This window comes from Magnolia sinica, chromosome 1, assembly GCF_029962835.1.
Source record: "Magnolia sinica isolate HGM2019 chromosome 1, MsV1, whole genome shotgun sequence".
In the NCBI taxonomy this organism is placed as follows: Eukaryota; Viridiplantae; Streptophyta; class Magnoliopsida; order Magnoliales; family Magnoliaceae; genus Magnolia; species Magnolia sinica.
Window position 1 is genome coordinate 69386324 of NC_080573.1, and position 72089 is coordinate 69458412.

The 72089-nt window shown below is 41.6% G+C and overlaps 1 pseudogene; it reads right to left on the bottom strand.

The window, feature by feature from the left end:
* Nucleotides 1-30070: 30070 nt before the first annotated feature.
* LOC131246948 (E3 ubiquitin-protein ligase RING1-like) lies at nucleotides 30071-35075 on the bottom strand (annotated as a pseudogene).
* Between the last annotated feature and the right edge of the window lie 37014 nt (nucleotides 35076-72089).

Here is a 72089-nt window from a genome sequence, read left to right on the forward strand (position 1 = left end):
TTTTCTTGCTCATTTTTAATACTTCATTGCTTTGAAGCATTGTTGAAATTTTTTGGTTATTGTCAATGTGGTGGCATGTTGCCTAGTTTAAGGATTTAATTTATGGATCTTAGGCCCTTCATTTGCATTTAAGAATAATCAATTGTCCTATTTGTCATGTGGGTTTGGATCTGATGGATCTGATGGTTTGAGAATCTTTTACATTACTCGAATATATTCAATGCAGGTGCAGATGTAAGTAAATCTACTACCATTGATGCCTTAATTGGCTATCAAATCCTTTTAGCCTAGACTTCCCCTTTGTTTAATTGATCACTGGTAATATTACTGAAAAGTCAATATAAAAAATGGCTAAAATCAGATTCTTAATAAATTCCTGCATTGATTGTGTTTGTTGAAATTACTGTGAGCTGGCCCATCATCTTCCCACCAGTTATTTTGTTGTTGATGATTCTCCATGTATAAGATCTATATCTGATTTGTCAATTTCAGTTTCGAAACTTCTGTAATTTTCATTTAGATAGTTTGGATAAAAATTCCATATTGTAAAACAACATTCCTATTTTGATGGGGGTTGTTTACTTGTTGCTTGTTAGTTAGGTACATAAAATGCATCATGTTGTAGAGCTCTTCATCTGCTTGACAGACTTCATTGAATTGAGTATGTCTAACATAGGCAGAAAGTAATTTCGCACGAGATATTATACAATGCACAAGCTAAAATTTGTACAGTGATGGGTTTTCTATACAAATGGGGTCGAGGGTTCAACGGTCAAAACTATTTGTACAATGCATGAGCTGAAATTTGTACAATGATGGATTTCTATATAAATGGGGTCCATGGTTCAGCAAATGTATACATTTCTACTAAAACTATAAAATAGAGATAACAATGTTTATCTAATGTTGAAAGTGCGTGTGTTATAACTTTGTTTTCTTCTCCTTAATGAGCATGTGATTCCAGTGGCTGATTCTTCTGAGGCGGATTATAGTTCCCAAGGAAAGGTATTACTCAACCTTCTACACATTTATAGGCTTCTGAAACATGTTAATATTTTATTCCACTTTGTTTTCTTCTCCTTATGTTTTAATGTTTTAACTTCTAGGACCATGTTCATTTAAAAGAAGGGAACTAGCAACTTCTCTTGCAACAAGGTCAAGATTTCAAGAGCAAGTAATACAGGAAGAAAAACGTGTCTGTTTTGTGGTAGGCACTGGTTTGATAATTGTTGAAAAACCAAATAATATGACTATTGAGGATGCCGAATGGTAAGTTGGCAATGATGCCCTTCTCTATACCTATCTTAAAGCCTTATATTGTGCTAAGGAAATGAGTTCATGGCTTGAAAATGGATTCCTTTCTCAAAAATAAAGTTTTATGAAGGCTATCTTTGTTGTCTGACTCCAGCATTGTCTGGAATTATGGAGAGAATGGAAAAACAGAATTTTAACCAGTCTAGAATTTCCTCTTCATTTTTTTGCTAATAAAATTTGCTTTGCCATGTTTACCCAAAAGAAAAGGAAAAAAGAAAGAAAGAAGAAAATGAAAAAATAAAAAAGAAAAAAGAAAGAAAAGAAAAGGAAAAAGAAGAAAATTTTCTTTGTCATGCATACAAAAAAGCATTGTCTAATTACCATTGTCTGCTTATTGTGTATGTCACATCCAATATGTATCAACTAATGTCACGACCCAGACCCAATAATCTTATAATACTACTATATCTACCAGATCTGTCACATGACAAACTGAACTTCGGGATTGGTACCCAATGCTCACACACTAAGTCCCAATCTCGGTGTTCGGCAAGGTAATGTAAAGGATAAATCTCACCATTCATTCTTCACAAAAGAAACATCAGAGATAAGATAATTAACATTAACATCTGCAAACAAGTAAACTGGGTACTACAAAATTCTAAAAGTACATCATCTGTCTACGCGTTACATATATTCATCATGTACAATTCAAAATTTTCAAAAGTCAAATCAGTTCCCTTAACGTGGCACCTAACTCGTAGTCGCTACTTGTTTTTCTTCTTTAGATCCTTTACCTGAGTGGTTAAAAGAAAAGTAAGTCTTATAACTTGACAAGTGCAAAGTCTTCATGGTAAGTACGCAAGATGGGTTAACATAAAAGATATAATTGACAAATGCGAAGTCCACATGATAAGTATGCAAGATAAGTTACCTTAAAAGATATAATGAAAGAATTGCTAAAAGTAATAAATTGTGAAAAGCGATGTCTTAATGAATGATGGAGCATGATCATCTGTGAAATGCATAACATAACTATATGTTAACTGTAGAAACACCTGTTAATAGTCCTCTCACCACGGACTTGACCGCACTACTCCTGAACATCATCATATCGACTATGATCAATATATTGTTGGAACTTAGGATCCACCAGGGTCGATGCCCATGCGCCAGACACTAGCAATCGACCTCACTACCTACCAATGGGGTTACAACTAACATTATGTACACTAGTAGTGGACCTCGTTCGTGCTTCCCCTCGCCAGCGGGTCAAACCGGTCCCCGTTTGCCACCTCAGCCCTAAGGTGGGTCGGACTGTCCCCTTCTCAACCTGGCCTCATCAATGGGAATCAAATCCATAGCTCATGTATCCACCCGACCCAATGGTGAGGCATCCCAAGGTACCATTAGGGTTTAGGGTCTCTCAACCCAAGGGGCACATCATCCCCTACTATTTTCATATTTTCGGTGTCCATGATTCAATATCATCATCCTTATCGTAATACAGTCAATCCGTGATGTTGTGAAGAATTTAGTTACTATTTCTCATCATATATCATGCCATGGAATGCATAATGATGATAATGACAAGCGACTTAAGGATAACTAGAACTCAATGTATACCGATATGCAGGGTGCAAATTATTAAAGAGCCGTGTACCTGGATAACCAATTCCTACATGATGCTGCCAACTTGTGGCCTCGTAGCTTGGTACTTTCAACTACAAAATACTTTTCTCTACTTGTTTTAATCATGACTAATCGAATTGTAGTCCTTGTAATTTTTAAACTATGGTACTTGATCGTAATTTTAGTTATGACTCATTTTTATAAATTAACATCCCTTCTTATGTATGAATATCCTACTAACAATCGAATTGCATACTCCACAATTTGATCATTGCATTGTATTGGGTGATTTACATGCCTAACATGACTATTTAAGATAATTATGAAATTGGGCAACAAATTCCTGTCATATAGGGTGACCTTAAGTCCAACACACAACGAAGTATTCATGGTGGGCTTATATGGGCTTTGGATTGGGTTTTGATGAGGAGAACATATAGTTATTGAGAGGCCCAAAATTTAGTTTCACCATATATGTATTATGTATATACACCCTGATCCATTGCTCAGGTGGTAAACTGAGTGAAAGATACCTCATTTCAACACTTAGGTCTTGGTATGGATCCCTACTGGGGGTGGTTAACAGTGAAGTGTGGACTAATAGTGGGGTGTACTAACCAGCTAAAATATTTTATATATATATAGGAAAAGGTTCTAAGTGGTCCAGCACATGGGGACTTCCCATGAGGTCATGATGTGTGGGCCCAACATAATCAAACTGTGTGGGCCCATCCTAATGCATGTTGAACGCCTACCCACAACAGTTAAACAACTGTGTGGACCCAGCGTGATGCGTGTAGATCATTTGCCCCATCAATTAGATGCACCGTTACATGGTGGGCGGGTTTAAAAATCAAGTCCACCAGTGACTTGGGGTCAGGCACACCATACGCAAAAGACGAGGGGGTCACCCTTCATTCCAACATTCTTAATCATTTATTGGGCCCACCAAGGTGAGGTTCACAAATCCAGTCCATCCATTATGTGTGTCCCACTTGATTAAGAGGTCAGTCCAAGTTTTAGATGCATCCAAATTTCAGGTGGGGCCCAGCGAGTGCTTTTATACGTTTTAACATGTCTTCACCTGATTTTAGATGGTGTGGGCCACTTGAGTTCCATTTATGGCTGATTTTTGGGATGACCCAATTTTTAAAGGGGACTCATCAAATGGACGATGTAGATAGTCTACATACATTAAGATGGGACCAGTGGTGGGACCCACCCTTCCTCCAGCATCCAGCGGTAGGACACTGCTAGCTGCAGCGTCCAGAGGGCGCTGACAACAGCAGCGTCTAGTGTATTTTTTATTTTTGTGGTTTTTCAGTGGTGGGGCCTACATCAGGACGATCTAATTCGTCTAATGGGTCCTCTGGTTCGGAACGGGTCAAATGAGACCAATATTCAGTATGTTTGAAGTGTAGAAACATTACAGTGGGCCCTAACAGACTTTAACCGTAATTATCACTGTCTTCTATAATGTGGCTCGCCAGTAATTCAGATTGGCTTCATTTTCCAAGTCAACGCCTAAAATGATCTAGAAAATAGGATGGACGGTGTGGATCAGGTACATAAGTCATGTTGGGAGTGTTTTGGGCCCACAGCCCCCTTCCCTATCAAAGCAGCTTAGACGCTGCAACGTCTATGCTTCCTGCAACAACTCCTAGACAGCATCCACTCCCATATCTCTCTTTCTCTCTCTCTCTCACTCTATATATATATATATATATATATATATATATATATATATATATATATATTTGTATATTGATTTATCTATTTATTTATTTTTATTTCTAAATTTTTGTGTGGTGTGTGAGAGATGTGTGTGTGAGTTTAGCCCCATATATGGACAGTTTAGATGACATAGAAACATTCTGGTGGGGCCCACTGTCAGTGGGTCCCACATGAAGTCCTTAACAATTTGATTTTTCATTTTTCTTTTTTCTATGCATCCACACCATTAATCACATCATCAACATCATTATAATTATCTAGATCATCATCATCCTCTCCACTATACATAAACACAAAAAAATAAAATAGGAATAAGTGAGGAGGGTGTACTTACCTCGTTGGATTAAATGGATGGTTGAGATGGATGGAAGGGATGAAATTGATGGAATGGATGGTTGAGATGGATGGAAGGGATGGGATTGATGGAATGGATGGTTGAGATGGATGGAAGGGATGGGATTGATGGCCCACTAAGCTCACTCCTCTCTCTCTCTCTCTCTCTTGTTGTAGAAAAATGGTGAAAATGCTATGGGGTGGAGGGGTTTATGTAGAGAAATGGAGAAGACTATGGTTAGGTTAAGCTAATGTGATTAATCTTAGCTTAGGCTAAGATTATGGGAATTTGTACATGATTAAGAATTAATGTGGATTAAAGGGGCATGGGATGGCATGGTGTGATGATGTCATGCATGAGAGATGGTATGGAGAAGAGTTGACTTTGGGGTGTACATGAGAGAGGGAGGGGTATGGGTGTGTGACATCACACACATGAGTAGAGATTCTCTCACCCATGTGTGGTATGGTACATGTGTGGGAGCATGTGTTGTGCACATGTTATATGGCGCCATGCGCATATGAGACACCGACTATTCTTCACGGCGTATCTCACTAACAGAGCATCGCACAGATGCACGGGTGGTACCTCTGCGATCGCGGTGATGTGGCGGTCGACATAGAATAGGTTTCGAAGTCTTGGGGTTCTGATCAGTCGAGTGTGTACTATGCACGGCCGCACTAGGTCTGGCCAAAAGCGTCAATCATCGTGCACATAGGCATAGAAAATGGTATGGAATGGTCAGGGTGGTCATCATGGTATCGTTTTCAATTATTTATGGTCGCATTATGAGGGGTGTACTATAAGGGGTTCTTTTGAGTATTTAAATTATACATGTAGGTATTATCGAGTTTTATTTCGAAAGGTGAGTCTCACCTACTAACCGGTCGGTCATACTTATAGGATGGTTCAGGTGTTATAACTAACATCTCTCTTTCCTCTCTCATGCAGTTACTTGAACCATGGTTTATTAGCAGCTCGAGCTGAGATATTCAAGGCTGTGGGGGCCTCTGATAATCCATGCATTTTGGATGGTTATCATGGTATGTTGGCTGTCCCCATTTTTAAATTTCTTAGAAATGTTGTCTGCACCCTTTTTCAACTTTTCTAGGAAAACATGAAATGATTTTTGTGTGTACTAGTAAGATCTCTTTATTTCCAATATGACAAAAAAGAGCTCCATCCACTCAATGTGTTCATGCCCCTGTTTGAGTGCCCATCCACTCAATACAAGATAAGCAAGGCAAAGGGAAACCTCATCCTTCAGCTCAGAGCTTCAAAGTTTTTAAAGTTTTAAGAGCTAAACTCTTCTTTAATATTATTTTAGACCTTTGATGTTTATCATAACTTACATAAATACAAAATGTTCATAATATGAAGACAGTCTGAGAACAATTCAGAATGGCTTTAATTCCCTTCAAGTCATAGGTTGTCTGCTTACTTGTTCATTTTTCCTCAAGCACAAGATAGTTATTGATTTATGAAAAAAATATTTTGTACTATGTACTTTTATGTGTTTATGAGATTCAGATTCTCCTTCAAAGGTCCAATGTTAAGGTTTTTTGGTTTCCCATTGTTGTCTTGCTATCAATAGCCTTTCAACTTACAACTTTAAACTTAGGAACTGAGGAGAATTGCTAAAAAGTAAATATCTTCTATGTAAAAGATTATGTCGTCTGATTTTGCAAGTTTTTCTTCTACGTAAATATCTTTTTTCGAGTACATGAATGAGTCTTGAATACTTGATTGAGTTCATAATTATGTACTAAAATGTTAATCTGTACCGATGTGTCGATTAAGATTTTCTTTTCTTTGGCAGACTGCTTTGAAGTTATTAGCAGGGGATGAGCAAGAGTTGCTATGTGTAATTCCTGTCCTTCTTGGCCACTGAAGTGAAATGATTTGACTTTTTTTCTTGATTTTTGCAGGTTATCTTGGAAACAGCACCTGAGACTTTGTATGATAAGCTTTTCATGAAAGTTTTTAGTGTGGCAGTTTTGTTATCCAAGCATTAGTTTCTTCTATAAGATCCAAAGGTCAAGTATGTGCTATAACATTTCCATTCATTTTGGAGCTTTTTTTTTTCTATTTTCTTATGTTGTTTTGAAGTCCTAATTGAGCCATGATGGACAATTCCATTCTTTAAGGTAAGATTACTGGTACTGATTGTATATACATCTCTGATAAAATCTGTTGGCTTGGGTAAAGGCTGCTGAAGAAGTGAGCATTGTAAGTGGTTTGTTGTTTTAGGTGAGATGGATGGTGAGGAACACATTGAAATTGAATCTGCAGTAGAGTTGTTATATGGTCTTATACATGCCCGGTATATCATAACCAGCAAATGATTAAATGCCCGGTCTTATACATGCCTGTTTTATCAATAGTTTTCCTGATCGTTGGTACAGATGATGGGTGGGTCATGCCCCAAACTCAAAATCTATTTTAAAATTTACCTTCCACATAATCTGTTTTGGCTCTACTAATTGCAAAACTTGTAAATTTGACAGTTCTTTAATAGTGCTTGTCTGGTATTCAGAAGATAATGAATACTTACCCGGCGTGGATCCTTCGCTTGAATTTGTCATCACATCAAAAGACATCACTGCAACTGGCACTTCCTCCACTCTCCTTATATTCAATAATGAAGAGGCTTCTCCAAGGAGAATATCAACTCTATATGTAACATTGGACAATCCACAAAGAAAGGGAAAAGATAATGTGGATATATTGGAGAGGAAGGTATTCCAATTCGGCAACAGTTATTCCTCCCACCACTTCTATTACTATTTTTTTTTGTGTTTTTCTTGAAGTGGATACATTACAACATCTTTGGTGTTTTTTACTACAAAATTTTCAGTTGGGTTAAGTATTTCCTTGGTTAACAATAAAAATTAAAGTAGTCATCTATAAATTTTGCTATCGTCTAGATTTCACACTAGAAATTAGAAATTTCACTAGATGGTCAATGTAATTAAATGTCCACTTGGATGGGTGGATCCTTCCATGGATCTGCAACTTTGACAAAATCTCACTGTTCAGACAATCTTAACAGTTCGATGTTGAGACATACAAAAGGATGATGGAAAAGGATATTGACAACTGTTAGCAATGAATGTGACAAGTTCCCCCAATTGTGCAGGTGAGGTTGCACATTGTGTGATTGGCAAACAATATCCTATCCATGGTGGGAATGACCTCATGAATGGTCTTGACAATGGATGGTCATGACACGTGTCCAACGTGAGAGCATGTCATCAGATAAGAACTTGTTGAGCTCCCTAATTTCATCCATGGTGGCACTTGCCTGATGAATGGTCTTGACAATGGACACTTCCAACTTGAGAGCAGTATAGCTGATGAGAACTTGCTTAGCTCTCCAGTTTCATCATCATCATAGCTATTTGAGGTTATTGAAGTTTCGAAATTTAAATTTTCCAGATGTCTTTGTTGTTTTCATCATGCATTCTCTTTTAGGTGTTCCTAAATTCTAACGCATTGTGGAAGTTGGTTTTGTTTTATGTTTTGATATTTAGAGCTTGAACAATGTATCTTCACTTGTTAAGCCTTCTATTCTTGTTTCATGCTTGAAGTTATTTATAACTATCTGAAACATGCTCTTGCATTCATCTAACTGTAAGCTTCTTGTTTGCTCAATGAATCTTGATTTTGGTTGTGGTCTGAATGGGGAGTTTTTAAATACTCGGCAACATATGACTCTTGATATGCTGACTAAATTGTTTTCACTAAGTCCAAAAGTGAGATTGTTGAACAATCCTAACCCTTGATATGTGGTCACTTGTTTGTTAAAATATGACCTGGGTGTTTTTAACTTCTAATCCAATAGTCAGATATCAAATAAACGTTTTCATGATGCAGCTATACCGGAACCCATAATTGGACTTTTTGATTTGAATTACTTGTATTCCACGTATGCAATTTCTAAATAATTTCCAAGTGCTTGCATATCACCCATCACTCTACCAGAGTCTTAAAAGTGTTTTATATATATATATATATATATATATATATATATATATATATATATATATCTTCTTCTTCTTTTTCATTTTGAATTACCATTCTCTTATGAACAAGGGGTTCAATTTAAGACCTTTCACCATCATCATAGTTACATTTTCCTGACTTTATGGCTCACTTTCGGACCTTCGTTTCACCATCATTGTAGCCTTGTCCCGGCTATGGGGTTCATCAACATCATATCTTGTTCAAGCTATTTTGGGGTTAATCTTCATAGTGGCCTTGTCCCGGCTATGGGGTTCATCAACATCATATCTTGTTCAAGCTATTTTGGGGTTAATCTTCATAGTGGCCTTGTACTAGCTATTTGGGGTCAATCATCATAATTCCCTGGGTTGATGTACAAATCTTGCTTTACCAATTGCCTTCTAAATATGAATCTTCAAGATTGCTTGGCAAAAGAAGTATGACTAGCTGCTCACCTTCTCTTGTATATTGGCCTTCCAACTGGCTGACTTCCAGGTGGATTTTCCCGTTACATCTCAGATATTCCGTAAAAACTGCATGGAATTTGAAGACTGTTTTGGAAAAAAGGATCTCTTGTCAGGGGCCATCAGATATTTTGATTTATTAATGTAACTGTGTCTTCAATTCACAGAAGCTCTAGCATATCCTAGGAGACCTAGCTGATCAGGAACTCGTAAACTTTAGTATCAAATGGCACATGAATACAGAGAAAGCAAGGTGGGTGCAGATAGATTGGCTCAGTTAGGCAGGAGCTAGCAAGCAGACCTTCCTTTAGAGATGAAATGCATCATGACGATGATTAATGCCAGAATTGGCCATGTCCAATGTAGATAGCCCCAACAAAGCACTTACGGAATTATTCCCTTGACTTGGTTATCGTATCTCTTATATCTGGTAATTCAGTGCTAGTGCAATCTGCATACTCTCATAATGCAGGGAGCTCTTGTTTCAGGGCTACATGACGCTGACTAGCCAAGGTTTTGGATGCACTCTTTGGTTGCAGATTATCTACACTTTTGTATCTTCCTTGCTTCAACTGATGTTGCTTACAAGTATCTTAATAACTACTAGTTGTGTTTTGTTTTGAAGGATTTTAGCTCCAGGTTTCACATACTAATCCAAGTACTAACAAAATTATTACTAATTTGAGGAATCCAGTTGGATGGTTAGGATTGTCCATCAATATATAGGATTTGTGAGCTAAGGATTCTTCATGATATGTCCACCTGATGAACGGTCCAGATCTCACAATGTGTGACAGATTGCAATTTTGAATCAATGACATTATTTTTTGTGTTCATGTTAGGTAAGATTCTTGCTTTTTTATGTATCATTTATTTTGGACTAAAATCATTAATTAAAACCCTTTTCATATCCTTTTATGTTGCATGATTTAGTGGTGTTCAATGACTAATTGCAGTTAATTTTTCCTGTCAGAAATTATTCATGGTGGAGATATAGGAATATCCTGTTTTGGTCCTTTTTTCTACTGAATGAAAATAGTATTCAAAACATCATTTTCTGAGTGCCCCTTTCAATGCCTTACGGTGTTTTTGGTTGCACCAGATTTTATTAAATATCATAAAATTCTACACCAAACTTATTAATCATGAGATATTTGGTGCAACCAAAAGCACCCTTAGACACAATTTTGACAACTTACATGTTTCTCCTAAGTTCATCAGTTCTTTAGTTTTTCTCTGAAAATAATAAAATGACAAAAAGGATTTTAAAGCATTATTTAATATGTATACTAAAATTTTCCTCAAATGAATTCAAAGACTCTAAAATGATCAAACCTAATGACCCAATATTTTCATGATGTTAATGGAAATTGTTGGTATAAATATTCATAATACACGAATCGTTTAATCTTACCAATAAATTCCTGATATGATATGGAAAATGGAATTTGTCCCTTTATGAATATTGGAGGAGAATGTGAAGTTGTTTTTGTATGGCAGGTCCTAATTGTTCTTCAGTGGGCTATGGAGTAACACAAGAGATTGGTCCTTTCATCATTGATTCAGATAGAGGGCTTAAATTCAATCCTTACTCATGAAACAAGGTCTTGAAATATATTCACATCATACATGCCCTATAGATATACATACATACATCTAAACATGCATGCATTCTTACAGATGCATATAGTAGGGAAAATGGTACATAAATTTTCATAATATGCTGCAGAGGCGAAATTTTGGAACATTCAATCTAAAAAGGAAAATGTGGGGGGTTTTGTGTTTTTGGTAACATTGGTTTAGCAGGGTTCTTTAACGTTTTTGGGATTACTTGGGCACTACGAGGGATGCTCGAGTGTTTTGTTTAGGCTTGTCAGGGGTTATTCCAGGTGAAAGAGAAGTCTCTTTAGGGCTTGTCTCTGTGGGATGGTCTATGGTGTATCTGGATGGAATGGAACAACAACACCTTTTGTAATAGAGGAGAGTCGATGGATGTTACTTTCTTAGGGTGAGGAGCAAAGTTGTTCATCAGGTGGCAGGTCTTGAAACATTTGCATAGTGTAGTAAGGCTCATATAGAGGCATCTTAGAAAGTAGCCTTTGTTTGTTAATGTTCTTGTTGGACTTTTCCTTGTATACTTGTGTTGTCCAGGAAACAAGTAGATTTTGTATCATTTATGGTTTGCTCTTACCTGAAATGAATTTTGTACATAGTCCAATAGGAAAGTTAAACTTATTGGTAGCACAATCTCTTGGTCTTTTGAAGTTTACATAGGTTTCAAATTCTCTGGTTTATTTATTTGTGTAATTATTTATTTTATTTTTTTGTAAAATTGTTGTCTTATTTGTATTTCTTTGACCTGGAACTGATTACATACTGCTGCTTCTAGTGTTGTGCAATTCGTGGGTTAGCATTTTTCCTCCTGCGTTTGATAGAAGTGAGGTAACTCCTCTCTTGAAGGTTTCTTCTCCTGAAATTTGTGAAATTCTCAGGTACCCATTTATGTTCTTCATGTATAGTGTCCTTCTGGGAGTAGACGATATCATTTATAGAACTGTTTAGAATTCATGAACATACATGGATGGGTAACTCCTATTTAATTTCCATTAAAATGTACATGACTTTTCCATTAAAACAAATCTATAAACATACATGAGTTTTCCATTAAAACCCATTAATGCAACTCCTATGTAATTTTCGAAATGTTATTTCTCTGACTGTTGGATTTGTTCTAAAATTTTGGATTGTGCTTGCACTCGTGTTGATTCTAACCCGACTTTCCTCATTTCTGGCCTTCAAAGAAATGCCAATAGTCCAGTATTGCCTTTTATATCTGCTCTCTACATTAAATTCATTCATATTTACTAGATTGTGTTAGATGTTACATTTGAATTTGGAAGTTCATACATGCACCTAAACCCACTTGAGTACACATATATTGGGATCTCTTCCCTTAGAAAAGGCACATTGTTCCATTGTCATTGAATGCAAGTCCCCATTGTGTATAAATATTCTCCTAAAATACATGGATCTTCATGTGCTTCTACATGATCAACATATTCATGTAGGTTTTCTTTTTCCCCATGAAATGCTAAGGTAAAGGGCATCATGTAAGAATAAACATATTGGGAGCATTGCCCAATGGTGCCATCTTGTCTTTAGAATTTCATCAGTATGCTTTTACTTATGCAGGGCAGTTTTACAGGACCTAAGATCTTTTGGTCTGGTTCTAGTCTCCCGATTGAAGCTACTGGCTATGGACTGGTACTCTTGAATTCTAATGCCTACTAATGTTTTTCATATGTAAAAGATTCACTGCCATTGTTCACTTGTTGTGTTTCTGTTTAAGCCTCAACGTCAATAGTTTCTAGACCAATGCTTTCTTCTAGTTTAAAAACACATGGTGATTGTTATATATAGTTTTATATATATATATATATATATATATATATATATTGTTAATGGTCTGTTCTATAATTGGAGTGAAAAGAATTAATAATTTGTTTTGAATAAGCCTATGCATGTGGTTTACTCTTTGCTTAAAAAAAAAGAAGTTATTTCTAAATTCAAGCATTTTTGTCCAGATCCATAGCTTAATTGGCAGACTGAGTGGAGATACCTCGTTTCAACACTTGAGGTCTTGGTCTCGATCCCTAGTGGGGGTGGCTAACATGGAGTGTGTGTACTAACATGGGTGTGTACTAACAAGCTAACCCAAAAAAAGAAGAAGCATTTTTGTCTTGATCATCATGCAAGATTCGTAGATGTACGGCCCATGCTCCAGGATCTAAACCATTGATATATGCATTTTCTTTAATGGGTTCATTCGTCTCATTAATTTCTCTAACAGTTGTGCATGTTAGTTTGGACTAATTAGCATTTTCATATTATAGAATTGCTTCGGGCCCTCAGTTTTTTATGGACACCAATACCTTGTATTCTTTGGTGAGACCTTTTCTTTCATTAAACTGCTAGTTTTTCTGTCATATTGTTATAGAGAAATGCTTCTACAATGGGTGTTTTCGTACAATTCCATGAAGTGTGCACCATAAGTGCACAATATTCCCTAGAATCTTAACACTCTTCCTTGATGATTTAAAACAGGGTTGCCTTCAGATGGCCAAGCAACTTGAATGCTGACATGGGACTAAAAATTTAATAATTGTAATTTAATGTGATAGTGCATCCAAATGCAATGAAATATCTTCAAGCACATTATTTTCTTATGTTTTTCTTTGGATTAATCTCTATTTCGATGGATGCAATAAACTTCTATTAATTTATTTCCCTTGACCTTAAATTTCGCGTGTTTATCAGGGTTTAAAATTGTTCCTAAAATTTCATCCTAAAATCTGACCGTTGGCAACATTAAGAACGGTTTAAAACCGTTCCTAAAATTTCTGTGACTATCGGTACTAAAACGGTTTCAAACCGTTTCTAAAACTTGAAACGGTACCCAAAACGGTTCTAAACCGTTCCTATTTTTTGTGACACCTAATTTAGGAATGGTTTTAAACTGTTCCTAAAGCATTTAGGAACAGTTTAAAACCATTCCTAAATGATGATTTTGGTGTAGTGCAATAGGGTTCAAGGACGTGAGATGCATATGCAACATGAAGAACACATTATAAGTACATGTTGTAATAATGGTGAGAGAACCTAGATTCCTAGTTTAACTGGTTTTAGAGTCATTGCCATTTGCCAACTCTCCTAGAAGGAAAGGCAGCTACTATTTAGTAAGAATAGATTCAAAACCATGTCCAAGAGTAGAACTATTAAACCTTTTACTAGTCATGCATGTTTGTTTGAGTGCATTAGGTGATGGGACTAGTCAACTTTTAACAGTCATGCGTGTTGATATGAGTAATCGATTGCATTATGCATCATTTAATCCAAGCCATTGGATTTTGTGATTGGAGTGGATGTATATGGATAAGACCATTTGTTAGAAAAAGAAAAATAGATGATTGGTTCTCTATGGCATATACAATTCCCACTCTTTCATGCTAGAAGGCTGAAAACCATGAGCTTCACCATATTTGGTGTCATAGTAGTTTTCATGGAATCAATGCTGTTTTTTTGCAACAAATTCAGTCATACACATGATCTTCAAGGTTTTCATTTAGTGTTGCAATTTAGGTCAATTGCAGCTTGACAACGATTCATGTGGTTGAAAACTAGCCATCCACAGAAGGATATGAATGTTATGGAGCGAGATTCCATCAGCATGCCTTGATTCAGAAAAGCAAAGGATTATTTATGGGGCCCATGGGCCTCTTTAGCGTACACTATACAGTTAAATTGAAGAAAGAATAAGTGAAACCTTCTATCATGGGTAATAGAACATTAGCTTCTTGTTAGTTTCAAAACTTTATTGCTCCCCTCCATAAATGTGAGCTAATAAATGTTAACAAAGTTATGGGTGTATTTGGATGCTCTATTGAACTGAACTTAATTAAGTAGAAGATATGAACACAACGGAGGTGATGCCATTTTATAATTCATAAAGATGACAAAATCCATAATTGCAATTCCATGCATTTCAATTTGGAGTTCAAAATATGTATATTTTCAGTTTGGAGATTGACCAACTGTCATGAACGGATTGGGGATGGCATCACTTTGGTTCTTTCTCCTGCATCATTGATTTAAGCCATAAGAATATAAAAGAAAAAAATAACCATGTCAGCTACTGAAAAACAAAGGAGAGAGAATCAACTAATGAATAAAATCTTCTAAGTCATGGCTGAATCACCATGTTCTCGAAGTTTTTATTGATAGGATTATGTTAAGAAGTAGTTGCCATGAATACATATGACTTCCAATATAAGATGAAATTTGGAGAAGAATTGCAGGGTTCTGATAGTTGGCAAACACAAAATTTTCTAATAGTTGGCACACCCATGGATGTTGATGCCCCAAAAGTCTCACCAATTGCAAGATCCTAACAATTTAATTATTTCCCGACAAATGGCCACATTCGAGTGGAACAAAGCCCAAAGATTAAATAGCTAGGATCTTCCAATCTGCAAGATCTCTGGGACATCCATGGTAGGGAGAGATCGATGGTCTGGATCAAAAATTATGGATTGCACATGTTTGCAATTCTCTTTTTTTCTCCCTTTCTTTTTTCTTTCTTTCTTTAACGCATGAGACCATATAAACAACTCTCACATGTAAAACAACAACCTACCTTAACTCTTGGGCTAAACCACCATGTTCATTGCCTAGATTAAGAGAAGCAGAATGTCTTGATAAGTCCTCCTCAAGTTTATTGGCACAGATGATTTCTTGGGCCAAACTCTCATTCCTTGGGATAGCCAATTTAGAAGAAGCAGAGGCTTTGCTTCTAATAGTCAGAATTTACATAAATACTACATGCCCTATGGCCTTCACTTAAGTTTTAATGCTTCTTTTGGAAACCTCTAGTATTGTGGTTTTGCAAGAAATCTCTGTTAAATGACACACTACAACTGACAATAGCATGAAACCTATCAAAATCAGGATTAAGAGTTAATCATGAATTTGACATTCTATTTCCTGTCCAAACATAATATTAAAGTGATGATGCAATTGCATTCAAGGCCACCAAAACTCTCCAGTCCATGTCAGTGAACGTTGACTAGTAGTTTCCGGACTTGGTATAAAGCAAACGGTGATGGTAGTCATGAAAATCAGCACTGTAACCAACTTCACGAGCGAGGCCAAAATCAGCGACTTGGATTATGTCTTTTGTAACCAACTGGTTCTCTATCCAATATCAGGAATTGTTTGTTACAGCGATTCACAATATTGTGTCTTTCCATTAACATGAAAGAATATTTACTTTCTAAGCAAACACCAATTAAAATAAAAGCAACCTCAAACTCTCACCAAATTCCCAAAGGTTTCCACATTAGATTCCCTATACAAGCATTTGATTGGCCAAAGACACTCAAAATGAAGAAGATAACAAAAATATGCAGAGGGACAATAAGAGGTTTTTTTTTTTTTTAAAAAAAAGAATAAAGAAAAAGGAAAAAAGGAAACCCGCTGGGCAAAAGATGTGTACCTCTGATCCTCAATCCAATCTTCTTACCTTGTCTCTGACCCCAAATCTCAATTCCTTCTATCACCTGAATTCAGATTCGTCTCCCCTTCATTATTATTACCATTCCCATTGTTTCTTATCTCCGCTGGTGATCCAAAAGCCCTAAAGGGCCATGGCAACAAGATCCTAAATATTTGCTCTGAGGTTTAAGCAGCTGGAGAATTCCCCTGTGACTCACCAACCTGTAACGACCAGAAAAATTTTGTGCAAAGACCCGAGTACTACCTCAAATTCTTTAGAAGTTAAATGTGGGTTAATTCGCGCTAAACTCAATTGCTTGTGATATTAGCACCAATCACTTTAAATTTGATCTGCAAGATTCAAAACCTGTAGAATCGTTAGCGCTATGTTACCCTGAAATCTTAGATTCAACGCTAAATCCAGTTGCTCTCGGGAGTACTTAAAAACTTTGTATCGGACCTGGACCGCGCGTCAAAGTCCGATGGCGATGATCTAAGATATTTATGATCACCTTGTTGGGCTTGACCATCACCTCAAAAATCAAGTCCAGATGATGTCCTGGGTCGATTTGTTTGAGTCCGGAGTAAAGAGTGTGAGAAAGCTGAGAAATTAAATATGAATTTATGAAACCTGAGTCGTGTCGCTTGCGCACTGATTCTAAGCTTTCTGACCATTGGATTCTGACTCAATTTCACCCTCGGATCAGGGAAGATGGCCCTGGCATGTCGTAGTGCTTGTGGACCTGATCGAGTTTCGGTGACCGTTGAATTGAGATTGGTCTGCCACGGCTGATCTGTAAATCTGATCAATACAAAAACCCAGCCTGACCTAGATCCATGGTCATTGAGCTTAAGTCCGACTGCACGTGGAAAAGGGACCACCACAAGTGCTCCGTTGGACCAATATAGACCTGATTTGGTTATAACCTAAGTATACCTTGGTCCTGGGGCTATTTTCATCAATGTTAGGCCTATATATAGACCTTAAAACCCTCACTCTCAATTCCATACAAATTTTCTAACCCAAGCTAAGAGAGAGAGAGAGAGAGAGGAAAAGAGAGAGAAAGTGAGAGAGAAGTTGGTGCATCATCTTGAGATTCTTCCTTGTTACTCTGCATCCTTAAACCATCACTTCTGAATCGTTATTCTGGTGATTCTAAGTTCATTCTTGGGTAAGTCATTCAAACCTTAGTCTGTTTTGGAGCTTAGAATGATCTATGTGTTGATGTAGTTCATTTTATTCATGCCTTAGGTTATCTAGTCGCCGTTGATGAAGACTTATCGTCTGAATCAGATCTGTGCGCATTTTCTAGTTTAAGGTGCGGACTATATTCGTATAGGTTATGGTTTTCAAGGCTTTCAATGTCAGATAATGGTTTATTATTGTTGTGGGTGCAATTTCACATGCCAAATGCGATGTTTATATTGCATTCCTAATATATATGAGCTATATTGAGACTTGTGTATTCCTTGTATATGTAGAAAGTATCCTATACGTATGAAATACGAACATGTGTTTGCCATGATTAATTGTCGTGTATTCGTGCTAGTTGTATGTGTATCAACTCCTTGGCAAAAGGAATTATCCAAATGTGTGTTACCACCAACATACGTCATGTTTGTTGGAATATGTAGTCTAGGTGTTTGTAGAAATGTCTGAATGAATAAGTGTGTCATATATTATACTTTTTATGGACATTGAGAAGATATTCTCAACTATCTTATTGATGTGTATGATTTCCTACATGCAATTTACATTCTTTGTTATTTAAGTTCATGCACTACCTATGTGTAAATCCATGTTAAGTTGATATTCATCAAATGCTCACATACTGTATGATAGGAATTGTTGATCCATTATTGTTCTGAATTGCTAGTATAAATATCTGTTATACTTGAATGTGTTTGGGACTATGAAATAGTCCAGGAATCGGTAACGGACCTTGAGTTCGTGGCCGAGGTTATTTTCGCCACGTAAGACGTGTTTGACAAATCCGAGTCATATTAGGGTTGTCGGCAGTGGTTTGGCCACACGGAGTGGTTGCGCACTCTATGTCGTTCAACTCAACGTGCGCTCGTGCTAGTCGAGCTCGTCAAGTAACCCGATTGTCCCGGTGGATGTACACCATGTATGGACGCTATTGTTTGAATCTAGGAGACCAAAGTTACCGATGCAATCCCGTTAACCGTTGTACCTTAATCTAATAAGACTCAGGAGCCGGACATGGTGGTATGGGACACCGTGGTCGAGCTGTCGGCCTACGTTGAGGTGGTGAGCCTCCCCGTAGTGACCAGTGAGCACACCAGACTCGTGAGCCGATTATGGTGGTATGGGATACTATATTCGCGCTGTCGGCCTACATTGATTGGTGACGAGACCTTTTTAGTGACCTCGAGCATACCTTGATACTGCATTGAGGCGACGAACCTTAGCGTAGTAACTAAGGTATGATAGGCATGCATTGATTGGTGACGAGCCCTTTGCAGCGACCTAGAACCATATGATTGTATGAGACTCTAGGACTGACGACCCTAGAATGGATCACCGTTTGAGAATTAATATGAGGAAGGTACTTTAGCTTCCCAATCCTGCTGTATGAAAAGGACTAATAATAACTTGGTAATCATGTTCATGCACCGCATTGCATGTGCATTGGCGTCGTTGCCACTGCAGGAGGTTGTCATGCGTACCGTAAGATGAAGACGCTGAGGGAGTGTAGGTGAGGGCATGCATCATTTCTTCATACATCCTTGCATTAACAAGAGTACTTGGGATGTGTTTGATTGTATTGCCTTATCATTACTGCTTGATTGATTTGATATCATGTTAACTTTCACTGTATAGTTTCATTGAGTTGATCACTCACTCCCACCTTCTGGGACGGTGTTTCAACACCAACCAGACTCTGTCTTAGATGGAGATGATGACGCGACCCCTGAGGCAGAGCAGGAGTATGAGGATGATGAGGACGCGTTTTCTTTTATATAGTTCTCAGGCGGGTTCATGTGAGCCGTGTCCTGATCTACGGGGAAACAGGGTTTATTTTATAATGGTTTATTTCATTTGATACTTGCATTTTGAGACACACATGAATGTAATTATAACCTGGTAGAGTATGTATATCTCAGGGACATATACTAATATCTATACTTCTTTAAGTCTTCCACTTGCGACTTTCACTTATCCCTGAATTATGTTGCAGTTTGACTTAATCTATTCCATGTTTTATGCACTCATACAGACAACATACATCCATCATTACATATGTTGCATAAGTGATGTTTTGAAACTCGGGAGCTGAGTTATGCTCGACCCCCGAATTTCAGGGCGTTACAAGTTGATATCAGATCATGATTTGGATTAAACCGGACCTAGGTTATGGTCACACACCGCATGCTGACGCCACCTTAGTGTAGGAGGGTGCAAGATTAATCTAGAAATTGTGTAAGTTTTCCCGTTGCTCCTATCGGCGAAAGTCTACTGAAAATGATCACCAAGATCGAGTCTGTACACACTCCTGATCACACACAGTAACCCCAAATCTCTTCTAGACCATCCATTGACGGGTTTAGATGGTGTATCATCCCATCCCAGACATTAAAATGTCTGTAAACCTGCATCTATATCAGATTCTCCTCCTAGTGGCCCAATAAGCGTCGAATCGGACTAAGGGCCTAATTGGGGCAATTCCAGGGGGACCCAGGGGGGAACCGACATCATTTTTCAGCTTAGGGGCTAGGAGGACCTTGCCCAAATAGCGAGTCATCGCCAGACTGTCCAGAGACCGGCAATGACCTCGCCAGTTCGGTAAGCCCTCGCCGCCCAGCGGGCCGGCTCGAGCCGATGCTTGTGGGGTCTAGTGTGGCCCACTCATCTAGGGTTGTACAATTTTAACCCTTTCTAAACCCTCATTCCTTCACAAACCCACCCTCCAAGCTTTCCTTTTCTTGAAATTTCTCTCAAAACCCCACAAAAATTCCTCCCCAAATCCTTTCTTCTTTCATTTTCGTGCATCCCCATTATACCCATCTCAAAACCCACCTCCATTACTGTTTTCCCTCTCCTTTCTTTCCATTTGAGCACTCAAGTCCTTCCTTTGAGCCTCAAATTCATGGAAGCCTCACCATTCTTCCCATTTCCCTCTTTTCTCTCATTTTTCATGGCCCTATTGAGCATGTTACAGCCATATTTTCTATCTCCACCATTCTCTCTTTGATGGGGAAGAAGAGAGCTCCCGTTGATGAAGCCGAGCCTAGCTACCCAACCCGTGCACGGAGGCCGAGAGGTGCCGTCGCAAGCACGACCGCCACTCGAGAGTTTCAGACAAAGCAGGACCTCGATCCTCAAGCTCCTGTCGGAAGAACCTTATTGGTGGAGCTATCTCGTGGAGTTTATGAAGGCTGTAGGGTCCTTTCTGAAGCTCATGTAAATTCATGGCTATTTGGTGAATTTCTCTTATTGAAGTGCTTGGAAGGGGTCGGTTGGTGTCCCCTGTTCGAGGGCGAATACTGCGCCAATGTGGGTACTGTCCGAGCTTTTTATGCCCATATCGGGAACCTTCGCTGGAGCCATTACAGTTCAAGATCCCTTGCGGAAGAGATCGGGAGGCCACAATCAACGTCGCTTTGATATCCCGACTTCTAAGCATGTCACTTGGCGAGGTTCATGCTAGTGAGAAGAATCTGAGTAGTGCGCGTGAGAGGGATCGCCGCACGCGGTTCCTGTGTGGTCGTCTGGTCGAATGACAACCTAACAGAAGCCTTTTAGCAACCAACATGATGAACAACTTTCGCTTGCTTCACCACATGTGCACATTCAATGTTTATCCAAGGTGGAGCAACTGCAGTGAGTGTACGCGCCTGATGATGGATTTCCTGTATCAGGTGGGGTAAGGAGAGAAGTTATGTGTGCCAACGTACATCTTACATCAGATTGTCCTTATTGCTCGTTCGAATAGGAGGATCGAATCGCTCCCATTTGGCCGACTCATTTGTAAGCTTGCACATGAGTTTGGCTACAGGCTTGGGGCGAAAAAGCCGGTACCTGTTCGTTACATTAATGAGACGACCCTTAATCAGATGGACATTGGGCCTCGTTGACGACAAGCCTCACTTGAAGAAAGTGAGAATGAGACTGAGAGCGATGAGGAAGAGAGTTATAAAGATGGTGGAGCTGAGATAGAGGAAGAAGAAGAAGACTAGGACGAGGAAGAAGTGGGGCCCAAGACACGAGTGAGAGTTCTCCTCCTATGGCACCAGAGCAGGGCACAAAATAGGCCACCAGGGATGCTCGTATAGCTAGCTTGAGGAGGGTCAGGTTGTCCTACGCCAGGATATTATGGATCTTCGAGGCCTCATGAAGCATAAGTTCAAGAAGATGTCTCGAACTCTGAAGTCCATCCTGTGTTGCCTGCAGGATAAGTGTGCCCCTCCTTCATCTCCTGATTCTGATGAGTAGTTGCAGATGCAGTCGTTCTTTGCTCAGTTTGTTGTTTGTTATTGTGTGTAGCCGTTATAGGCATAGTAGTTTGGAGGTTGTTTGTTGTTTGAAGCTTTAGATGTGATAGCTCGCATGCTTTCTCTGTCGTGATTCATATAATGTTGCACTTCTTGTATTGCGACAATTTTGTTAAATGAAATGCATGTTGTTTATCTTTGAGTTGTGATGTAAATGCTGTGTGGGTGGATTATATGGATGTTGAATCTCATAGGTTGCATCCTCTGTTGAATGTAGGGTATGCCTCCTAAGGGTTCGAAGACTTCGGCCCGTCTCTCCTTGGGCGAATCGCTTGCCGAGGTTTCTCCCCCAGGCGATAGCCAGACGGATCCACAGTTGGGCCCGTCTCATTTTGGTGCTGGGTCGGACTCTCAACCAGCTACTGGCCCCGCTGCTGGGTCGACTCCTGTGTACCACCTATGGCTCCTCCAGTCACTCCTTCGGTTCCTGATCCGAACTGTGCAACTGCGTCGACACCTTATGTATCTTCGTCCGCTCCGCCTCTTGATAGGTTTGAGCAGATGATGCTGTTGATGCAGCGGCAGCAGCACCAGCAGTTTTTGTCTTCCATGGCTGGCATCTTTGCTCAGTCGATGAGAGCGACTCCACCTGCTTCACCCATGCACCCATCTGGGAACGCTAGTGCTAGCGGCACATTTGAGCGATTCTAACGCTTACGACCTCCCACATTTGCGGGTTCTCATAGACCCGAGGAGGCCGAGTATTGGATTGATCGCATCTCTAAGATGCTGAGGTCGCTTCACTGTTCTGAGGCTGAGCAGGTCGAGCTGGCCTCCTTCATGTTTGAGAAGGAGGCCAGTTTATGGTGGGACAGTGTTCTCCGTATAGTTGCGGAGGGTTTTGAGTGGACATGGCAGGCGTTTGAGACACGCTTCCACGAAAAGTATTTTTCGGTCACTTACCAACACGAGAAGGAGAGTGAGTTCTTTCGCCTCCGTCAGGGAGGGATGTCGGTGACTGAGTATGAGAACTGATTTACTGAACTAGGTCGTTATGCTCCATTGCTTCTGGGTGATCAGCTGATGCAGATGCGGCATTTTTCTGAGGGGTTGAGGCCTGAGATTCGATCGAAGATGTGCTGTGCTAGCATATCTTCTTATGCTGAGTTAGTGAGCATATCCCTGCGAGCTGATCAAGACGGGGACAAGTCGTCCCGTATGCGAGCACCTATGGTTCCCAGACCATGACCTGACTTTCCGAGTACACCATTTCTCAGCAAGAGGCCGCGGGTGAATTCTCCTTTGAGGCGTCCAGCGCCGCTTGCTCAGCCGATGCGTTCTGACTTATGTTGTTCGTACTATAGAAAGATTGGGCATTCGAATCGTAATTACTTTATGCAAATGCGGGACAATGGATTTACTCCACCGCAGAGGATCAGCCATCCGATGCCTCAGGTCATATCACCTCCACCCCTTCGGTCAGCGCCAAGTCACCCATCCTTCAGACCTTCTGTGCTTCGCTTCAGGCCACCTCAGCGGCCCATGGTTCCTCCACCGAATCGCCCGCAGCAACCTCGAGTTCATGCGCTTACAGCTGAAGCGCCTAGGGCTGACTTGACACCGAGATCTTTTGAGGTTACAGCTCACATCCAAGGTATTCTCGTTTCTTTGTTGGTGGATACAGGGTCCACTACCTCTATTATATCGTATGCGGCAGTTAAGCGCCTGAGTTTGGACACTGTTACTATGAAGGGAGTGACGCTCACTACCGCTACAGGGACCTCCTCTGATATTACCAAGATTTGTATGGGTTGTTTGATTGATCTAGGGAGCAGATCAATTTTTGTTGACCTGTTCGTCACATCTCTATATCATTACGATGTCATTTTGGGTATGGATTGGCTCACGAAGATGCGAGCAGAGATTGATCGTGAAGCTAGGCTGCTAACAGTCCATGGACCTGAGAGCGAGACATTTACTTTCCCTGTTCAGGTCAGTTACCCTTTTTGTTTTGGTTGATATACTTCTCTATTGGAGAGTATTGCTAGTTCGGTGCTTGAAAGTATGCCTGTAGTTCAGGATTTTAAAGATGTGTTCAAGTCGATTCCTAGATTACCCCCTCGGCGCGAGATTGATTTTACTATCGATCTCATGCCTGGTGCGACACCTATTTCTTTGCCCACCTATCGCATGCCTCCAAGTGAAATGGAGGAATTGAGGAAGCAGATAGATGGCTTGTTGAATTTGGGCTTTATTCGACCTAGTGTGTCCCCTTGGGGAGCACCTGTTCTATTTCTCAAGAAGAAGGATAGTTCCTTACGATTATGTATAGATTATCCCAGGTTAAATCAGGTGACTGTGAAAAACAAGTATCCTTTGCCTAGGATCGATGATCTATTTGATCAGTTGAAGGGGGCACGATACTTTTCGAAGGTTGATCTACAGTCAAGGTATAATCAGTTGCGTGTCAAGAATGAGGACGTGTAGAAGACCGCATTGAGGACTAGTTTTGGCCATTATGAGTTCCTTGTGATGTTGTTCGGTCTTACGAACGCACCACCCGTGTTCATGGATCTGATGAATAGGATGTTTTGGCCATTTTTGTTTTGTTTCGTCATTGTCTTTATCGATGACATTTTGATATACTCTGCGAGTTGGGAAGAGCACGAGGAGCACTTAAGAGCAGTCTTGGATGCTCTCAGGAAGAATCAGCTTTTTGCGCAGTTCAAGAAATGTGATTTCTTGAAGGAGGAAGTCAAGTTCCTAGGACATGTGGTGTCCAAGGAAGGGATAGCTGTCGATCTCGCTAAGGTAGCTGCAGTTCAGGACTGGACTGAGGTGAGAAGCTTTCTGGGTCTAGCAAGCTATTATCGACGTTTCATACGAGACTTCTCGAAGATAGCCAGACCGTTGTCTCAGTTGACACGGAAAGACTTGAAGTTTGCTTGGAATGAAAAGGCGGAGATAGCTTTTCAAGAGCTGAAGGATAAGTTGACATCCGCCCCTGTGCTAGTATTGCCAGAGCAAGGGGTTAAGTATATAATATATACTAATGCCTCTCGCATTGGTCTGGGTTGTGTCCTTATGCAGAAGGACAGGGTAATTGCATATGCCTTGAGACAGTTGAGGAAACACGAAGAGAATTACCCTACACACGACCTAGAATTGGTAGCTGTCATTTTCGCATTAAAGCTCTGGAGACATTACCCCTACGGAGAGGAGTTCGAGCTCTTTTGCGACCATAAGAGCCTTAAGTATATTTTCACACAGCGTGACTTGAATATGAGGCAGCACCAATGGATGGAAACATTGAAGGACTTTAAGTTCGATGTCTCTTACCATCCGGGCAAGGCAAACCTTGTGGCAGACGCGTTGAGTCGCAAGAAGGCTATAGAGTTTGCGGCTCCGCTAATGATAGCAGAATGGGACATGATGGAGTTTGTGCGAGACTTTGAGCAGAAACTTACGGTGGAAGAGCCGTATGGGTTATCGTACACATTCGAGTACAGCCCCTCATTGACGAGAGGATCATTGTAGCTCAGGCAGATGATGAGTTATTGGCGAAGATGAGAGAGCGGGTCGGTACAGATGAGGACTCCAAGTGGAATGTTAGTTCAGATAGGGGCCTACGATATCGTGGCCGGCTATGTGTCCCAGACATTCCTAACTTGAGACGGGAGGTTCTCGAGTCAGCTCATAATTCTAAGCTTGCGATGCATCCTGGTAGCATGAAGATGTATCAAGATATGAGAAGATCCTATTGGTGGGACAACATGAAGGTTCACATTGCTGAGTTTGTATCTCATTGTCTCACATGCCAGCAGGTCAAGGCAGAGCATTGCCGACCTCCTGGACTGCTTCAGCCCATGCCCATAGCGGAATGGAAATGGGACTTCATCTCTATGGATTTTATTTCAGGGTTACCGAGAACGAAGAAGGGACATGACTCTATTTGGGTGATCGTCGACCAATTGACGAAGTCGGCTCATTTCTTACTGATCAGAGTCATAAACTCTACAGACGAGTTGGCTAGGTTGTACATCAAGGAGATTGTAAGTCTGCACAGAGTTCCCTTGGAGATTGTGTCTGATAGAGACGTGATTCACATCTATCTTCTGGACTCGTATCCAAGAAGCGATGGGTGTGAAATTGAAGTTCAGCACCGCGTTTCATCCTCAGACAGACGTGCAAACGGAACGTGTGAATTAGATTCTGGAAGACATGTTGCGAGCTTGTGTTTTAGATTTCAAGGACAGTTGGGATGATTGTCTCCCTTATGCAGAGTTCGCTTATAACAACAGCATCCAGGTGAGTATCGGCATGGCTCCATACGAGGTATTGTATGGTCGCCCGTGTAGAGCACCGCATTGCTGGGCAGAAGTTGGCGAGCGTAGCTTGATTGGCCCAAAGTTGGTTCAGGTGATTTCAGAGAAAGTTGACATTATTCGACGTCGACTTCTGACAGCCCAGAGCAGGCAGAAGAGTTACGCTGATGCTAGGTGGCGACCGCTTAAGTTTGTGGTTGGAGACCATGTATTTCTTAAGGTTTCCCTATGAAGAGAGTTCTGTGGTTCGGTAAGAAGGGAAAGCTCACGCTGAGATTTATTGGTCCATTTCAAATTCTGGATCGAGTGGGAGCGGTAGCATACCGCCCTGCTTTGCCCACACCACTTGCGGGCGTGCATAACGTATTTCATGTTTCTATGCTGAAGAAGTACGTTCCTGATCCTTCACATATTATCAGTTGGGAGCAGGTGCAGTTGAGCGAGGATGCTACATATGTCCTGCGACCGACACGTATCCTAGACAGGAAGGAGCAGGTATTGCGTAGCAAGGTCATCCCTCTTGTGAAAGTACTGTGGATGCATCATAGTGAAGAAGAGGCTACTTGGGAGACTGAAGCTGAGGTCAGAAAGAGCGACCCTCAGATCCTTGAGGAGTATGAGAAGGTACGAATTTCGAGGACGAAATTTTTCTTTAAGGGGGGTAGATTGTAATGACCCAAAAAATTTCGTGCAAAGATCCGAGTACTACCTCAAATTCTTTAGAAGTTAAATGTGGGTTAATTCGTGCTAAACTCAATTGCTTGTGATATTAGGACCAATCACTTTAAATTTGATCTGCAAGACTCAAAACATGTAGAATTGTTAGCGCTATGTTACCCTGAAATCTTGGATTCAACGCTAAATCTAGTTGCTCTCGGGAGTACTTAGAAATTTTGTATCGGACCTGGACCGCGTGTGGAAAGTCCGATAGTGATGATCTTAGACATTTATGATCACCTTGTTGAGTTTGACCATCACCTCAAAAATCAAGTCTAGATGATGTCCTGGGTTGATTTGTTTGAGTCCGGAGTAAAGAGTGTGAGAAAGCTGAGAAATTAAATATGAATTTATGAAATCTGAGTCGTGTCGCTTGCACGCCGATTCTAAGCTTTCTGACCATTGGATTCTTACCCAATTTCACCCTCGGATCAGGCAAGATGACCCTGGCATGTCGTAGTGCTTGTGGACCTGATCGAGTTTTGGTGACCGTTGAATTGAGATTGATCTGCCACGGCTGATCTGTAAATCCGATCGGTACAAAAATTCAGCCTGACCTAGATCCATAGTCAATGAGCTTAAGTCCAACCGCACGTGAAAAAGGGACCACCACAAGTGCTCCGTTGGACCAATATAGACCTGATTTGGTTATAACCTAAGTATACCTTGGCCCTGGGGCTATTTTCATCAATGTTAGGCCTATATATAGACCTTAAAACCCTCACTCTCAATTCCATACGAATTTTCTAACCCTAGCTAAGAGAGAGAAAGTGAGAGAGAAGTTGATGCATCATCTTGAGATTCTTCCTTGTTACTTTGCATCCCTAAACAATCACTTCTGAATCGTTATTCCGGCGATTCTAAGTTTATTCTTGGGTAAGTCAATCAAACCATAGTCTGTTTTGGAGCTTAGAATGGTCTATGTGTTGATGTAGTTCATTTTATTCATGCCTTAGCTTATCTAGTCGCCGTTGACGAAGACTTATCGTCTGAATCAGATCTGTGCGCATTTTCTAGTTTAAGGTGCGGACTATATTCGTATAGGTTATGGTTTTCAAGGCTTTCAATGTCAGATAATGGTTTACTATTGTTATAGGTGCAATTTCACATGCCAAATGCGATGTTTATATTGCGTTCCCGATATATATGAGCTATATTGAGATTTGTGTATTCCTTGTATATGTAGAAAGTATCGTATACGTATGAAATATGAACATGTGTTTTCCATGATTAATTGTCGTGTATTCGTGCTAGTTGTATGTGTATCAACTCCTTGGCAAAAGGAATTGTCCAAATGTGTGTTACCACCAACATACGTCATGTTTGTTGGAATATGTAGTCTAGGTGTTTGTAGAAATGTCTGAATGAATAAGTGTGTCATATATTGTACTTTTTATGGGCGTTGAGAAGAGATTCTCAACTATCTTATTGATGTGTATGATTTCCTACATGCAATTTACATTCTTTGTTATTTAAGTTCATGCACTACCTATGTGTAAATCCATGTTAAGTTGATATTCATCAAATGCTCACATACTGTATGATAGGAATTGTTGATCCATTACTGTTCTGAATTGCTAGTATGAATATCTATTATACTTGAATGTGTTTGGGACTATGAAATAGTCCAGGGAATCGTTAACAGACCTTGAGTTCGTGGTCGAGGTTGTTTTCGCCACGTAGGACGTGTTTGACGAACCCGAGTCGTATTAGGGTTGTCGGCAGTGGTTTGGCCACACGGAGTGGTTGCACACTCTATGTCATTCAACTCAACGTGCGCTCATGCTAGTCGAGCTCGTCAAGTAACCCGATTGTCCCGGTGGATGTACACCCTGTATGGATGCTATTGTTTGAATCTAGGGTACCAAAGTTACCGATGCAATCTCGTTAACCGTTGTACCTTGATCCGCTAAGACTCATGAGCCGGGCATGGTTGTATGGGACACTGTGGTCGAGCTGTCGGCCTACGCTGAGGTGACGAGCCTCCCCGTAGTGACCAGTGAGCACACCAGAGTCATGAGCCGATTATGGTGGTATGGGACACTATATTCGCGCTGTCAGCTTACATTGATTGGTGACGAGCCCTTTTTAGTGACCTCGAGCATACCTTGATACTGCATTGAGGCGACGAGCCTTAGCGTAGTAACTAAGGTATGATAAGCATGCATTGATTGGTGACGAACCCTTTGCAGCGACCTAGAACCATATGATCGTATGAGACTGTCTAGGACTGACGACCCTAGAATGGATCACCGTTTGGGAATTGATATGAGGAAGGTACTGTAGCTTCCCAATCCTACTATATGAAAAGAACTAATAACAACTTGGTAATCATGTTCATGCACCGCATTGCATGTGCGTTGGTATCGTTGGCACTGCGGGAGGTTGTTATGCGTACCGTAAGATGAAGACGCTGATGGAGTGCAGGCGAGGGCATGCATCATTTCTTTATACATCCTTACATTAATAAGAGTACTTAGGACATGTTTGATTATATTGCCTTATCATTACTGCTTGATTGATTTGATATCATGTTAACTTTCACTGTATAGTTCAACTGAGTTGATCACTCACTCCCACCTTCTGGGACGGTGTTTCAACACCAAGCAGACTCTGTCTTAGATAGAGATGATGACGCGACCCCTGAGGCAGAGCAAGAGTATGAGGATGACGAGGACACGTTTTCTTTTATGCAGTTCTCAGGGGGGTTCATGTGAGCCGTGTCCTGATCTACGAGGAAACAGGGTTTATTTTGTAATAGTTTATTTCATTTGATACTTGCATTTTAAGACACACATGAATGTAATTATAACCTGGCAGAGTATGCATATCTCAGGGACATATACTATTATCTATACTTCTTTAAGTCTTCCGCTTGCGACTTTCACTTATCCATGAATTATGTTGCAATTTGGCTTAATCTATTCCATGTTTTATGCACTCATACAAACAACATATATCCATCATTGCATATGTTGCATAAGTGATGTTTTGGAACTTGGGAGCTGAGTTATACTCGACCCCCGAATTTCAGGGCGTTACACAACCCCACCAGAATCTGCCACTACCGGATTCGTTGGGGCCTACATCCCTTGAATCTACTGCTCATAGTTTGGATCATCCGTGGGGAGCTCATACCGGCAAACAGGGTGAGAATTGTGCAGAGCAAGCCAGGGGAGGATGTAGTTTGAATGGTAGATGTGCTTTGTCATGCCCCAAACTCAGAAACCAAGCTCACAGAATTCCTAATCAGCGAATCTGATGCCGACAACCTCCGTAGTACCCCATTCTTGGCTCCCAACACCCATACGCCAGATTTTGATCCTGGAATCCTACAAGGAGGACTTTCCAATGTACATTTATCTCGTAAGAAACATAACCACAAGTTTACCCAAATCACAAAGGCAACATCATCATCACATATCCACTAATATAAATAGTTAAATACAGTGCTGAAAGGGAAATACATATATCAAAAATCAATGCTCCAAAAGATAGCTACACACTTCAAGCTCAATGCTGCTACGACCTAACGCCACCTATATGCATCTATCGTGCATAAGCTTATAGAAAGCTTAGAGAGTGGTGTAAGTGTGTGCGCAAGGTAAGTGCCAAGTATGCAATATCATAGCAGTGCGGGAACATGTTGGTAAGTCCATAAATACCATCAGCCTTATTCAGGCTATGCAATGTAGAAGCATAGTAAACCAAATGTTATGTACTGAGGATGTAATGAAATATGCGGTGAGAATGAAATGACCAATGCTAGAATGTGAAGTCAGGATGATAGTACGTGGTATCGCAAGTTGTAAGGTCCATCACAGGGGACTTCTATCCAAACCAATCCCATACCTAAATTTGGATAGCTAGACTCAATATGGTAAACTCCTGATCTCAGGTTGGTCGCGCGCCCAACCGAAATCCTGGCCACTACGAAATTACACAATGATTTGGTTGCGTACCGCCAGCCCGAGTGGATAGTGAATGAATGAATGAATCAAATTCTAAGTATGCAACTCCTACTCAGTAAGTCCACATATCAGTACCGTACATCTCTGGGATCATCACTGAGGTCTAGTATACTCTACACTAGATCGCCGCCCACTGGACGCGCAACTATGCAAGTAGAAGAGGCCTCACTATCCGCCTGGCAAGTAGTCAGTCAATATCTACCTGACACGTCGATAGCAGAACCATTTATGAGCTGGTCAAACTCAACCTAGCTATGCCCCTTACCCTCAGTCGGGTAAGGCCACACCCCCCTTTCAACTGACCACAATTAGTGGGAATGCTGCTTACTGGTATTCGCATCCGGGTGCTCTTATTTTCCACCCGGTCTCGATGTTGGAGCATCCTCTGGTACCAAGAGGGTTTAGGGACTTTCACTTAGGGACATCTATAGCACCTCATGTCTAAAAAGATTTTTGATGTCCCATCTGGCCATCCACGATATGCCTGTAGAGGCTACGACCTTGATATCGCTAGGGCGTACAACACACAATGCAAGATGCATGAGTTACACAATCCAGTCATACATCAATCCTGCATATACCGTGTGCTCATGTGAGACAACTCCGCTTATCAGGGAGTCCCATAACAACCTGTCCAATGGTATATGCAATGGTCAACTACATCTCATATCAAGCATGCAGAAGATGCGTATAGGCATGAATCATGGAGCTATACTAAGCATGTTATAGGTGATGAACTCTCTTCAAAACAAGGATGGGCCTAGACGGCCTACACATAACAAGTATGGGCCTAACTATGGGCCCTAGGGAGAGTTACAATGCAGACATTTAACCATCATTGCTCTTACAATGTGGATGTCAAACCATCATTGCTCCCAAGGCATAGCCCATCATAAACATCATTACATACATCCTGATGGAATCACACATCATAATGGACCTCATATACATCACATTAGGCCTCATACAAAGGCCTCATATACATCACATTGAACCTCACTCATGGTCCTTATATACATCACATTGGGCCTCACTCATGGGCCTTATATACATCACATTGGGCCTCACTCATGGGACTCAAATACATCACAATGGGCGTTATATACATCAAGTGGGCCGCAACAATGGGCCTCATATACATCAACTGGGCTGCATCACATGGGCCACATATACATCAACTGGGCCACAACAATGGGCCTCATATACATCAAGTGGGCCGCATCACATGGGCCATATATACATCAAGTGAGACCCACCATCCTAGCTAGACTATCTATACCATTCATTTATTTATAGAGATTATTTTAGAGCATTACCCAAAAAATGAATCATATCGGAAGATCATCTGGACCATACCACAAATAGCAGTGGAGATAATGATTTTCACTGTTAACAATTCACGGGGCCACCATAACGTTTATTTTCCATCCAATCTGTTCACAAGGTCACAAAGGCCTAAATTAAGAGGAAAAACAAATTTCATATCGATCCAGAACTTCTGTGACCCCAAAACAATTTCAATGGTGGATGTTCAATCCTCCACTGATTTTTGTAGTGTGGTTCACCTGATAGGCAGATCTATCTATCTCGTCTCAAGCATTAAGACGAGCTCGCAGGGTGGATGGACGGTTTAGATAAAACACATATATCATGGTGGGTCTCACCGTCCCAGCTGACGGTGTGGACACCACACGTGCATCATAGGTGGGTCCACCATCAGATGGATGGACGGATGAAACATGTACATTAAGGGTGGGGTCCACAACCATGTCCAGATGGCTGGATGGTCTAGATTAAACGGGTGGACGGTTTGGGATATATCACATACCTCATGTTCCTACCCACAGAACTTGCTGTCAATATTACAGCAATTATTGCTGCTGGCCGTCCAGATGGACGGCCCAGATATGAAATATAAATGGATGGCATGGAATGAAGTACATACATCATGCGGGAGCCACAGAACTTGCTGACGTTATATACAACAGCTACGAGGGCTGTTGGCCCACCGTCTAGATGATGGATGGATGATGGATGGCTGGGATATAACGCATATCTCATGCGCAGACCCACAACTATATAGCTGATGGAAGGCACTCCAGTCAATTCGATTTTACAGAGGTGGGTCGCATGTGGGGCCCACCATATAATACTATATATATATATATATATATATTATTATATTATATTATATTATATTATCTCTTTTTTTAATCAGTTCCAGCGTCCAAGCCCTGGACGGCCTGGATAAGGGACACGATATCAAGGTAGGGTCCCACCGTCCCTACTGGATGGTGTTGGACTCCACATGAGTACGTGGGTCCCACCGTCCAGTCAGGTGGACGACGAGGATAAAACACATAATCATGGTGATCCTACGTTCAGTGTGCGCATAATGCATCGAGTTGATATTTGTGATTTCCTTCATCCAAGGCCTACCAAAAGGCAATAGCAAGGTCGACCTCATAATCAATCGGTGTGGATACAACACATCATAGTGGGTCATACAATCAAGAGAGAGAGAGAGAGACGTGTGATGGGAGGGCTTCGCCACTATGAGCCCTCTAGGGATGACACACAATGCATACATCAAGATGGGTCCCATCCTCATGTGGGCCCTCAAATCAAAATCAAGGTAGAAATGCCATTCCCACCAAAGAATCAAGGTCTAGGTGACCTTTTACAAATTGGATATCAAATAAACATCATGATGGGGTCCATGGAGAATGGCCCCATCGTGGATTTATATATATGAATCATGGTGGGCCATTGCCACACCTTGGGTCCCAAATGGGATCCATACCATCAATCAGTAGGCCTCACTTGTCCCAACACTAAAATCACAATCTAATCCTACAAACACCCACCAATTTCACTCCTTCTTGGCTCCTTGGAATGCTAAGCTCCTAAGCTCTATCTTTGATGAAGGTTGATGAAGTATGGATGGCTAGGATGGGAGATTGGGTGGTAGGGAGTGGGCCACACTCGACTCTCTCTCTCTCTCTCTCTGGGAATGCTTGGACGATCTCTCCTCTTTATTTGCTTGAAAAATGGGTAGGGAAGAGAGAGAGAGAGAGAGAGAGAGAGTGGTTGTAAGGGAGAGGGATGGGTTGTGTTGACTTTAGGGAAGAGAGAGGTATGGGTGAGTGATGGGTTGTACTTTGATTGATTGATGTGAAAGGTGGTAGAGACTCTCTCAGAATTCACAATGTGCGGCGTTTCTTTAGAATATATGCGGGCCCACAACTCCTAGCCTGGGTATCACATCGGCGAGTGAGACACGACATTGGAACTGCAGCGACGCCGCGGTCGCAAGGGTATAAGTCTCAGGTCGAGTTGACTTAGATCGACAAGATGCAACTCAGGTTCACGTGCAAATACGATATACGCGTCGCGGGTTGCCAGAATTCAATAAGGAGGATCATAGAAGTCTAAGGAGCAGTACGGTCTAGGATACGGGCCTTACCATCTTGCATGACATCTTCTTTGCCATCGAACCAAATGCAAACATGTCCTTATAGATGGCACACTACGATGAGTTAGACGCCAGCAGGTTGTCCAAGACTTTGATATCAGGGAGTGACTGAATGGAAGACTTTAATGCAGGTGGGGTACTATAATGATTGGGATCATTCTCAGCAAGATGCTTGATGAGCTGCTTGAAGCCAGGCCTAATGAAGTAGTCACCCAGGTTGGCGGCGAGTCAGAACGGGGAATCGCCACTTGAATTCTTGAGAACGAATTAGATATTGGCACTGCCAAACATGAGGTTTTAGAGGTAGTTTTGGAGGAAAAGGAAAGGGTTGAAGACTTCAAGATCGATGGCAGTGGCTGAAGAGGATGAGGATTGGTGGTGGGGGCCATCGAAGAGGACAGATAGATCGAAAGGGGATTGGAGATCAAGGGCGGGATTGGAGGAGGAAAACAAGAAAGGAAATGGAGAATGGAAGCGAGGGAGATTGTCTGAGGAGGAGGAGAAGAAGACATTAGGGTTAAGGTTTGAGGGGGGTTCATATTCTTCGAGGAAACCACCATTGCAAATAGGGCAGACAAGATCAGAGGAAGGTAATGGGGTTATGGATGTAGTGTGATTGCATTGGCAGAAGTAGGGCTAGGGCCCTTTATTGTACATTTAAAATAGTTTTAAACGGTTCCAAATTTGGAACGGCCTAAATCTGCTCTTAAACCAAAGATGTTACCATTTCAAATTTACAATATTGGTGTAGTGATAAGCAATTGAGAGGCAACATTAATTAGGTAATCATGCCTTTTATGACAGAATGGCTCTTTTGAGACACATGTCAATTCAGGAATCATTAGTCATCTTGAATCGATGCGATCGACGTCAGTAATAGCAATTGAAGACGGTTCATATTTGGGTAACACGTGCAAATGTTTATGGCAGTGTTGGTAAAATCTCAAATGTCACAGTCACTTTCTCCGAAAGGACAACAACGAGGGGGTCAATGTTTGTACCATATCTGGCCGATTCCTATTCATGGTTATTCAGGATCAAACACGTGTGAGTTGTATGTGTGCATGTTCCAACGGTCACAGGAATACTATGGATATGTACGACTATATTTTAAAGGGGGGCAGCAATGTATCGATCACATTAGAAGCAATTGACATAGGTGCGACCGAGTTCGAGCAGCTTACCAAAGAATAGCCAGTGGTTAAGTTCATGTGAGCACTGGACAGATGTCAGAAGACCACAATAAGCAAAAATGTGGGAAGTATTTAGAAGTAGAAAGAGGGAAGAAATGGTTACAATAACCATCAGATCGTGGGAAGCATATAGAGTAATGAAGCAACATTAATAATAAAAGATCAAGCAAGTTTAAAAAATCATCTCGCACTAACCCAAATAAATCAGCAAATCAATTATCTTTCAATTATCTTATCCACTTTACATTTCATAGTGTAATCGCTACCTTTATCATGTAAATTCTTCTCCTTAGCATAATTATTTTACTTTCCTCATTTGCTATTTACATTCCTTGGCTCAGTTCATAGTGTAAACACAATAGCTGATAATTATAGTCATAATTAGGGCTCTCTATAGCAGTAGATCTTAACTTTTCTCTCTTATTCCATTTAATCTGCATTGAGAAAGTCCTTTTATATGAAAGGTAAGAAGAAACCCATCATCAAAGGACAAACCCCACCCTTTGACCATCGCCTAATCCATTTACACTTTGAGTGAGTGGCTTAATAGGTGACCGATCTTCTCAGCCTCGGTCATACTCAGTGTCTGCCTACTTCGGTACTTGGGGTCATTGTTGTTCGGTTTGAATTGGAACCACAATCCCAATTTTGGCACGCCTGCGTACTACTAGTGCTGGAGAAAAGGATCACAAAAACCATGGCAAACAATACGAAAGAGGGGTTTCTTTGTAAAATGGTGAGAAATAAAGAGAGTCTTGTGTGTGTAACCCTAGTTAATACCCTTCTTTCTAAGCTCTCTTTCGTCATGGATTTCATCATTCAATCCATGTCTTAAATACATTTATTAAGCATTTAAAGCTTGGATTGAAGAATGAACTCCAGCATTCATTAATGCTCTAGCTGTCACACCCCAAACTCGGAAACCGGGTTCATAAAATTCCCAATTGCTGAATCCGGTGCCAATAACCTCCGTAGTACCCCATTCTTGGCTCCCAGCGCCCATACACCATATTCTGATCCTGGGATCCTAGAAGGAGGATTTTTAAACATACATTTATTTCGTAAGAAGCATAACCATAAGTTTACCCAAATCACAAAGGTAACATCATTATCAAATATCTACTAATAAAAAGAGTTGAATATAGTGTTGAAAGGGAAATTCATGTGTCAAAAATCAAGCTCTAGAAGACAGCTACACGCTCCAAGCTCAACGCTGCTATGACCTAACGTCACCTGCACACATCTATCGTGCATAAGCTTATAAAAAGCTTAGAGGGTGGTATAAGTGTGTGCGATGCACGTGCCAAGCATATAGATATCAGAGTAAGCGAAAATACTGGTAATACATAAATCGTTAAATATCAAAGTAATGCGGAAACATGCTGGTAAGTCTATAAATACCATCAACCTTATTCAGGCTATGTGATGCAAAAACATAATAAGTCAATATCATATACTGAGGAAGCAATGTAGATCAGCTATGCAATACAGAGACATAGTAAGCCAAATATCATATACTGAAGATGCAATGCAATATACAAATCCTGACGAGTACACGAATGCCATCAACCTCATCTAGGCCATATAAATGCAAAAATATAGTAACCTAGAATACTATATGCCGCGGATGTAATGCAATATACGGTGTGAATGAAATGACCAAGCTGGAGTGTGAAGTCAGGAAGATAGTATGTAGGATTGTAGGCTAAGGGGTCTATCATAAGGGACTTCTATACATACCTAAATTTGGATAGATAGATTCAATGTGGTAAACTCCTGACCTTAGGTTGTCGTGCGCCCCAACTGAAATTCTAGCCATTGCGAAGGTACACATATCAATTAGTTGTGAACCATCAGCTTGAGTGGATAGTGAATGAATAAGTAAAATGCTGAGTATGTAACTCTTGCTCAATAAGTCCACATATCAGTACTATACATCTTTGGGATCATCACCAGGGTCTAATACACTCTATACGCGATTGTCGCCCACTTGACGCGCAACCATGTAAGTGGAAGAGACATCACTATCTGCCTATCCAATAATCAGCCAATATCTCCCCGACACATCGATAGCGGACACATTTATGAGCTAGTCAAACTCAGCCTAGCTATGCCCCTTACCCTCTGGTGGGTAAGGCCACACTGCCTTCCAACTAACCACGACACAGTGGGAGACATGGCCTACTAGTATTCGACACTCGAGCGCTCATGTATCCACTTAGTCTAGACGTTGGAGTGTCTCCTGGCCACGGAGGTTTAGGAACTTTCACCCAGAGACATATATGGCACCTCATGTAGAAAAAGATTTTTGGTGTCTCATCTGGTCATCCACAATATGCTTGTGGAGGCCACAGCCCTGATGTCGCTAGGGCATATAGTAGTCATATCCTAAAATGTGAGATGCATGAGTCATACAATCCAATCATGCATCAATCCTACACATACCGTGTGCTCATATGGGATGACTCCACCTATCAAGGAGTCCCATAAACAACCTGCCTTGCGGCATATTCAATAGTCATCCACATCTCATAATAAACATGTAGATGATGCGTATGGACATGTATCATAATGTTATGCTGTCACATACTCATAATCGGTATCGATAACCGGCATCGATAATCGACATCAACAATCAGCCTTGATAATCGGCCTCAATAATGGGCCTAACAAATGGCCTAAAGGAAGGTCACAATGTGGACATTTAACCAACATTGCTCCCAAGGAGTGACCTTCATAGGGCCAAACATATAGTGGGCACATGGCCTTACACAAGGGCCTCATACATAACATAATGGGCCACATACAATCTCAACGGGCCTCATACAATCATAGTGGGCCTTAACATATGGGCCTCACATACCACAATGGGCCGCATCACATGGGCTTCATATACAACACATCGGGCCTCATCATATGGGCCTTATATACATCAAGTGGGCCGCATCAACGGGCCACACCAATGGGCCTCATAAATGTCAAGTGGGCTGCATCAATGGGCCGCATTAATGGGCCTCATAAACATTAAGTTGGTCGCATCAACGGGCCACACCAATGGGCCTCATAAATGTTAAGTGGGCTGCATCAATGGGCAGCACCAATGGCCTCATAAACATTAAGTGGGCCACATCAACGGGCTGCACCAATGGGCCTCATATACATCAAGTGGGCCGTATCAACAGGCCATGCCAATGGGCCTTATATACATCCAGTGGGCCACATCAACGAGCCACACCAATGGGCCTCATATGAATCACAGCAGGCCTCATCCCATGGGCCTCATGTACATCACATTAGGCCTCACACATGGCCTCATGTATAGCAGGTGGGCCCTGTACATAAAGCAGGTGGTCTTGTACGAGTCAGATGGACCCCACCAGATGGACATCATGGATATACAATGCATAATCACAATGGGCTACCTGCCCTGGACGGCGCGGATAAAATACATCATGGTGGACCACAACCCATGAACGGCGTACATACAAAACATACCTCAGGTGGGTCCTGTCCCAGCTGGACAGTGTCGATAAAATAAATACACCATGGTAGGGCCCACCATCCTATGGACAGTGTAGATAAAACACATACATCATTGTGGGACTCACGGAACTTGCTGACGAATACAGCAACTGGGAGGGTTGCTGGCCCACCGTCTAGATGATGGACGATTGGGATACAACATATACTTCATGAGGGCCCCACATAGCACTGTCCAGATCTGGACGGTGCAGATACAAGACACGTACATCAAGGTGGGTCCCACCCCACACGTGTGACACATGTGGTGGGTCCCACGTCCAAGACAATGGACAGCTAGAGAAAACACATTCATCATGGTGGGCTATAAAAGCACCGTCCAGATGGACGGTGTGTATAAAACACATATATAGGTGGCCCACATGGCTCGTTGATGTTGGTCAGTGGTGGGACCCATCGTCCTGGACGGATGGTTTGCATAAAATGCATACATCATATAAGTGGGGTCCACGTCCCCAAACGGACGGACAGACAGTCTGGATCATCAGACCCCACCTATTGATGTTAATACACCAGTTATGTAGCTAGTGTGTAGTAGACTAGCCAATCCACTTCCATCATCCAATTAGGCGATGTGGATGAATAGGCATCAAGGTGGGTCCACACGTGTGACCCACCTGCTTGCAACAAGCAAAGACATGTGGTTTTCCCACCGTCCAGACCCACTGGATGGTGAGGATGAACCGAGCATCAGGAGGGGCAGGGTCCACGTAGACGTGGCCTAAAGATGAGTTGATATTTGTGCTTTCTTTCATCCGGGCTTGTCCAGATGGACGGGCAGCAATCCCGTCTGCTGGATAGTTCAGCAAGGTGGGCCTAATGCATGGACAGCATGGACATGATACATACTTCATAGGTGGGCCACACACACACATTAGGTGGGCCACATGTCATCATCATTAACACTATACAAAAAGGAAAAGAGAGAGAGAGAGAGAAACGGCGGAGATGGGAGGAGCTCCACCACTATGAGCCCCTCTATGCACATACATCAAGATGGGTCCCATCACAAGTGGGCCCTCAATTAAAATCAACGGTGGATCACCCACCTATATCACTCCTTTAGCTCCTTGCACTCATAAACTTCATGGCTTTCCCTTTGATGGAAGTTGATGAGATTTGAAGGATGAAGATGAGAGATCTAAGGGTATGGAGTGGGCCACAGTTGGCTCCTCTCATGGACGTTTCCTCTCCTTGAAAATTGCTTGAATGGAGTGAGAAAATGAGAGAGAGAGAGGTGATGTAAGAAAGGGATGGGTGAAGAGAGAAAGAGAGTTGACTTTAGGAATGGGATAGAGATGGGTAGGGTATGGGTTACTTGTACTTGTGATAGGATGTGTACTTGATTGATTGATATGATTGGTTTCTAGAGATTCTCTCGAAATTCGTAACGTATTGTGTTTCTTCACAAAATAAGCGGGGCCACAACTCCTGGCCTGGGTATCGCATCGTTGCGCAAGATGCGGCGTTGGAACCGCGGTGACGGTGCAATCGCGATGGTATAAGTTTCGAGGTAAGTTGACTCAGAATCACAGGATGCGACTTAGGGTCACATGCAAATGCCGATTATAAGTCGAGGGTTGCTGAAATTTGACAGGGCGGATCGCAGGAGTTTATGGAACAGTACAGATTAGGATACGGGCCTTACACCAGTAACCACATCTATTGGCAAATCTTTTATACTAGATAGCATTGAAAGCTTAGCCTTGGGAATCCTAGACTTAACCATAAAGACTCATCATTCTTATGTTAGGATTCACCAAACCCTTAACCTAAACCTCAACATCTCCAAAGGCAAATCATCATTATGGTTGCGGTTCAAGGGAGCTAAAGATGCTTCACAATTCAAGAAGATCTTCAACAAGGTGCTTTAATGAGGCTCATCTACTTTAGGTAAGAAAGTATAATTCAGTCCATTGTGTCTGGAAGCCATTCATTATGTAGCATTGGTTTTCAAAGTTTAAAATACCAAACTCAACAAGTCGTTGTGTAGGCCTCTGATGAGAGAGTACATTCGTCGTCCTTGTGTAGGACTTCGTGTTGGAATTTAATATCCAAACTCCTTAAGATCTTATGTAAGCTATCGATGAATGAAAATCGTGTAGACCTTGTGTAGGTTGTGAAGGTTTATGGCGAAGCTCACTTAAAACCATCTAAATGGTGAAATCTAACACACTCTAGGAGAGAGTGTGTTAGCTAAGAGTGAAGTAGGCATGTAGTTGAACCACTATACATCGTATGCAATGGGTTGAATGTTTTATCTCTAATCTGTTATATTTTGCTAAACAATATACATGATTTACTTTACTACAGCAAACATGTTTAACAGAATGTATGAATGATGTTTTTACTTGAGTAGATTGAATAGTTGCACTTCTTCTTGTTTGTAGAACTCTACATAAGTGTTTAGAAGTAAGTGCATGTAACTTATCCAGTTAAAATTGAAAAAGTCTTATTCACCCCCCTCTAGGACAGTAGGCATATATTCAAGCTTCGCTTGTAGCGGTAAAGCTACAATTTCAATTGGTATCAGAGTGGGTTCCTCTTGAAGAGCTTAACAGCCTAGAGAGAGATCTTTGTTGAAGATGAAAATATGTCTAAAACTAAGGGAACATTGGTCTCAAGACCACACCTTTTTTACGAATCTAACTATGCTTACTGGAAAGCTAGGATTCGTATCTTCCTTAGATCCCTAGACCATCTTGTTTGGGACATAGTAGAAAATGGGTAGCAAGCACCAATGGATCAAATTGTATCAAACGATGGTGCTACCACCTTAAGACCCAAACCTCAAGTGCTTTGGACTGACTATGACAAAACTAGGTCCAACTGGGATGCAAAAGCCTTGAAAGCTATTTATTGTGCCATTTCTCAAGAAGAGTTTAAAAGAATATGCATGTGCAAAACATCTAAACAAGCATGGAATTCATTTAAAACCACCCATGAAGGAACAAGGGCAGTAAAGTGTTCCAAAATCTAGCTCCTAACAACTCAATTTAAAAATATAAAAATGAAGGAGCATGAAACTTTTATTGAGTTTTACACCAAGCTGAGTGATATGTGTAACTCCTTGTGTGGGTTAGGAGAAAGAGTTCTGGTTGCATGAATTTATAGGAAAATCTTAAGATCTCTACTGGAACGATTCTCTTCTAAGGTCACAACTATAGAGGAATATAGCAATATAGACGACATAAAAGTAGAAGAACTATTAGGTTCCTTATAAACATATGAACTACATTTCAAAACTCCTACGAAAATACAAAAATATTGTCCTAAAAGCCTCACAGAAAAAACATGAATCTGAGGATGAAAGTGATGGCAATGAAGATGATGAAGAAAAGGCTTTGCTGGACAAAAGGTTCAAAAAATTCTTTAATAAGAATGAAGGGAAGACCTACTACAAAAAGGTGATGAAATATTACACGAAACGCCAAATAGGTGTTGAGTGTGAAATATTTCTTATTTTCCCCTACTTATACCTTAGTTTTATAAACATGATAGTGCTTAATCGATTTAATTATGCATGTTTTCATGTGCGAGGTGATTTCGAGAGCTTAAGGTGAACTTGATGCCAAAAGGAAGATTTATGCTCAAAAGATTACTAAATCAAGATTTAGAGATTTGGAAGTCATTAATGAAAAATTCATATGACAAAGATCCAAGAAAACCAAGTGAGAAATGAAGATAATCAAAGATTTGAAGTAAAGAAAAGGAATCCTGAAATTGTCCTGAAAACAAACATATTCTTGAAATTGTCTTGAAAAAAACATATCTGAAATTCGAGTCTATTTTAAGAAACTGGGTAGAGTGAAGTCTATTTTGGGAAACTGTGCAGAGTGCGTAAATTTAAGGCGGTTTCTAAATTTTTCCAACTCGATGCAAAAGTTGGAGTTCCACAACTATAAATAGGACTCCTTAGGATGCTCTAAAGCATCTTCAAGGGTTTAAAAAGGTCTCAAGGAGCATACACAAGAGTGGAGCAACTGCCAAAGAGTTTTTCTTCTTCCCTAGTTTATTTTTCATGCTTTATTTAAGAGATTTAGTTTTAATCATGTCTATGGTTGGTTAAACCACTTAGCTAGGGCTAAGAGGTGAAGCTTGTAGCGTGTTTGGATATTTATTTTTCTTTGATTATTGTTCTTATTGAGCTTCATTGATTTCTAGTTTGATATTAAGGGAATATTTTTAGTTTTCTATTATTGATTGTGACTCAAATTACAATAGATGTTATGATAGCTTTGGATATTTTCTTTTCCTGTTTTGAGATAGTGAGATTGGTAAATCCCATTGTTCACCATCATCTCCTGGGCATGGCAAGGTGATGGAATCCCTTCCAATCATCACAACTCTCCTCCATTGAGAATTAGGTCAATGAAATGTTCACATTTTGATTTAAATTGCTTTATCTTCTAATTGGATAGTATAGGACTTCAATTCCAATTATGTTCCTTGAATCAAGTAAGGTAGCATCTTGATAGCTACAAGTGGATCCTTAACACCATACTTCCCACCTTTAATTGATAGTTTAAACATTATTCACAATTACTCGCTTTTTTTTTAAAATTCAGAATTCAGATTTAGATTTCTTTTAGTTTTAGTTCTAGTTCTAGTTCTTTTCAGAATACGTACAAGTTTAGTCCCTGTGGATTAGTCCTCATTCTCACAAGTTATTACTACATCGCGACCCTATACTTAAGGTTGTGAACAATAGGTAAATCACCCAAACAGTCAAAAGATCCTCAATGTTACAGTTATAAAAGGTATGGTAATCTTTCTTCTGAATGTCGCACTAAAAAAATCAAAAGGGAAGGTAATGGCTGCTACATGGGATGACTTTGAGGATTCAAACTTAGACTTAGAAGAATCTCAAAGTGATGGAGACCAAGGCTCCTTGAGAATACTCATGTCCTCCACTACCACTGTCATTCCTTAAGCAAGGGACATTGGGAATAAAGATGAATATATGGAAGAAAAGTCTTCCTCTGAAGAAGAAGAAGAAGAAGAAGAAGAAGAAGAAGAAGATGTTGATAATACCAGTCTGCAAGAAGCCTATGACCAACTTTAAACTTAAAGCTTAAGAGTTCTTAAAAAGCTTGGTCAAGTTAGGACCGAAAATAAGCAGTTGAGCATGAAGGTTGAAGAAGTCAGGGCAGAAAATGAACGGTTGGTTGATGAGATTCAAGAACACATCATAGACGATGCCAACTACGCCCAAGAAAATGCCTCATATGAAAGTAACTTGGTTGACATAACATAGATAAATGAATACCTAAAAACAAAACTTAACAAAATGAGAACAATCAACCAAGGTCTAAAATTAGAGTTAGAAAAATCCAAAACTCATGCCAACATAAGTCACAAGTTTACCCAGAGTGAGGAAAAACTAGAAAGACTTCTGGGAATGGGTAAAATTTCAAGCGATAAGAGAGGATTAGGATATGAAAGCAACAAAACAAGTCCTATTCATGTTCCTCTTGTGATTGGAAAAGAATTGAGGGCTTTAGGTAGGAAAATACAATCACATCCAGTCTGTCATTAAGACGCTCCCAAATCATCCTAGGTATAAGCTACATAGGTAAATATATTTCAACTAGAAAATTACTAGAAACTGTGACAAGTCCACCTAGGAAGCCACCACAAAAGGAAAAGGAGAGGAGGAAGTATCCCACTCCTCCCAAAATGAATAGAAGAATGGAAGAACTGTTCAAACAATTGCCCAACTAAATTAAAAAATAAGGGAAATGATGAGTCAAGTGAATAAGGGCAATGAACAGTTGGCTATTCTCCTAGAAAGAACTCGCATTTTAGAGAGCAGCCCAAGAAAGATACTCTTATAAAACCAGTACCGACCCAAAGAAAGTTGTCTCCAAATGTATCATTAAAGATAAAGAAATTTATATATACCACTATTAAAGCTGGCAGTAATGCTAGATGGTATCTAGATAGTGGGTGCTCAAGACACATGACTAGTGACCGGACCCAATTCTGCAATTACACCGATTTTGATGGTGGTCAGTCAGTTTTGGAGATGGAAGCACTACTAGGATAGTAGGGCGATGAACAATTTTTGGGCTAGGATTTCCCAAAATTGAGAATGTTCTCTACATGGAGGGATTGAAACATAACCTCTTAAGCGTATCACAGATCTGTGACAAGGAACATTCAGTTAAATTCTCCAAAGAAATGTACGAGATCTCATACTCCATAGGTAAATTAATTATGAGAGGCCTTCGCACCAGCGATAATTGTTATGTCATTGAGAGCAATGGAGGATCCATGTCTCCAATTGTATGCCACATGGCTAGAGATAATGAGTTTGAACTTTAGCACTAAAGACTTGCTCATGTCCACTATAGAAATTTTCTCACCTAAGCTCTAATAATCTGGTAAGAGCGCTTCCTAAAATTGGGGAAAAGGCTAGAATTGTCTGTGGCGACGACCAAAAAGGTTTTAAAAAAATGAAAGATCAAAGTCACTCACAAAAAGACAACCTATGTGGCTACTTCTAAGCCCCTCAAACTCTTACACATGGACCTTGTCGATCTTACCAGAGTCTAGAGTCAGGGCGAAAAAAGACACTTTCTAGTTGTAGTGGATGATTATTCCAGGTTCAACTGGGTCTCCTTCTTAAGGGAAAAATCAGATCCTTTTGATGAATGTAGAAAGAGGTGACTCTAAAATTAAAAAGGATACATGATAGATAGGATCAGGAGTGATCATGGTGGAGAATTTGAGAATGATCGATTTCAAAAAATTCTGTGATGAATTTGAAATTCAGCATGAATTCTCAACACCCAAAACTCCACAACAAAATGGAGTTGTTGAAAGGAAAATAGAGTGCAGCAAGAAATGGCCTTAGTAATGTTAAACGGTTAAGATTTATCAAAAACCTTCTAGGCCAAAGCTGTTAATATAGCTTATTATACTATTAATAGATATTATTTAAAAGCAGGGCTGGAAAAGACAGCATATGAGTTGTGGCATGGAAAGCCACCTAGTGTTAAGTATTTTAGGGTCTTTGGTAGTAAATGTTACATTCTAAGAGACCACAAAAGCTTTGTCAAGTTTGACCTCAAGAGCGATGATAGGATCTTCTTAGAATACTCCTTAAATAGTCAAGCTTATAAGGTGTACAATCATAGGACCCCAGCAATACAAGAATCAATTAATGTGGTTGTTGATGACCAACCCCATAACAAATCTGGTCCTAAGATGGATATGGATGAAGATATGGGTTTAAGTGAAATAGGTAAATTTGATGAAAGACCCAAACTCCATGAGTGTCTCAACCCTTGGGTGACCTTCTGATTAGCAAGGATCATACTCTCAATCAAATCATTGGAGATCCTAGTACTGGTGTGAAAACCAAAAGGCAACTTGAAACCATAAATAATCATCTTTACTTCACATCTAAGATTGAATTGAAAAATGTTTTAGAAGCTCTACAAGATGACTATTGGATGTTAGCTATGCAAGAAGAGCTACAACAATTTGAGAGAAATGAGGTGTGGCAACTACTTCCTAGGCCACAAAACACAAATATCATCAGGACCAAACGGATATACAAGAACAAATCCAATGAATCTGGCAATGAAACAAAGTTAGACTAGTTACGCAAGGCTACTCTCAAATTGAGGGAATTGATTTTAATGAAACATTTTCCCTTGTAGCATGACTTGAGTCTATTCAAATCCTTATGTCTATAACTTGTGCTTTATAATTCAAACTATTTCAGATTGATGTGAAAAGTTCCTTCTTAAATGGTATACTTGAGGAAGAAGTATATGTTAAACAACCAAAGGTATTTGTTGATCCCAAATATCCTCATCAAGTGTACAGATTAAGGAAAACACTTTACAGTCTTAAACAAGCTCCGCATGCATGGTATGAATGGTTAACTCAATTCTTAATTGACCATAAGTTCACTAGGGGGAGTGTGGACAAAACAATCTTTGCTCAAAAGACCGAGGATTCCATACTTATTGCACAGATCTATGTGGACGACATAGTGTTTGGTTCCACATGTGAGGAAATGGCTCATCAGTTTACCCACTTGATGCAATCTAAATTTGAAATAATCATGGTGGGAGAATTGAATTTATTTTTAGGCTTACAAGTCAAGAAGCTCAAGAATGGCATTTTTGTAAGCCAGACCAAGTATGTAAAAGAATTAGTAAAATGATTTGGACTTGGGTCTGGTCGTACACATCACGCGCCTACGAGCACTACACTGAAGTTATCCAATGACATATTTGGAAAAAGCGTGGATCAACATTTGTATAATAGCATGATAGGGAGCCTACTTTATCTCACAACAAGTCAACCTGATATAGCCTTTAGTGTAGGAGCAAATGCTCAATTTTAGGCCAACCCCAAAGAATCACATATAAGCATTGTGAAGAGAATGATTAGATATGTGGCTAGGACCACAGATTTTGGTCTCTGGTACCCATTTAACACCTCAGCCACAATTGTCAGGTATTCAAATGCCGACTGGACCGGAAACATGGATGACAAAAAATTGACTAGTGGTAGGTGCTTTTACATAGGAACTGTTTAGTATCTTGGCATAGTAAAAAGAAGAATTTCATTTCATTATCCACTGCCAATTGTGCCCAGCTTTTGTGGATGAGACAAATGTTGATGGATAATGGGATTGAATAAACTATAATGACACTATTTTGTGATAATACTAGTGCCATAAATATTTCCAAAAATCTGCTTCAACATTCTAGGATGAAACACATAAATATCTAGTATCATTTCATTTTAGAGTTTGTTAAGGAGCATATCATATCACTAGATTACGTGCCCATTGAAAGGCAATTAACTAATATATTGACTAAACCCCTAGACAAAAATCGATTTGGAGATCTCTAAAAGTCCACTGGGGTATGTGCTACATCGGTAATTATCAGCTTTTCATGACTTATCGACAAATCTGAGGATTTATAGACTCATTTTGTAATTTAATTTTTTATTATTTTATTTCTTTTTTGTCTTGTTCTAGTCTTGTTTGGGTGTCGATTATGAATCTTAAATCTCAAATTTTGCGTACACCTCAAGTCAGAAATCTACCCCACACATAGTTGAAAAAAATAAATTTCATTATCTATTGTTCAATGACACTTGGATGCCATTAAAAATCAAATTTCGATGCCATCAAAAATCATATTTCGATGCCATCGAAATATCAGGTCTGTGTTTAAAAGGGGCACGACTATTCCTCTTTTAAATATACTTCTTGGCATTTTTTTGCACCAAACCCCTAAACTCACTGTCCAATGAAGTTTTTAGGGCTTCTAACACTCTGATTCTCTCTGTTAGCTCCGGTCCACATCAAACATCAGCTCTGAATCTCCTTTTGCTCCGGTTCATCGTGGGTTGTTAGATTGAATGTATTTGCTTCTTTCCTAAATTGTCTTGGTTTCATTCCTTTCCACACTCATTTCATTAAATCCAAGTGTGCTGAGCTACAAATCCCCTTCTGAAATGAAGCAAACTTAGACTCATAATCCTACATCCCACACATTCCCTGTAACGCCCTGGAAATCGGGTGTCGAGTAAAAGTCCAACTCCCGAGTTCCAACGCATCACTTATGCAACATAGATAATGATGATTAAATGTTGTCTGTGTTAGTGCATTAATCATGAGTGGGATTATACCAAAACAGTAATTCATACTCCAGATCAATTCATATAACGCAAGCGGAAGACTGAAAAATATATATAAATGTGTATGAGCCGAAAGGATCACGATCGGTCTCCAGAGTATGAATACATCACTGAGTCACCATATACATGTAATAGTTCAAAATAGTTTAACTACAATAATAAACCCTGTAGCCCCGTCAATCCGGATGGCCTAAGCGAAACCACCGGAGAATTACATATATGAGAACTCATCCTGATCATCATAATATTCGGGCTCTGCCTCCTGAGTCGTATCGTCATCTACAACTAAGACAGAGTCTGGTGGGTGTTCAGAACATCGTCCCAGAACGTGGGAGTGAGTGATCAACTCAGTGGAACTATAGCGTAAAGGTTAATATGTTATTAATTCAATCAAGCAGTAATGATAAAGAAAATATATCAGACATTCCTAGATACTCTTATTAATGCAAGGATGAAATGTAAGTATGATGCATGCCCTCGCGTACACTCCCTCGTGCGACACCATCTTACGGTCGCGGCATGCTTTCTTCCCTCTGTGCTCTTCAACTTGGGGCACATGCAGTGCAATGAAATGAGCATGATTACCGAGTTATTATTAGTCCCTTTCATACAACAGGATTGGAAAGCTAAGGTACCTCCCTTATAACAATTCCCAAACAATGATCCATTCTAAGGTCGTCAATCCTAGTAAATCTCATATGATGTTACGGTTCTAGGTCACTGCAAAGGGCTCGTCACCTTATCAATGCAGGCCTAGTGTACTCTTATTGCTACGTAAGGGCTCGTCGCCTCTATGCAGTCTTAGTGTACGCTCGAGGTCACTACAAAGGGCTCGTCACCTTATCAGTGTAGGCCGACAGCTCGAATACAGTGTCCCATACCACCGTATTCGGCTCACGAGTCTGGGTTGCTCACTGGTCACTACGGGGAGGCTCCTCACCCTAGTGTAGGCCGACAGCTCGACCACGGTGTCTCATACCACCATACCCGGCTCATGAGTCTTAGTGGATCGAGGTACCAAGGTTAACGGGATTTTCACTGGTGAGTTTAATACCTTAGGTTTAAGCAGTAGAGTCCATACATGGTGAACATACATGGAGTCAATCGGGTTACTTAACGAGCTCGATTAGTACGAGTGCACGTTGAGTTAATCGACATGAAGTGCGATCATATCCATATAGTTTCGGCGAAATCGGACTTTCGACGTGCAGTACAGGTCCGATACGGAGTTTCGGTGTGCTCCCAAGAGCAACTGGGTTTAAGAATGGATTCTAAATTTCAGGGTACTGTAGCGTCAATGATTCTACACGTTTTGGGTCTTGCAGATCATATTTAAAGTGATTAGTGCTAATTTCACAAGCACTCTAGCTTAGCACTTGCTAACATTAACCTAATTTTCTAAAGGTTTTGATCCTGGGTAATTTCTGCCTAAGGTGGTACTCGGGTCTTTATACGGATTTTTCCGAGATGTTACAATCTACCGCCCTTAAAAAAAATTTGTCCTCGAAATTAGTACCTTTTCGTACTCCTCGAGAATCTAAGGGTAGTTCTTTCGAACCTCGGCTTCTGTTTCCCAAGTAGCCTCTTCTTCCGTGTGATGTGTCCACAACACTTTCACAAGTGGAATAACCTTGCTACGCAGTACCTGCTCCTTCCTATCTAGTATACGCGTCGGTCGCAGTACATATGTAACGTCCTCGCTCAACTGTACCTGCTCCCATCTGATAATGTGGGAAGGATCGGGAATGTATTTCTTCAACATAAATACAAGAAATACGTTATGCACGTCCGCAAGTGGTGTGGGCAAAGCAAGGCGGTACGCTACCGCCCCCACCGATCAAGTATCTGGAATGGGCCAATGAATTGAGGCATAAGCTTCCCCTTCTTGCCAAACCGAAGGACTCCCTTCATAGGGGAAACTTTGAGGAATACATGGTCTCCGACCTCGAACTCTAGCGGTCGCCGCCTCGTATCGGCGTAGCTCTTCTGTCTGCTCTGCACTGTCAGAAGTCGGCCCCTGATTATGTCGACTTTCTCTGAAGTCGCCTGTACTAACTCTGGGCCAATCAAGCTCTTCTCGCCAATCCCTACCCAACAATGCGGCGCTTTGCACAGGCGCCCATATAGTGCCTCGTAAGGAGCCATGCCAATACTCGCCTGGAAGCTGTTGTTATAGGCGAACTTTGCATATGGAAGACAGTCATCCCAACTGTCCTTGAAATCCAGCACACAGGCCCGCAACATATCTTCCAGAATCTGATTCACCCGTTCCGTCTATCCGTCAGTCTATGGGTGGAACGCGGTACTGAACTTCAACTTTACACCCATCGCTTCCTGGATGGGAGTCCAGAAAATGGATGTAAATCGTGTGTCTCGGTCTGACACGATATCCAATGGAACTCCATGCAGGCGTACAATCTCTTTGATGTATAACCTGGCCAACTCGTTTGCAGAGTTCGATACTCTGATAGGGAGGAAATGAACTAATTTTGTCAACCGGTCCATGATCACCCAAATAGAATCATGACCCTTCCTCGTCTTCGGTAGACCTGATATGAAATCGATAAAGATGAAGTCCCACTTCCATTCTGCTATGGGCATGGGCTGAAGTAGTCTAGGAGGTCGGCGATGCTCTGCCTTGACCTGCTGGCACGTGAGACAACGGGATACATAATCTGCTATGTAAGTCTTCATATTGTCCCACCAGTACGACCTCTTCATGTCACGATACATCTTCATACTACCTGGAGGCATAGCCATCCTAGAATCGTGAGCAGCCTCAAGAACTTCTTTCCTCAAGTCAAGGAGGTTCGGGACGCATAGGCGGCCACGGTAACGTAAGCCTCCATCCATTCCAACTCTCCATTCGGCGTCCTCATCGCTGCTAGCCTGTTCTCTCATCTTCGCCAATAGCTCATCGTCTGTCTGAGCCGCGATGATCTTGTCATCAATAAGGGTGTGCGATGCCCTCATACGGCTCCTCCACCGTGAGTTTCTACTCAAAGTCTCACACGAACTCTACCATGTCCCACTCTGCTACCATCAATGGAGCCGCAAATGCCAATGCCTTCTTGGCGGCTCAGTGCGTTTGCCACAAGGTTGGCCTTGCCAGGATGGTAAGAGACTTCGAACTTGAAGTCCTTCAGTGTCTCCATCCATCGTCGCTGCCTCATATTCAAATCCCGCTGAGTGAATATATACTTAAGGCTCTTGTGGTCGCAAAAGAGCTCGAACTCCTCTCCGTAGAGGTAATGTCTCTAGAGCTTTAATGAAAATATGACCGCTGCTAACTCTAGGTCGTGTGTAGGGTAGTTCTCCTCATGTTTCCTCAATTGTCTTGAGGCATATGCAATCACCCTATCCTTTTGCATAAGGAAACAACCCAAACCAACACGAGACGCGTCAGAATATATGACATACTTGACCCCTTGCTCTGGCAATACTAGCACAGGGGCGGACGTCAACCTATCCTTCAGCTCCTAAAAAGCTGCTTCTGCCTTTTCATTCCAGGCGAACTTCAAATCTTTCTGTGTCAACTGAGACAAAAGTCTGGCTATCTTCAAGAAATCTCGAATGAATTGTCGATAGTAACCTGCCAGACCGAGAAAACTCCTCACCTCGATAACCAAACCGGGCTGCTCCCAGTCCTGAACTGCGGCTACCTTAGCAAGGTCCATAGTTATCCCTTCCTTGGACACCACATGTCCCAGGAACTTGACTTCTTCTTTCCAGAAGTCGCATTTCTTGTACTAGGCAAACAACTGGTTCTTCCTCAGAGTATCCAAGATTTCTCGTAGGTGTTCCTCGTATTCTTCCTGACTCTTGGAGTACATCAGAATGTCGTCAATAAACACAATGATGAATCGGTAAAGGAACGGCTGAAATACTCTGTTCATCAAGTCCATGAACACAGTCGGAGCGTTCGTAAGACAGAACGACATCACAAGAAATTCATAGTGCCCAAAACAAGTCCTAAAAGCCTTCTTCTGCACGTCTTCATCCCTGATGCACAACTGATGATACTCTGACTGTAAGTCGATCTTCGTGAAATACTGCACTCCTCTCAACTGATCAAACAAATCGTCTATCCTGGGCAGAGGATACTTGTTCTTCACTGTCACTTGGTTCAATTTGCGATAATCAATATACAACCGCAGTGACCCATCCTTCTTCTTCACAAACAACATGGGTGCTCCCCAAGGAGACACACTCGGCCGTATGAAGCCAGCATCTAACAGATCGTCAATCTGTTTCCTCAGTTCCTCCATCTCACATAGAGCCATGCGATAAGTCAGAAGAGATATGGGTGTCACACCAGGCCCTAGATCAATGGTAAAATCAATTTCATAATGGGGAGGTAGCCCCGGTATCTTACTGAACACTTCCGCAAAATCCCGAACTACAGGCGTATTTTCAAGTGCCGGGACATCAATATTCTTCAGTAAGGAAGCATAACAAAGAACTCAAAAAGGGCAACTGACCTGCATGGGAAATGTAAAGGGCTTGTCCTCAGGTCCATACGCTGTCACTAGACGGGTCTTACAGTCAATCTCGGCCCTTGCTTCAGTTAACCAATCTATACCAAGGATGACGTCGAAATGGTATAGTGTGGTGACAATCAAGTCAATGCATATTGTCCTGCTCCCTAGATCTATCAAACAACCCACACACATTTTGGTGGCATCTGAAAAAGTCCCTGGTGCTACGATAACTCGCACCCCAACCATCGGAGTCGTATTTAGCCCAAAGCGCTGGACTGCAGAACATGATATTACGGATATAGTGGATCCCATATCCACCAACAGAAATATAGGGGTACCTTCAACATGGGCGGTGAGCTCAAAGGCCAAAGGTGCGGTAGTTGTAGTGTCAGGTGGTTCCGCTGTTAGTGCGTGAACGTGTGCCTCCTGAGATCTGTTGGGCTGAGGCACCATAGGTCACTGAGGTGGCCTAAATTGAGGTGCAGGGGGCCTGAAGGAAGGATGTGCAGGTGCTGTCCATAGGGGTGGAGCCAATAGAGCCTGAGGGTAAGGGCAGTCAATTCTCTGTGGTGGTGAAAACCCATTATCTCTCATGTGTGTAAAACAGCTCTCTGCAGCATGACCTGGTCTCCCACAATACATACATGTCACTCCAAGTCGCCTCATTGGAACTAGTGGTGCCGCGATCCTGGGAGGAGAGTCGGTACGGGATCTCTTGCCGAGGAATGGCCTGCTCGGCATATCTAGTCGTGGCCTAGGGATCATAGGCCCATGAGAACATGACAGTCGATCCCCATCCTGCTCTACTCACATAGACATATGTACTAGCTCGACATAGGAGGGTATGCTAGCACAACACATCTTCGAGCGAATATCAGGTCGTAGGCCCTCGAAAAAATGTTGCATCCACATCAGCGCGTCAGCAAGTACTGTAGGGATGTACCTGCCCAACTCCGTAAATCAGTGCTCATACTCTATCACTGACATGCCTCCCTGTCTGAGGCGTAAGAACTCATTCTCCTTCTCATGCCGATATGTCTGGGGATAATACTTCTCATGGAAGCGGAACTCAAAAGCTGCCCACGTCCATACATAGTCAACTCCAACGGTCCACAGGAAACTATCCCACCACAAGCTGGCCTCCTTTTCAAACATAAAGGTGGACAACTCGAACTACTCCGACTCTGTACAGTGTGGCATCCTCAGCATCTTAGAGATGCGGTCTAGCCAATATTCGGCCTCCTCGGGTCTATGAGAACCCGCAAAGGTAGGAGGCTGCAAGCACTGGAATCGCTCGAGGAGGCCACTCATACCCAAGTTCCCCATAGGGTATATAGCAGGTGCAGGTGAAGGCACACCCTCATCTTGAGCGGAAGGCCCTATAGTCCCAGCAGGGCATACAGATGGTGAAGGTGGAGTCACACTTCCACCCAGAGCTAGGGCCCCTGCAATCGTGGTCAAGAGCTGCTGGTGCTGCTGGTGCATCATCAAAATCAACTACTCCAACCTATCAGTAGGTGAGGCCGACTAAGGCTTATGCTGCGTCAAAGAGGACGCGCGGTTTTGATCATGAATTGGTGGTGTGTAAGGTGGCGGCTCAACTGTAAGACCAGTAGAAGGCTGAGGCTCAGGTATAGTTTCACGAACTGGGCCTAAACCAGGGTCCGTACAACCATCACTCTGGGGAGGTGCCTGGTCCATCGAATCAACAAGTGTGAGGCGTGCTGTGCTTCGCGTGACCTTAGGTGGCATTCCCTATATGAAATAGGGTGCAACGTACGTAAGATGCAGCATAACAATACGTAATCCTTTAAGCATTTGACAGAACTTTATAGCAAAAGAGACTGCATGTATTTCATTTACCAAAATTTGTCACAGCACATGGAATACAGTGTTATACGAATCATGACAGAAAATGCATACAAACGCAAACATCCTAGCACAGCAACAAAACAAGCTACGAGGCGACGACTTAGATAACTAAGCCTCTGAGTCTGGCGACGGAGGAGGGGCACCCTTATCCTGTAGGCAGCATAGGATGGACTTCAAAGTGTGGGTCACTTTCTTAAACTTATGTTTAAAGAGGCCCCAAAGATCCATTATTTCCTGTCGTAGGACAGCCTGACCTTCCTCAAGTCGAGTTAAGCGAGCTCGAACAGTGTCATGCTCCGGTGCCATAAGAGGGGAACTCTTATCCATATCATAGGCCTCCTCTTCTTCCTCGCTCTACTCTTCTTCTATTTCAGCTCCCCCTTCTTCCTCACTCTCTTCCTCTTCGCTCTCTGTCTCATCCTCACTCTCATCAAGTCGGGCTTGTCGTTGTCATGGCCTGATTCCCATCTGATTGAGAGTTGCTTCATTGATGTAATGGATCGGCAGCGGCTTTTCCGCCCCAAGTCTGTAACCAAACTCATGTGCATTCTTGCATATGAGTTGGCCGAATGGGAGCGAATCCGACCTCCTGTTAGAGCGTGCGGTGAGAACTATCTGTTGTAGAACATACGTAGGCACACACAGCTTCTCTCCCTGCCCACTTAATATAGGAAATCTACCATCAGGCGCGTGCACTCGCTGCGGTTGCTCCACCTGGGGTAGACGTTGAACGTGAAGATGTGGTGAAGTAGACGAAAGTCGCTAGTCATATTGGTCCCTAGAAGCTATTATTGGGTTACCACTGAACCAGTTGGCCACAAAGGGTCCATGTGCGCCGATCTCTTTCATGTGCACTCCTCAGATTCTTCTCACTTGCATGTACCTCGCCAAGAGGCACATTCATAAGCCGAGATACTAAACCAACGTCAATTGTGGCTTCCCGATCTCTTCCACAAGGGATCTTGAACTGTAAGGGCTCCAGCGTAGGCTCTCAAATGTGAGCATAGAAAGCTCAGACAGTGACCACATTTACGCGGTACTCATCCTCAAATAGTAGACCCCACCTGGCCTCTTCCAGGCGCTCGAGTAAGAGGTATTCTCCAAATAACCTTGCATCCACATGAGCTTTAAAAAGGACTATTCAGCCCTCATAAACTCAATGCGACAGCTCCGCCAACAGAGTTCTTCTGATGGGAGCCTGGGGATCAAGATCCCGTTTAGTCTGAAACTCCCGAATGACACTCGTACTCGCGGCAGCACCTCTCGGTCTCCTCGAACAAGTAGGGTAAATAGGCCTAGCTTCTTCCACAGGGGCTCTTTTCTTTCTCATGAGAGAAAGAAGGGCAGAAAGAGAGAAAATAGTCGTCACAAGCTCAAAAAGAGCCATCGAAATGGAAAGAAAAGTGGGAATAAGATGGGCTATGGGCTCACAAGATCGTTGAAGCACACAATGGTATTTGTATTTCCAAAAAGAAAAGGAATGAAGAAAGTTGAAGGAATGAGGAAGATTAAAAGAGGGATTGTTGGGTTTTGGAATCACAAGCTACAAAAAGGGGATGTGTAGGCTCAAATGAAGCGGATAAAGAGGGAAAATGATGGAATAGGATAGGTTAGTGAGTTTACACGAATTTGAGACTCAAATGGAGGGTTTAAGAGCTCAAATGAGAGAATGGAAAGGGATGGCAGTAGTAGTAGAGGGTTTTTGAAGGGGTGGTGCAAGGATTGCACGAAAATGAGAAAAGGAGCGTTTGAAGGAGGGGTTTAAATGGAAAATCTGGGATTTTTTGGAGAAAAGGAGAGCTTGGGGTGGTGGTTTGTGAAGGAGAGGTGGCGTAGGAGGGGTTTTAATCGACCCCACCTACGTGCGTGGGCCACACAGCACCCAGGACCCATCAGCCCGAGCCGGCCCGCCCGGCCAGGCCCATTTGACAGCGAGGCTTCGCCAAACCGGCGAGGTCTTCGCCAGTTGCTGGACTATCCAGCCAGGGCTCACCCTTTGGGCGAGGTCCTCCTACCCCCTGGGTCCCAAAAAGGTGTGGGTCCCACCCTGGGTCCCCCTAGAGATATGCTATTAGGCCCCCGACTCCGTTTTGACTCGTTTCAGGTCATTTCGAATAGACTCTGATGAAACCTCATCTTTTCTCAATTGTTGAAGGCTGGGAGTGGGTAAATCATGGTCTAAACTTATTAATTGATGGTCTAGGGATGATCTGGGGTCGACTCAAGCGATCACGGATGTGTACAGACCCGATCTCGGTGATCGTTTTCGGTGAACTTTGCTAATTGGCAAAATTGGGGAAACCTAAGCTTGTTTCTACATTTCTCTCACACCCACCTAGGTCTAAATGTATCAGCATACATCATGTGACCATAACCCAGGTCCGGTTTAATCCAAATCATGCTCTGATACCAACTTGTAATGCCTTGAAAATTGGGTGTCGAGTAAAAGTCTAAATCCCGAGTTCCAACACATCACTTATGTAACATAAATAATAATGATTAAATGTTATCTGTATTAGTGCATTAATCATGAGTGGGATTATACTAAAACAGTAATTCATACTCCAGATCAATTCATATAACGTACGCGAAAGACTGGAAAATATACATAAACGTGCATGAGCCAAAAGGATCACGATCGGTCTCCAGAGTATGAATACATCACTGAGTCACCATATACATGTAATAGTTCAAAATAGTTCAACTATAATAATAAACCCTGTAGCCCCGTCAATCCGGATGGCCTAAGCCAAACCACCAGAGAATTTCATATACGAGAACTCATCCTAATCATCATAGTAATCGGGCTCCGCCTCCTGAGTCGCATCATCATCTGCAACTAAGACAGAGTCTGGTGGGTGTTCAGAACACTGTCCCAGAACGTGGGAGTGAGTGATCAACTCAGTGGAACTATAGAGCAAAGGTTAATATGTTATCAATTCAATCAAGCAGTAATGATAAAGCAGACATATCAGACATTCCTAGATACTCTTATTAATGCAAGGATGAAATGTAAGCATGATGCATGCCCTCGCGTACACTCCCTCGTGCGACACCATCTTACGGTCGCGGCATGCTTTCTTCCCTCTGTGCTCTTCAACCCGGGGCATATGCAGTGCGATAAAATGAGTGTGATTACTGAGTTATTATTAGTCCCTTTCATATAGCAAGATTGGGAAGCTAAGGTACCTTCCTTATATCAATTCCCAAACAATGATCCCTTCTAGGGTCGTCAATCCTAGTAAATCTCATACGATATTACGGTTTTAGGTCGCTGCAAAGGACCCGTCACCTTATCAGTGTAGGCCTAGTGTACTCTTATTGCTACGTAAGGGCTCATCGCCTCTACGCAGTTTTAGTGTATGCTCGAGGTCACTATAAAGGACTCGTCACCTTATCAGTATAGGCCGACAGCTCGAATACAGTGTCTCATACTACCGTATTCGGCTCACAAGTCTGGGTTGCTCACTGGTCACTACGGGGAGGCTTCTCACCCCAGTGTAGGCCAACAGCTCGACCACGGTGTCTCATATCACCATGCCTGGCTCATGAGTCTTAGCGGATCGAGGTACCAAGGTAACGGGATTTTCACTGATGAGTTTGGTACCTTAGGTTCAGGCAGTAGTGTCCATACATGGTGAACATACATCGAGTCAATCGGGTTACTTGACGAGCTCGATTAGTACGAGCGCACATTGAGTTAATCGACATGAAGTGCGTAAGCACTCCGTGTGGCCTAACCACTGCCAACATCCCAAGTACGGCTCGGATTCATCAATCACGTCCTATGTGGCGAGACAACCTCAGTCACCAAATCAGAACCTGTTATCGATTGCCTGGACTATTTCATAGTCCCAAACACATTCAATTATAACGGATAATCATACAAGCTAATCAGAACAGTAATGGATCAACAATTCCAATCGTACAAGCATGTGAGCATTTGATGGATTTCAACTTAAACATGAATTCACACATAGGCGGTGTCTAAGTAAAACAGACAAAGAACATAAGTTACATGGAGGAAATTATATACATCGTTAAGATAGTTGAGAATTTCTTCTCAATACCCATATAAATTACAATTTATTACACACTTGTTCATTCAGACATTTCTACAAACACTTAGACTACATATTCCAACATACATGACGTATGTTGGTGATAGCACATATAAGGGCAAATCCTTTCACCAAGGAGTTGTTACACATACAACTAGCACAAACACACGACAATTAATCATGGCAAGCACACTTCAAATTTCATATGTATACTATACTTTCTACATATACATGGAATACACTAAACTCAATATAGTTCATATATATCAGAAACGCGATACAAACATCACATTTGGCATGTGAAATGGCACCCACATCAGTAATAAACCATTAACCGACATTGAAAGCCTTGAAAACCATAACCTATACATTTATAGTCTGCACCTTTCACCGGTAGACTCGTAACGAACTCAGTTTTAAAGCTAAGTCTTTGTCTACAGCAGATTGATAACCTATAGCATAAATTAGGTTAGTTATTTCATAACTTACACTATCTGAAACCCTAAAATAGATTAGGGTTAGGTTTTCTTACCTAAGAACGGGATTGGTATCGCCCGTATAGCGACACAGGAGTGGTGGCTAAGCACGTGGAGCGTCATGGAAAGATCCCAACATCTATCTCTCACTCTCTCTCTCTCTTCCTCACTTTCTTCTTCTCTTTTCTCTCTTCTTTCCCTTAGGGTTTGCAAAATTCGTATGGCATATGAGAGGGAGTGTTTAAGGTCCGTATATAGGCCTAGGTTTGATGGGAATGGCCCCAGGGCCAAGGTATACTTAGGTTATATCCAAATACGGACCGTTCTGGTCCAACGGAGCACTTCTGGTGGCCCCTTTTCCACGTGCGGTTGGACTTAAGCTCCCTGACCATGGATCTAGGTCAGGCTGAGTTTTCATTCCGATCGGATTTGCATATCAACCGTGACGGACCAGTTTCAGTTCAACGATCACGGTCACTCGATCAGGGCCACAAGTACATTGACATGTGTGGGACATTTCTCCTGATCTGAGGGTGTATTTGAGTCAGATTCTGACAGTCTGAATCCTTATATTTGGCCCACAAGCGACACGACTCGGATTACTTAAATTCAGATTTTTATTTCTAAATATTTTCACGTTTCTCACACACTTTGCTCCGGGCTCAAGTTATATATTTCTAGACACAATCAAGATTTGATTTCCGGGGGGGGTTGTCAAGTCCAGTAATGCGGTCATATCCATATAGTTTTGGGGTAATTGGACTTTTGACGTGTGGTCCAGGTCCAATACGGAGTTTCGGTGTGCTCCCGAGAGAAACCGGGTTTAAGGATGGATTCTAGATTTCAAGGTAATGTAGCGTCAATGATTCTGCACGTTTTGGGTCTTGCAGATCATATTTAAAGTGATTAGTGCTAATTTCACAAGCACTCTAGTTTAGCACTTGCTAACATTAACCTAATTTTCTAAAGGCTTTGATCCTGGGTAATTTCTGCCTGAGGTGGTACTCGGGTCTTTGTACGGGTTTTTCCGAGACGTTACATTCCCACATTTCCCAATTTTAGATTTATGCTATCTCTAGGGATTTTTTAATTAAAACTTAGGAAAGTCAACTGAGTTATCTTTGTGAGCCTAAAATCATGGCTAAAATGCCTAAAGATAATAAGGGAAAGTCCCCAGCTGCTGATGAAACCTCTCAGCCCACATGGTTCAAGAGGTTGGCACCTCGAAGGGCGAATCACACAACCCGTTGATCATCATTGCCTCAGCCATCACCTACTCATTCTGACCCTATAGAGGAGCCTGTTGTACCTGAGACACCCTCAACTGACAAGTTATTGGACGAATACAAGGGTTGCAAAATCATATTTAAGAAAAATGTCAATGTCGCAAGTGTCCAACCTTATGTCATAGACAGCATTTTAAAGTTGATAGAGTGGGAAAAAAGTATTAAAATTTAGAGGTATGGCTCAAAAGAAGTAGGTATACAAGTTCCTTTCAAAGTGTAGAAACCACACACTTCACCCTCCTTCTTTTCAAGTAGACATTGGTAGTCATCTCTGTTTGTACCCTATCCTACCGAGTACCATTTCCGGTCATTTGGATCAGATGTGTGTGAACTACATGTGCGCGTTCTCAATGGCCACAAGATTACTATAGATATGTTCGATCGTATTTTGAGAAAGGGTCATAAGACGTCAAGCGCATTTAAAGCAATCGGCAATGGTGCGACCGAGTTCGTATAGTTGAACAAACAATTAGCTAATGGTTAAGTTCACATGAGTGATAACAGATGTCAAAAGATTAGAGAAAGCAAGAACGTGGGAAGGGTCTGGAAGCAGAGAGAGGGAAGAAATGGTTACAATAACTGTCAAGACATGAGAAGCATTTAGAGTAGCAAAGCAGCAATATAAATGGAATATTAAACAAGTTCAGAAAATCATCCACCCCAAACTAAACAAACCAGCAAATCAATTATCTTCAATTATCTTTCAATTATCCTGTCAAATTTATATTCCATAGTGTAATTGATGTCTTTATCAAGTAAGTGTCCTTCCTTCGCATAATCACTGTACTTACTGGTTACATTCCTTAGCTTAATTAATATTGTAAGTATAATAGTTGATAATCATAGCTGTAATCAAAGCACTCTCTAGTAGTCAATAGCTATCGATCTTAATTTCCCCTTCCTGTTCCACTTCCCTTACATTAAGTAAGTCCTTTCGTACGGAAGGCAAGAAGAAACCTATCATCAGAGGACGAACCCTACCCTCTGACAATTGCATGATCCATTTACACTTTGAGCGAGTGGCTGAATAAGCAACCGATCACCTCAGACCTCGGTCATACCCATTGTCTGCCTACTTCGGTGCTCATGGTCATTGTTGTTCGGTTTAAATTAGAACCACAATCCCACTTCTGGCATGCCCTGCACTCAGCACCCATGTTGGTGAGAGGATTGCCAAAATCGCGGTGAACAATTTTCTGACATGCCCAGTGGGACCTTTATTATCGGCTATCAGTTTAACTATTGTTAGAATGCAGAGAATAAGTGGTAGGATTTTCGAGAACGAACTCGCAAAGCCAACTCACCGCCCCCAAGGGATGATGTGCAGGTTCAGGCACCTCCAAGTGAAATTAGTTTGAATATCAACCCAAATGGAAACCAAACAGGGTCATCAATGGCTTACCCTATTCTTCTAGATGAGGTATCTGATACTAAGGGATGTCCATATGAGCATCTAAATGGTACAGGAGCATGGGAGAATGCAAGTAGAGCAGCTCCGTCAACAGGCTGAAAGTACTAAGCGCTACATGGCCAGTCAGATAGAGGCTATGCACAACCAATGCAGCAACATAATGGTAGTTCGGTTGGTAATGTTGCCCCTTTCCCACCGATACCACCGTTGTAGTGTAATTCACCACTTATTCCTCCCCTAGAGATCAGGAATGTACTGCCTCCTGTAGATGTCAGGCGACCTAAACTGGATGCTAAGAATTATGAAAATAGAAATCAAGGACTGGCAATGGGGTTTTACCCGCCGCAAGGCCCTAAGTTGCAAGAGAATTTTAATAGATTTAGTCCAGATCATCTACCATCCATGAAACCTCCATGGATTGATCACGGCCAAATACTACAACTTATGCAAGAAGTTGTTGGCCAGGTGTTAGGCTGCAATGCTATTCATGTATATCATAAACCATACCCTATATGGGTGGATCGGCAGCACCCATTGCCAAGAAATTATCAACCGGATTTCACCTTATTTTCAGGTGAACACGATCAGTCAACTATTGAACATGTCGACTGGTTTACTATGCAATGTGGCGAACTAGCCAATAATAATTATTATAAATTAGATTTATTCAGTCATTCGTTAACTGTTGCGGCCTTCACGTGGTATTCCAATTTGTCGCTAGACTCAATACATAACTAGTAGAAATTGGAGGAAATATTTCATGCTCAATTTCTCTCTAAAAACAAGGACATAACTATGGGCAATCTCGCACGATTTTAGCAGTTGCCCTGTGAATCTTGCAAAAGTTATATTATGCAGTTCAAGTGGTAAAAAAGCCACTATAAGGTGGTCATGATTGAGGATGAATTTGTCTAGCTTGCATAAGATGGTTTAGAGCACAAACTCCATAAAAATTCCGTAAGCACGGAGTTTTTCGATTTATACGACCTCACAAAGAAGGTCTCTCAATATGAAGTGTTGCTTCAGGAAGGAGCTAGGCAAGCAAATTTGTTAATAGGAACGTATTACAATGATCCTAATTACGAGATTATGATCATCGAAGTGGTAGCTAAGAAACCATTAGTCTACTCAACATTGGTCAAAGCAGAATCGACCGCCCCAGCAACCTAGAAGACCCAGAAAGTATATAACTTTGATATTACTTGGGCTGAAGAAATTTTTGACTTCATGTTGGAGGTGAAGTTCATCAAAGTTCATATTAATCATAAGATACCTTTAGCCGAGGAACTAAAGAAGGTAGACTATTATAAATGGCACGGATCTCGTTCCCATTCTACTAACAAATGAGTTATTTTCAAGAATCTCATTCAAGATCATATCGACAATGGATTACTGAAATTTTAAAAAAATGAAAAGGAAGATATGCTAATTGATACTGATCCGTTCCCAACCGGCGTGGAGATAAACATTGTCATGGCCAACTTGAGGGATAGACCTTGATTGGAAATTAAACTCAGTCCAAGAAGTCTGCATAGAGCGAATGGTCGATACACTCTCAAACAGTGGCGGGCATCCCAATATTAGGACATACGCGGACAAAAGAATCATCAGTTTTGTGACTATTGTGCCTAACAGATCCCTTGGTATCCTAAAGACCGTCTCGCACAGAAAATTACAACCCTGACTACAATCAAGATCGTCAGCAGCGAGGTAGACAGTGTCTGATCGCCAATCACATTAGGGACTACCTTCGACTATGATGGTCAAACCCCCTGCTACACGAGAATGAGTATGGAAATGACTTATGCATGCAAAGTTCCTGGTGGTACCAAAGAATCTGACTAGAACTCAGAAACATCATTGGCAAAGAAATAGGGCTACAATAAAAAGAGAAAGAGAAGAGGGTGAAGTCCCTTCTCAAACAGAACCCAAGTTACCACATCCATTCTGGAAAGTTCCCTCACCGGAGGAACAAGTAGTAGTAAACACGGTCGAAGCTATTACTTTACCTACTAATCAGGAGAGCAAAGCTCCTCTCAAAAGCATCGAGATTCTAGTTGGTCTTAGAGAAGAAGACAGTGCTGGAAACTTGTCGGATTATTTCAATGAGGATTGCTTCCCCACAGAAAAATTGTTGCCTAGTGAATTCACATCCACTGCAAACACGCTAAGGGATATAGTGATCGATTGACTCCATAGTGAATGGAACTCTTAGTTAGACTGATGAGATTGAGTTTGATACATTAGGGGGATAAGGTTTCAGTAATAGCATTGTGTTTGGTTCGTTGCCACTAACGGTATTTCATTACAACATGGTACTCACTTTACCGTCTAACTTTCAAGCAAGAGCAACTCAGCCAAACATAATGCCTAGAGATGTAGAAAAACATGCTTCCTCGGTTGTTATTCAGCATGCTTCTTTCCCTTATGATGAGGAGAAACAAGACAAGGTGCATGCCAACATGGTCATTGTAGCGGCCAATGGCACTACCAATAGAGTAATTATCGATAGACCCACTACTGACATGACACAACACCTTAAACCATTTTATATTTCATCCCATTTGGATGGATGTCCCGTTACTAAGATCTTAGTGGACAACGGGGCTGCAGTAAATTTGTTACCAAAAAGAATGATGGCCAAGTTAGGGAAAACTGCAGCCGATCTGATCCCGTCTAAAGTGATTGTCAGCAATTTTACTAGCAATGTTACCAATACACATGGTGTTTTATCAATCGACCTTACGGTAGGCACCAAATCTGTTTTGGCATCGTTCTTTGTTGTTGACACTTAATCCAGCTACAATGCCTTGTTAAGGAGAGATTGGATTCGTTCTTTTGCATTCATCACATCCTCTCTCCATCAGTTTGTCATCTTTGGAATAAAAAACAGGGTCGAGCTTGTCTTAGCTGATAACAAGCATTTTCTAGCCACATCGAATGCCACTGAAGCTTATTATTATGGCAAGGAAATAGGGCATATCAAGTTCACTGGAAGGAATAAGCATGGATGACCAACCAATATTTCAATAAAGAAGAATCCAGATAGCATATTCAGGCTATGCCGATCCAAGAAAATGAGGCCCAGCCAAAGGATTTAGTCCTCAATTGGCCGATTGCAAGTTACGTCATTAAAGAGGTATCATGATTGTGACGACTGAAGGGATAGTGTGCTTGGTTGATTTCGTGGCCAGAATAAAAAGGCTTGAAGGAAGCTTGAAGAAAATTGATGAGGATGTTTTTATGAACTTGGCTAAGTTGATGGATCGGCCGAAGAAGATAGCTTTGAAATAAAATATTTACTACAAGAAGCGGAGAAGCGTCGACCACAAGTCCAAACCCGTTGGTTGAAGTGAATCTGAGGACGGATTAGAATCCAAGACCCACGTTCATATACAATTTGTTACGACCGCCTGAGCGGGACATAATAATAAGGCAATTGCAAGAGTTCATGGACTACTTCGCATGGCACTACCACGACATGCCAAGACTGGACAGATCTTTGGTCAAGCACAGATTACCGACCAAAGAGGGATATCGGCTGCATAAAAAACCCCCAAGAAGGATGATAGTCAAGGTCACTCTCAAAGTCAAAGAAGAGATCGAATGGCTTTTGAAGGTTGAGTTTATTCGACCGATCAAATACGTGGAGTGGATGTCAAACGTAGTCCCAGTAATGAAGAAGAATGGTAAGATAAGATTGTGCATGGTAAGATAAGAGTGTGCATGGATTTTAGAAATTTGAATCTAGCCACTCCAAAGGATGAGTATCCCATGTCCGTGGCCAATCAGTTAATTGATCAAGTTGCTGGGCACGGGATTGTGTCATTCTTGGACGGTCATTCAAGGTATAATCAGATCTATATAGCCTTGGATGACGTCTTAAAAAATGCGTTCAAACGTCCAGGACCCTTGGGGACTTATTGATTTATGGTAATGCCCTTTTGGGCTAAAAAAATGTAGGGGCTACATACCAAAGAGCTAAGAATACCATCTTTCATGATATGATCAGCCAATTTATGGAGGTCTACATTGATGACTCGTAGTCAAATCGACCGATGCGAACGAGCATTTGGTCCACTTATGCAAGTCTTTCGAGCGGATGCGGCTCCACAAATTAAAAATGAACCAAATGAAATGTGCTTTTGGGGTGTCAGCTAGTAATTTTCTAGGATTCTTTGTACATCAGAGAGGGATTGAAATCGATCAAAATAAAGCTCATGCCATGATCAATATAAGGCCATCTGTAAACAAGGCCGAGTTACAACGATTCATAGGCCACCTCAATTTCTTACAATGGTTTATATCCAATTGTGCGGACAGGACTAACACTTTTTCTCCATTGTTGAAATTAAAATAAGGGGCCGAATTTCTATGGGAAACAGAACATCAACTGGCTTTCAACCGAATCAAGGAATATTTGATGAAGTCGCTTGTGCTAATACCTCCTATCAAAGGTCGGCCGCTTAAGTTATATATAGTCACCTCTGCAAGATTGATCAGAGCTCTCCTAGTACAGGAAGATGGTTCACGAAAAGAGAGAGCAATCTACTATCTAAGCCAAGTATTACTCGATGCAGAAACGCGATTTTCAAACATGGAAAAATTGTGTCTATCTTTATACTTCGCAGCTACCAAGTTAAGGCATTATTTGTTTGCTGAAAGAGTTAATATAGTTTTAATTACTGATCTAATCAAATACATGTAAAATTGGCCTATTCTAAGTGGCCGAATTGGTAAATGGGTATTAGCATTATCTAAGTTTGATTTCCATTTCATGCCTTAGAAAGCGGTGAAGGGTAGGGCCATAGCAGATTTTTTGGCTAGCCACCCATCAGACCTAAAGGAACATATTCCCCCGGGTGTTATGGATTCATATGTTGTGCAAATCACGCTTTGAAAATTAATCTTTGATGGGTTAAGGACCCACAAGACATCTGAGGTAGGTATAGTGCTGGTTGCCCCCAACAAAAATTGATAAGAATTTGCATTTCAGTTGGAATTTGAGTGCACTGACAATCAGGCCGAATATGAGGGTATGATAATCGACTTGGAAATATTGTTAGAATTACAAGTGAAGGACGTGAGATCATCGAGGATTCTCAACTGGTGATAAATCAGATGGCTGATTTGTTTCGGTGCACTAGCCCATCTTTGTTACCATATTACATGTCACGCCCTAAACTCGGGAACCATGCTCACAAAATTCCTAATCGCCGAATTCAGTGTTGACAACCTCCATAATACCCCATTCTTGGCTCCCAGCGCTCATACACCAGATTCCGATCTTGGGATCCTACAAGGAGGATTTTCAGTGTGATTTTTTTAAAAGAAGCATAACCACGAGTATACCCAAATCACAAGAACAACATCATCGCCACATATCCACTAATATAAACATTAGATTATAAGGCTGAAAGGGAAATACAAATATAACAAAATTTCCAAAATGATCTGCCATAAGCTCCTGCCTCAACGCTACTAGGACCTAACGTCACCTGCACACAACGGTCGTGCATAAGCTTACTAAGAAGCTCAGAGGGTGGTACGTGTGTGAGTAATGCATGTGCCAAACACACAAATATTAGAGTAAGAGGAAATACTGGCAGGTCCATAAATACCATCATCCTTATCCAATGTCACGCCCCAAACTCAAAAATCGGGCTCACAAAATTCTCATTCGCTGAATCCGGTGTCGACAACCTCCGTAGTACCCCATTCTTAGCTTCCAGTGCCCATACGCCAGATTCCGATCCTGAGATCCTACAAGGAGGATTTTTCAACATAAATTTATCTCGTAAAAAGCATAACCACAAGTTTACCCAAATCACAAGGGCAACATCATCAATGTTATGACTTAACGCCACCTACACGCATCTATCATGCATAAGCTTATAGAAAGCTTAAAGGGTGGTGTAATTGTGTGTGTAAGGTAAGTGTCAAATATGCAATATCAGAGCAATGCGAAAACATGTCGGTAAGTCCGTAATTACCATCGTCATATCCAGGCTATGCGATGCAAAACATAATAAGCCAATATCATATACTGAGGAAATAATGTAGATCAACTATGCAATGTGGAGTCATAGTAAGCTAAATATCATATACTAAGGATGCACTGCAATATACAAATCTTGACGGGTCCACGAATACCATCAACCTCATCTAGGCCATATAAATGCAGAAACATAGCAACCCAAAATGCCATATGCCGCAGATGTAATGCAATATGCAGTGAGAATGAAATGACCAAGTTGGAGTGTGAAGTTGGGATGATAGTACATAATATCATAGGCTATGGGATTCATCACAAGGGACTTCTATCCAAACCAGTCTCATACCTAAATTTGGATAGCTAGACTCAATGTGGTAAACTCCTGATCTCAGGTTAGTCGCGCACCCCAACCGAAATCCTAGCCATTGTGAGGGTACACAACAATTAGTTGCGCACCACCAGCCTGAGTGGATAATGAATGAATCAATCAATCAAATGCTGAGTACGCAACTATTGCTCAATAAGTCCACATATCAGTATTGTACATCTCTGGGATCAGTACACTCCAAGCTGGCTACCACCCCTACCGGCCACGCAGTCCAGTGAGTGGAAAAGACCTCACTTCCCGCCTACCAATATCGACCCGGCTCGTCGATAGCGGACCCATTTGTGAGCTAGTCAAACTCAACCTAGCTTATAGCTCCCTCACTTGGGAAGATAAGGCCACACCCTCTCCCAACCGACCACGACATAGTGGGAAGCGCGGCCTCCTGGTATTTGGCACCCGGTGCTCATGTATTCCACTCGGTCTAGATGTTGGAACATCCCCTGGCCACGGGATTTTAGGGACTTTCACCAACGGACATCTAAAGTACCCATATGCTTAAACTAAATATTTTCGATGTCCCATCTAACCATCCACGATATACCTGTGGAGGCAACAACCCTAATGTTGCTAGGGCGCCAAATGATTATGTCACAAAATGCGAGACGCATGAGCCATACCATCCAGTCATGCATTAAACCTGTGCGTACCATTCATTCATGTAGGGCACCTCCATCTCTCGGGGAGTCCCATAAACAATCAGCCAATGGCACATGCTATGTTCAATTCAATCACTCCTCATAACAAGCATGCGAATGATGCATATGGGCATGTATCATGAAGTATACTAAGCATGATTATAATCACATACAGCATGGTGGGCCTATATAAGGCAGCCCATGGCCCGTAATAATGAATGAGTAGCGTGCACATAATCACATACACATGGTGGGTCTCACACATCACAATTGGGCCTCACACATACAAGGAGCTTCACACAATCACAATGGGCTTCATATAATCACTATGAGCCTCATATAATCGCAATGAGCCTCATATAATCACAATGGGCCTCATACAATCACACAATGGGCCTCATACAATTGCAATGGGCCTTATACAATCACAATGTTATGCTAACACATACTCAGTGTGTATACCAATCATAGTCATAATCGATAATCGGCCTATATATATGGCGAGGTTCATAGAAGGACAACAGATCTAATCCATAACATGAGGATCGGTCCTCAACAGTGAATATACCAAACCCGATACCACCAATCTTTCCATCTACGGTGACGATGTTCTCTCCTCATATCAAGGATGGGCCTAGATGGCCTACTCCTATCAAGAATGGGCCTAAGAACAAGAAGTGGGCTTCCTTGCCCATTCTATCACGTAGTAATCTGGGTTTCCTAAGGCCTTAATAAGCACAAGGTGGACCACATTCCCTATGGAAGGCTTAGTATGAATACAAGATGGGCTACAAGGCTTGGGTGGTCCTACAGGGTATGGTGGAAAGCATCATTATCAAATGGGGGCCCAACGGATTGGGATAGCCTAATCAAAGGAAAAAATGGATAATATAATCATAATAAGGACCCAATGGTTTGCGTTAGCTCATTAAGGGGAGATGAGAATGGGCCTAACAACGGGCCCTAGGGAGAGTTACAATGTGGACATCTAACCATCATTGCTCATACAACGTGGACATTAAACCATCATTGCTCCCAAGGCATGGCCAATTTAATATCAACCAGGAACATGGATGGGCATCATAAACATCATTATATACATCCTGGTGGAATCACACATCACAATGGGCCACATCACATGTGTCTAATACACATCACAATGGGCCGTATCACATGGGCCTCACTCATGGACCATATATAGATCATAATGGGCTATATCCCATAGGCTTCATGTACATCACAATGGGCCTTAAAGACGGGCCGCATGCTCATTATAATGGGCCACATATATGGGCCTCATATACATCACAATGGGCCTCATATACATCAAAATGGGTTGTATCACGTAGGCCTCATATACCTCAAGTGGGTTATATCACATGGGCCTCATATACATCAAGTGGGCTACATCGCATGGGCCTCATATAATCACAATGGGCCTCATATCTGGGCCTCAAATATATCACAATGGGCCGCAGTACATGGGCTTTAAATTCATCACAATGGGCCACTCATATGGGCCACACAAATATCATATTGGGCCATATGTATGGGCCATACAAACATCACATTGGGCCGCACATATGGGCCACACGAACTTCATATTGGGCCTCACCAAATGGGCTATATATACATCACAATAGGCCTCATTCAATGGCCATATATACATGGGCCTCAAATGCATTATATCGAGCCTCATCATATGGGCCTCAAATATGTCATAATGGGCCACGTTCCATGGGCCTCGCATACATCACACTGGGCCACAACCTATGGGCCTCAAACACATCACAATGGGCCTCACATCTGGGCCTCAAATACATCAAGTGGGCCGCATCACATGGGCCACACCAATGAGCCTCATATACATCAAGTGGGCCTCATCACATGGGTTGCACCAATGGGCCCACTGACCTAGATGGTCCATCAACACCATTCATCTATTTTAGAGCATTTTCCAAAAATGAATCATATCGAAAGATCATCTGGACCACGCCCTAAATAGCGACGGAGATGATGATTGAAAGATTATCTGGACCATACCACAATTAACAGTGGAGATAATGATTCTCGCTGTTAAACAATTCATCGGGCCGGGGCCCACGATCACATTTATTTCCATCCAATCTGTTTCATAAGGTCAAAAAGACTTGAATTAAAAGGAAAACAAATTTCATAATGATCCAAAACTTCTGTGACCAAAATGGTTTCAATGGTGGATGTTCAATCCCACTGTTTTTGGCAATGTGGTCCACTTGATAAATAGGTCTATCTTATTTTTAGTCTCAAGCCTTAAGATGAGCTCACCATCCGCATGGACTGTTTAGATGTAACACATACATCATACAGTGGGCCCCACACATGGATGGTGTGGGTCATCGTATACATCATGGAGGGACCCATAGAACTTGTTGATGCTATATAGCAGTTGTCCAGCTATGTGGGACCCACCGTCTAAGGTCTGGACGGTGTGGATCCTGCACATGCAAGGTGGGGGCCATGCTGGCGCAATACAGCAGCTATATAGCTAGTTTGAGGTACATCTAGACAATTCACTTCCATCCCAAGGTGGGTCCACATGCGTGGCCCACCAATCTAGTAGAATGGACAAATAGTGTGGATATTTACATATACATCATGGTGGGTCCCACCGTCCAA